Here is a 72,089-nt window from a genome sequence, read left to right as displayed (position 1 = left end):
CACAACATTGTGGGTTGAAGGGCCAGTACTGTGCAGTAGTGTTCTATGTTCTATATTCCATGTTCTAGACAGAATTGCAACCTTGCTCACTAAGCTGCAGACGGCATAGTGTAGACCACTTTTGGGGACAAACTGCAATGACTGTACGTGGATCACTTTGCAGAGCTTCTCAGAGATAATTAACTATGCATTGAAATATAGAAAACAGATGTAAGACCACACAATTCATACCTTCTAGCTTGTTCCATTAGTCAATATGATGATGACTGATCATTTATCTCAAATCCATGTCCCTCGATAGCTTATGTGTTCAGAAATCAATCTATCCAGTTTCTCATAAGTACATTCAAAGCCCTGGCATCCCTGATCTTCCGCGGTGGACAGCTCCATTGGTTCAGCACCATTGAGACCTTATTTCAGTCTTAAATGACTTAACCCACATTCAAATATTGTGAGTTCTTGTTTTAGATCCCTTCACTAAGGTAAACATTGTGTCTGCATCCAATTCATGTAACGTGTCAGTATTCCTTGCATTTCAATGAGATCCCTCTTATTCTAACACTTAAGGAAGGAAACCAAAACTACACACAATATTTTGGGTGTGGTTTTGCCAAAACCCCTGTGTAATTGTAACAAGATCTTCTTGCTATTATATTCAAAACCTCTTACAATGAAGGCCAACATATCATTTGCTTTCTAAATTACTTGTTTCACCTGCATGTTTGCTTTCAATGTCTCTTTGTAGATGTCTTTTAACATTCATATTTCCAAGTTAACACCATTATCACTGTGTTATATGACATGGGCGATCATGATCTTTCTAAAAATCATGACTGTTCTTGGTAATTATTTCTACAGAAGTGCTTTACCATTGCTGTCTTCTGGCCAGTATCTTTACAAGACGGGTGACTCCCAGACACTATCAATACTCTTCAGAGTTTGTCTGCCTGGCGTCAGTGGTCACATAACCAGGGCTTGTGATATGCACCAATTGCTCCCATGGCTTTACATGACCCCGATCAGGGGGCTAAGCAGGTGCTACATCTTGCCCAAGGTTGACCTTCAGAATAGCAGAGGGAAGGAGTACCTTACACCTCCTATGGCAGTGATGTATCTCTATCCCACCACCACTCCATGGTATCACTATACTCTGACTTTCTGGTTTACCTACCAAAATGGATAACTTCAATGTTTTACCACATCTGCCATGTATTTGTCCACTTACTCAACTAAACAATTTGCCTAAGAACCTTTTTCCTGTCTTCAAGCTTCATATCATTGTCATAATTCAAAATATAATAGACTATGGAATTTTTTATACTGCTGATGTTAGGCAAATCAGTCTATAGTTCTGTTTCCTTTCTTCCTCATTTTTCTAAAATGGGGTTATATCTACCACCCTCCAATCTGCAGAAACTGTTCACTAATCTGCAGACTTTCGGAAGATGACAACTAATGCATTCAATATTTTGTTGAATGCCTCTAGATGAGGAATTTCAGGCCCTGGGGACTTAAAAGCTCTGAAAGTAGATAATGTCTCCAGCGATTTTGTTTTACAAATACACATTATCTTTCATTCTTTTGACCCTTGGTTTCTGCATATTTGTGTGAAGCTGGAAAGCTATTTGTGCCCTTTTCTGTGAGGACAAAACTAAAGTATTTGTTTAATTACTATGACATTTATTAGTTTCCATTTTCATATTTTTTTTCATTTTTGACTGTGAAGGGCCTACGTTTACCATCTGTAATCTATTTTTTTTCTAAATACTCAGAAGATTCTATAATTTACTTTTGCAATAATATGTACAGTTCTGGTTTCCACACAACAGGAAACATAGGAACATAGAAAATAGGTGCAGGAGTGGGCCATTCGGCCCCTCAAGCCTGCACCGCCATTCAGTATGATCATGGCTGATCATCCAGCTCAGAAACCTGTACCTGCTTTCTCTCCATACCCCCTGATCCCTTTAGCTACAAGGACCATATCTAACTTCCTTTTAAATATAGCCAATGAACTGGCCTCAACTGTTTCCTGTGGCAGAGAATTCCACAGATTCACCACTCTCTGTGTGAAGAAGTTTTTCCTCATCTCAGTCCTAAAAGGCTTCCCCTTTATCCTTAAACTGTGACCCCTCATTCTGGATTTCCCTAACATCGGGAACAATCTTCTTGCATCTAGCCTGTCCAATCCCTTTAGAATTTTATAAGTTTCAATAAGATCCACCCTCAATCTTCTAAATTCTGGTGAGTATAAGCCTAGTCGATCCAGTCTTTCTTCATATGAAAGTCCTGCCATCCCAGGAATCAATCTGGTGAACCTTCTTTCTACTCCCTCTATGGCAAGAATGTCTTTCCTCAGATTAGGGGACCAAAACTGCACACAATACTCTAGGTGCGGTCTCACCAAGGCCTTATACAACTGCAGTAGAACCTCCCTGCTCCTGTATTCAAATCCTTTTGCTATGAATGCCAACATACCATTTGCCTTTTTCAATGCCTGCTGTACCTGCATGTCCACCTTCAATGACTGGTGTACAATGACACCCAGGTCTCGTTGCACCTCTCCTTTTCCTAATCGGCCACCGTTCAGATAATAATCTGTTTTCCTGTTCTTGCAACCAAAGTGGATAACCTCACATTTATCCACATTAAATTGCATCTGCCATGAATTTGCCCACTCACCTAACCTATCCAACTCACCCTGCATCCTCTTAGCATCCTCCTCACAGCTAACACCGCCGCCCAGCTTCGTGTCATCCGCAAACTTGGAGATGCTGTATTTAATTCCCTCGTCTAAATCATTAATATATATTGTAAACAACTGGTGTCCCAGCACTGAGCCTTGTGGTATCCCACTAGTCACTGCCTGCCATTCTGAAAAGGTCCTGTTTACTCCCACTCTTTGCTTCCTGTCTGCCAATCAATTCTCTATCCACATCAATGCCATACCCCCAATACCGTGTGCTTTAAGTTTGCACACTAATCTTCTGTGTGGGACCTTGTCAAAAGCCTTTTGAAAATCTAAATATACTACATCCACTGGCTCTCCCCATCCACTCTACTAGTTACATCTTCAAAAAATTCTATAAGATTCGTCAGACATGATTTTCCTTTCACAAATCCATGCTGACTTTGTCCGATGATTTCACCTCTTTCCAAATGTGCTGTTATCACATCTTTGATAACCGACTCTAGCATTTTCCCCACCACCGATGTCAGACTAACCAGTCTATAATTCCCCAGTTTTTCTCTCCCTCCTTTTTTAAAAAGTGGGGTTACATTAGCCACCCTCCAATCCTCAGGAACTAATCCCGAATCTAAGGAGTTTTGAAAAATTATCACTAATGCATCCACTATTTCTTGGGCTACTTTCTTAAGCACTCTGGGATGCAGACCATCTGGCCCTGGGGATTTATCTGCCTTTAATCCCTTCAATTTACCTAACACCTCTTCCCTACTAACATGTATTTCCCTCAGTTCCTCAGGAAGGATGTAATAACATCAGAAAGAAAGCATAATTCAGAGATTAACCAGCATATTGTCTGGAGTGTTTTATCTGGATTGGGGTCTTGACCTAAAACATCGATTGTTCACTTCCCTCCATTGATGCTGCCTGACCCATTAAGTTTTTACAGCTCCTTTGTGTGTTGTGCCAGATTTCTAGCATCTGCAAATTTTTGTGTTTCCATCAAGATCATGTAGCCCATTTTTGTGCTATAATGCTCTATGACTCCACAAATCTAATGAAATTACAGCCTTTTCTGCGGCACAGTAGGAGAATGTGGTAAGAGAAGGAGAATAGGTCACCTGCAGGATTAGAACAGGTTTCCCTCTTAACATGCTAGGGCATTCCTTACATCACTAATGTTCATACTTGGAGCCCATTCAGTTGGACGAAGGCTTACTTAAACAGCCAATCTGTGTCCCAATACAGCTAGACCCCACCACCATCCGAACTTGGACTGATAATTGGCAAGTTAATATGCACCAAACCAGTGACTGGCAAGGGCCAGAATCAAGTTTATTATCACTTACATATGTCATGAAATGTGTTGTTCTGTGGCTGCAGTGCAATGCAAGACATAAACAATGGATGGATGGAAGGAAGGAAGGAAATGGAGGGAGGGAGAGAGGGAGGAGGAAGTGAGGGATGGAAGAAGCAGGAGGGAGGGAGAAGGGAGTGGGGGAAGGGAAGGTGGAAGGGAGAGTAGAAGGGAGGAAGTAGGTAAGGTTTTCTATGTTCTAAATAAATAGTGCAAAAGACCATTTCCATCAAGTGGAACTCTCTTCATTCTATTTTTACAAAAAATTTCCATTCCCCCAGCAGCAACATCCTAAGAATTAATATTAACCAAAATTTCACCTGTTCAAGCACTAATTGTTACAGGAGTATGCCACAGGACTTGAGTGTTGCACCATCTAAAAGCACAGGTTTTGGCAGTGAAAAGAGTTATCTACAGCTTCAAGGACATTCAATAATCTATTTCATTCGGGACCAAGCAGCTTAATGCATTGCTACCTCGTTGGCTAGAAAATGGATTGAAGTGCACATACAAATCAAAACTATTGATCCAGTTTTATTTTTATAAGGAATAAATCATGGTAGCATGCATGGTCATGTCAGTCACAAAATTGGAGCAGATACTTTCAGTCAGGATCCATGGCAACAAACCTGTTCTTTTCCCAGTGTCAGATGTGCACTCAATTACTTCCCCATTGCTGTAGCACTCATTTTTATCCATGCCAAAATAAATTGGAGTTTAAATCTTCTAGCTCCAGCCATTGTGGAAGAATATCTATCACATTTGAAGTACCTAGGGCTAGTTTACTGCTTTTCTTGTTATTTATTTGACACCTGGAAATTGGACAAGGCATCATCAGAACTAATTGTAGGCTGCTTTAAAAGTCCAGAGAGTGCATTTGAATTAATAGTTGATGTTTCCTGTGCCATTTATTCATCAAAATACTTGTGGAATGTTAATTACTGGTTAAATATTCACCATGGCTTTTCTGGAGAAGACATTAGGCCTAGTATTGCATTTGTCCATTGAATAGAGATTGTCACACCTATAGAGATAGGTGAAGCCACCTCCAACCAAACCTTCTTATGCTAGCCTGGCAAGTCTCTGGGACAGCATAGGATACCCCTTTATACATATATCTCTTCAAATAGGACTTCCATATTTTTCTAAGTGAATGCAAAATTTTATTCCTCATGGTATGTGTGGCTTATGTCTGACAACTATGGGGAATGTGTCTATAATGGCTGATGCTCTTCTTAAACTGTTTAGGAACAAACTTTCTCAAGCTACGTCGAAGCAACCCTTGTATCACTAAGAATCACGCATGTCCTTAATTACTTGGCAATGACATGAAAGGATAATTTTCAGCTGCCAATTAATTTTCCAACACATGTATAAGAATTAGGATATGGGATTAACTGGAGCACCCTAAAGAAATCTGTACAACTACCACTTGAGGTCAGGATCAAGCACGGAGCTATTAAGCAGCTGATGTCTCTTAGTTAGTGCATTTTTTTTGGTCTGGATTTAAACCAAAAAACTCTCTCAAATATCTCTATGATTGATTTTCAAGTTTCTTCAGGTAGCCCTAATTTGGCAAATGTGGTGTACACTAAACAACAGGTGAAACCCATTTTCCAGATGTTTGAAATATTCCATCGCAAAATAAAAACAGAAAGTACTGGAAATACTCAGCAGGTCCAGAAGCATGGATGGATGAAGGGGCAATTTCCAAATGGAAGAAACCAGAAACTGTGGAGATGTTTGTTGGTTGACAAATTAAAGAGGGAGGTTAGAAATCAAGAAAACAACAATTGGACCTGTGATTCTATGAAGATTGAGAAATGGCCAGCATTTTCCTCTTGGTTTCAGGTTCAAAAACAGCTCTGATATGCACTTCACAATCTAACAGGACCTTTTATTTACCTTATCAGTCCTCACCTCTCTGCTTGTTTTTTTTTTGTTCTCTCAGTTATGATGAAAGATCTCCTACCTGCAAATGCTGCCTGACCTGCTGAGTTTTTCCAGCATTTTTATGTTTTATTTCTGGGCTCTGTATTTTTTGATTTTCCATTATCTGGATGCCTACAGTGAATGCCACCCACTAATAACAATGGCTACATTTTGACAAAGCTCCTGCCCCATCACATATTCCACTGTCTAGAAAGTCAAAGAAATCATTGGTTAGGTAATTTGGCACTTTTGAAACTGACTTTAACTCACACAGCACATCACCTAAATATATATTTTTATTATTCATCCTTATTACTATGATAAGATTCCCTCATTGCATAACGAAGAATTTTCCACATCAAAATATTAGATGCAGGGAGGCAGTTCTTCTTCACTATCGGTGAAGATTTAGAATGAACAATAAATGTTGATCTTACATCAAAACCTACAACTCATGAGTAATAGAGAATAATAAGAAATTCCACATTGTCGTCCAAAATAACAACTGTCTCTATGTTATCTTTCCACAAACCAAGCAAGTCATCACATTAAATTGTTTATATCCAATCAGGTCCAAAACCAAACAATAGTTGATGAATCACACTCCAGCATATCCTTAGTGTCTGAATCAGAATATGGAACATAGAACAGTACAGCACAGGACTGTGACCTACAAGTTGTGCCGATCCAGTTAAGTAAGAAATCACATAGACAACTAAACTAATCATGTCTGCACTATGTCTATATCCTTCAATTTTTCACACATTCATGTGCCTATGTAAACATCTCTTAAGGACACTAATGTTTCTGACTTTACCATCACCCCAGTCAGAGCATTCCAGGCGTCTAGCACTCTATGTGTGAAAAGAATACTAGCCCTTCTCATCTCCTTTGGAATTACACCTAAAATGCATACCTTCTGGTATTAGATATTTCAACCCTGAAAAAAGATGCTGTCTGTCTGCTCTATCAATGTCTTTGATAATCTTATAAACTTCTATCAGATCTCCCCTCAGCCTCCCCACTCCAGAGAAAACAACCAAAGTTTGTCCAACCTTTTGTTATAGCACATGCCTTCTAGACCAGGCAGCATTCTGGAAAACCTCTTCTGCTTCTTCTCAAAAGCCTCGACATCTTTCCAATGAAGATGAGACTAGCATGCAATACTGCAGATGTGGCAAAACTAGAGTTTTATAAAGTTGTAACATAACTTCTTGACTTTCGAACTCAGTGCCTCGACTACTAAAGGTAAGCATGCCATATGTCTTCTTAAAAGCCTTTCAACATGTATCATCACTTTCAGGGAGCTATGAAGCTGGGACTCAAGATCCCTCTGCTCATCAACACTGCTACAGATCTTGCCCTTAACAGTATACTGTCTCTTTACATTGGATCTACCAAGGTTCCGCACTTCTCTTTTGTCGAGGTAAAACTCCATTTGCCATTTCTCTGCCCATATCTAAAAACTAATCTATATCCTGCTGTATTCTTTGCCAATCTTGTATGCTATCCACACCACTACCAATCTTTGTATCATCTGCAAACTTACTAACCCACCATCTATACTTTCATCCCCGTCATTTATATATACATCACAATGAGCAGAAGTCCCAATACAAATCCCTGGGGAACACCATTAATCACAGAGATCCAGCTAGAATAAGTCTCTTCAAACACTGTACTCTATCGTGTATGGGCAAGCCTGTTCTGTATCCAAAAGGCCAATTCACTATGGATTCCAAAGCTTCTTAATCTTCTGGATTAGTCACCTCTCTCCCCCATGAGAGACCTTACTAAAATCCATGTAGACAACATCCACAGCTCTACCTTTATCAATCACTCTCGGCACCTTGCCAGAAAACTCAATCATTAATAAGATATACCTAGGGGTTTAGAGGTACAAGTTTGTAAAGAGACGGCAGACTGTTGCAAGAAACATAAGGTTGTTATAGTAGGTGATTTGAATTTTCCACGTATTGACTGTGAATCCCATACTGTAGAAGGACTAGATGGGATAGAGTTTGTCAATTGTGTTCAGGAAAGTTTCCTTCAAAAGTATGTAGAAGTCCCAATGAGAGGGCATGTGATACTGGATCTGCTATTCGTTAACAAGACAAGGCTGGTGACAAAAGTTTGTGTAGGGGAACACTTTGCATCCGGTGAACAAAGTGCCATTAGTTTCAAAATAACTATGCAAAGTGATAGGTCTAGTCCATCAGTTGAGATTCTAAATTGGAGAAGTTGATGGTAACAGAAATGATCTGGCAAGCGCAGATTGGACAGGCTGTTTTCTGCAAAGGTGAACTTGGTAAGTGGAAGGCCTTCAAAAGTGAAATCTTGAAAGGGCAACGCTTGCATGTGCTTGTCTGAATAAAAGATAAAGATAACATAAGTGTGGGACCTTCGCTTTCAAGAGATATTGAGGTCCTGGTTAAGAGAAAAGAGGAGGTCCATAGCAGGTACAGGCAAGTAGGCACAAATGAGGTGCTCATGGAGTATAAGAAATGCATGAGGTCATTTAGGAAAGAAAACAGGAAGGCTAAAAGAAGGTATGATGGTGCTCTAGCAGACAAGCTGAAGGGGAATCCCAAGGGATTCTACAGATATGTTAAGAGCAAAAGGACTGCAAGAGACAAAATTGGTCCCCTGTATAACCAGAATGGTAATCCACATGTGGAGTCAAAACAGATGGAGGAGATCTTAAATGAATTATTTGCATCTGTATTTACTCAGGAGATAGACACTGAGTCTACAGAAGAGAGATGAAGTGCCATCAACTTCATGGACCCTGTACACATTAGAGGAGGTGTTTGTAACCCCGAGCCAAATCAGGATGGTTACATCCCCAGAGCCTGACAAGGTGTTCCCTCACACCCTGCAGGAGGTAGGTGCAGAAATTGCTGGGATCCTAGATGAGATATTTAAATCATCCTCAGTGACAGGAGAGGTACCAGATGATTGGAGGATAGCCAATGTTGTTCTGCTGTTTAAAAAAGTTCTAAACATAAACCAGGAAATTATAGGCCAGTGATTTTGACATCAGTTTTGGGACAGTTATTGGAAGATATTTTAAGGGACTGGATATATAAGTACTTGAGTAGACATGGATTGATTAAGGATAGTCAGCATAGCTTTGTGCGTGGTAGGTTATGTCTAACCAATATTATAGTTTTTCGAGGAAGTTACCTGGAAAGTGGATGAAGGCAAGGCAGTGGATATTGTCTACTAGGACTTTAGTAAGGCATTTGACAAGGGCCCACATGGGAGGCCTCTCAAGAAGATTCAGTTGCTTGATATTCAGGATTATGTAGCAAATTGGATTAGATATTGGTTTTGTGGGAGAAACCAGAGAGCAGTAGTAGAAGGTTGACTCTTTGACTGGAGGCCTGTGACTAGTGGTGTGCTGCAGGAAATGGTGCTGGGTCCTTAGTTATTTGTCATCTATATCAATGATCTGGATGATAATGTGGTTAACTGGTTCAGCAAATTTGTGGATGACATCAAGATTGAGGGTGCAGTAGACAATGAGGACGGCTAAAATGTCAGATGGAATTTAAAGCAGACAAGTGTGAGATGTTGCACTTTAGTAGGATTAACCAGGGTAGATCTTACACAAGTCTTACACAGTAAGGCACTGAAGAGTGTGGTAGAACAAAGTGATCTGGAAATAAAGTCCATAATTCCTTGGAAGCTGCATCACAGGTAGATAGGGTCATAAAAAAGCTTTGGTACATTGTCCTTCATAAATCAATATATTGACTACAGGAGATGGTATGTTATGTTGAAATTGTAAAAGACATTGGTGAGGCCTAATTTGGAGTACTGTGTGCAAACTTGGTCACCTACCTACAGGAAAGATGTAAATAAGCTTGAAGGAATACAAGGAAAATTTACAAGGATGTTGCCGGATCTGGAGGACCTGAGTTATAAGGAAAGATTGAATAGATTAGGACTGTATTCTTTTGAACACAGAAGACTGAGAGGATATTTGATAGCGGTATACAAAATTATGAGGGGTATAGATAGGTTGAACACAAGCAGTCTTTCTCTACTGAGGTCTTCTAATCCAATTTACTACAAGAGATCACGGGTTAAGGGTGAAAGGTGAGAAATTTAAGGGGAACATCAGGGAAAACATCTTTACTCAGAGGGTCATTGAGAGTTTGTAATGAGCTTCCAGCAGAAGTGGTGCATGCAAGCTCAATTTCAATGCTTAAGAGAAGTTTGGATTGGTACATGAACAGTAGCACTATAGAGGACACTGGTCCCAGTGGAGGTCGATGGGAGTAAGCTGTTTAAATGGTTTTGGCATGAACTAGATGAGCCAAGGGGCCTGTTTCTGTGTTGTACTTTTCTATGACTCTATGCTCTGCACAAAGACATGCTGGCTTTCCCTAGTTAGGCCATGGTTTACCAAATTCTTCCACTGCTGTCCATAAAAAGTTTTTTATGTTCTCCCCATGACTGCGTGGGTTTCCTCCGGGTGCTCCAATTCCCATCCACTGTCCAAAGATGTACCCATCGGTAGTTGTATCGGTCATTGTGAATGGCCTTTTGATTAGGCTAGGGTCAAATCAGGAACTGCTGGGAGGAACAGCTCAAAGGGTCAGAAGGACCTTTTCCACTCTGTATCTCAGCAGACAAAATAAATAAATCCTATCCATAAAAATTTTCTGCAGTACCTTCCTTACCGTTAATGTGAAATTCACCAGTCTATAGTTTCCAGGATTATCCTTGGATAAAGGAATAATATAAGCCACTCACCAGTCCTCCAGGACCCAACCTATGGCTAGATAGGACATGGATATACTGATCAAGGCCCCGACAATCTCTTCTCTTGCCTCTCTCAATAACCTGGGGTAAATCCCATCAGGCCCTGATGACTTATCCACCTTAATTCTCTTTAACTGACCCAACATTACTTCCTCCTTTATCTGGAAATCCCCTGGTATTTTAATACACCAACAACAATCTCCCTAACCTCCATGTCCTTCTCCTTGGTAAAAACTGATGTACTCTGTTTGGACTTCCACCAGATTCTCTGCAAATGTTCCCATCTTTATCCTTGAGTGGTCCAATTATCCGCTTGCTCCTGATGTATGTATAGAATGCCTTGGGATTCCTTTTAATCCTAATTGCCAACAACCTCAAGGCCAGGGTATTGGTTGCTCCAGTTTACCTACCTTTCCTATTCTTTCTTGACTAATTTCATCACCTTTCTCAACATGTAAGTTTCTCTTACCTTGTTGTCTTTGTCCTTCCTTCTCACTGGAAGATACCTGTCCTGTGATCTGCGTAGGGTCATTATACACCCTCCCCATGTTGGATGTGGATTTGTTCAAAAACAGTTGTTCCCAATGAACCCTCCTTGGTTCCTTTCTAATGCTCACGTAATTTGTCCTGCTCCAATTTAATACTCTCTCACTAGGCTCATACTTACCCTTATCTACAACTCTTAAAACTTAAGGACTTGTGGTCACTGCTCCTGAACTGTTAACGCACTGAAAGGTCGGTGACCTGACCAAGCTCACTACCCATCACCAGGTCCAATATAGTCCCTCCACTTGTTAGACTATCTGCATTTTAATTGAAGAAACCCTCCAGGATGTACCGAACAAGCTTTACCCCATGTAAACCTCTTGCACTAGGACATTTTATATTAGGGAAGTTGAAGACCCCCATGGTATCTACACTATTGTTTTTACACATTTCCTTAATCTGCCTCCATATCTGTTCCTCAATATCCCAATGGTAGTTGGGATGTTTGCCTACAATTGCCGACAATCCCATCAGACTGACTGCACCCTTCCTGTTTTTTGGGTACTACCATATAGGCTCAGTGGATGATCCTTTAATTATGTCTCTTCTGAGTGCAGCTCAGATGTAGTCCTTGATTAGTAGTGCAAATCCCTCCTCCTTTTTACCTCCCTCTCTATTTTTTTTAAAATATTAAAACCTTGGGACATTAAATACCCATTCCGGTCCCTCTCTCAATGAAGCCTCTGTAACAGTCACAACATCATGGTTCCAAGTATTGATTCATGCTGTAAGTTCAACACCTTTACCCATAATATTCCTAGCATTAAAATACACAAACTTCGAACTATCCATCCCATCATATCTATTACTTTGCTCCTGCTTATTTTTACTGGCCCTGACATCTACCTTCCTCTCTATCTTTACACTTCCTGATCTGGTACTCTGGTTCCCATCCCTCTGCCAAATTAGTTTCACCCCTCCCAAGGAACTCCAGCAAACCTCCTGGCCAGGAAATACATTCTCCTCCAGTTTAAGTGCAACCTGATCCTATTGTAAGGTTATCCCTGTCCCAGAAATTCCAATGATGCAAACTCTGAAACCCTGCTCTCTGCACTAGTTCCTCCACCACTCACTCATCTGTATCATCATCCAATTCCTGCCCCAATGAGCACGTGGCACTGGGAGTAAGCTAGAGATTACTACCTTGGAGGTTGATCATCTTTCCAAACTCTCTGTACTCCTTTCTGCCCATGTCATTGGTGCCAATGTGCACCATGATCTCTGGCTGTTCACTCTTCCTCTTTAGAATATTCAGTAGTGGCACTAAGACATCCTGAACCATGGCATCTGTGAGGCAATACACCATCTTGGCTTCTCTTTCATGGCCACAGAGTCTCCTGTTCGTCCGCCTACCTATCAAGTCTCCTATCTCTATTACTCTGCCTGACTTTATTCTTCACCACTGAGCCTCAGAGCTGGCATGTGCCCTAATAAACCTCTCCCCCACCCCCAGTAGTATCCAAAGTGATATAATTGTCACTGAGGAGAATGGCCACAGAGGAACCCTGCACAGTCTGCTTACTCCTCTTAATTCTCTTGGTGGTCATCCATCTGAAGCCTGCACTCTGGGTGCAACCACCTCAGTAATAGTTTCATCTAAGAGACTTTTACCCTCCTGCATGGTCCTGAGTATATCCAACTCCAACTCCAGTTCCTTGACCTGGCCAGGAGCTGAAGCTGGGTGATCTTCCCACAGATGTAGTTCTCAGGGAGACTGAGAGGTACCCTGATATTCTATATCTTACAAGAGGAGTATTCCGCTTCCTACACTAAATTATGGACTAAGGATTAACAAACAACAAAAAAAAAACTTATCTGTTCTTACCTGTGACTTTGCTCTGGAAACTTTGAGTTTTGCACTCACCTGGGTCATTTACCTCTTCTCATCAAGTTTGTTATATCTTTGGCTCTAACTTTTCAGCCAAAGTTCTATAATCAAAATAAATGACTGCAGATGGCTCAGTCCACTTAGCCTGCACTTGTTCTTGCAGAAGCTTATTGAGCTAAAGCCTCCCACTCTAACCCTGGTCCACTCCAACAAAAGCCACTCCGTTTTCTTGGCCTTTGCTATGTTACTAATAACCTAATCAATCTCCCACTCCATAGATAAGTCCCAAAGGACCCCAATCACTTTTCAAAACTGGCTCATAAAATGAAGTTTCCAACTCACACCATGATCTCCCACTCCACAGACAAGTCCTGACAAGCCCTGCTCTTTTTTAAAAACTGTCTTCTGCATACCTTTGTTTGCTCTGTTACTACTGTGATAAATGGCTGCTCACTCCCTTGTAATTGGCTGTACATTCCTGGGAAAGTTAGAATGTGATTAATTCATTGCCCAGCTTTATTGACGACTGATATCTACAGGCAAGACAGTAGTCTGAGATAGCATGGCAGAATTCTCAGGTTCCATCTCAATGGAGAGTAGCTTTTGCCTAATCTAGAATGGAACCAGAGACAGCAGCAAACATGGCATATGGTTGGGTCACATGTTCCTGTGTAATCAACAGTGCTGAGGTTAAGAGACATCACGGTAGTATAGTGGTTAGCACAACACTTTAAAATACTGGTGCAACACACACAAAATGCTGGAGGAACTCAGCAGGCCAGGCAGCATCTACAGAAAAAATAGTTGAAATTTCTGGCCAAGGCCCAACTTCAGGACTGGAAAAGATGATGAGAAGTCAGAGTAAGAAGATGGGGGAAGGGGAGAAAAAAGTGTAAGGTGCTAGGTGATAGGTGAAACTGGGAATGGGGGAGGAGGTGACGTATGCAGCTGGGAAGTTGATTGGTGAAAGAGAAAAAGGGCTGTTGGAAGGGGAATCTGATAGGAGGGGGTAAAAGTCCATGGAAGAAATGGAGTGGGGAGGAGAACTAGTGTGTGGTAATAAGCAGGTAAGGAGATATGGTAAGAGAGGGAAACAGGAATGGGGAATGGTGAAGGAGGTGGTGAATAATTACCAGAAGTTTGAGAAATCAAAGTTCATACCATCAGGCTGGAGGCTATCCAGATGGAATATAAAGTGTTGCTCTTCCAACCTGAGTGTAGCCTCATCATGACAGTAGAGGAGGCCATGGACTAACATGTCAAAATGGTAATGGGACGTAGAACTGAACTGGGTGGCTACCAAGAGATCTTGCTTTTACTGGCAGACAGAGCACAGGTGCTCGGTACCAGTACTATTGACCCAGGTTTAATTTCCAGCATTGTCTCTAAGGAGTTTGTACTTTCCCCCAGGAACTCACGGGTTTTCTCCTGGTGCTCTAGTCTCCTCCCACAGTGCAAAGGCGTTCCGGATGGTAGGTTAATTGGTCATTGTAAATTGTCCCGTGATTAGGCAAGGGTTAAATTGGGGTTGCTGGGCAGCACAGTTTGAAGGTCTGGAAAGACCTACTCTGCATTATATCTCAATAAATAAATAAAATTTAGCTGCACTGCCCTCTTAGTAGCTTTCATATTTTATTTTGCATTGTTTTTATTTTACTTGATGCTAGCTCAGTTCACTGTGTAATAATCTGATTGGTATAACAGTATGTATACAAGACAAGCTTTGCATTTATGCTACATGTGACAATAATAAACCAATTAAAATACCAATACCAATATTGGCCATCTTTCCCTGTATGAAGGATGAGCTTTAAGTACCACGAAATGTCAAATGCAAATCTGGAAAAGTCATCAGTTTGAAATGCTTCTCTTTCTGCTGATTTTACTTGACCTCCTGCAGATTGACAAGATTAGGGGGAAATGGGATTTGAGAAGAAAGGTTACCTTTGGATCTATCAGGGATCATTATTGATAACTTCTCATCTTTCAAGAATATTAACGCACTCTGATCAACTTGCCAAGTGTGCAGGACCCTCCCTAGTCTGGTGCTCCTGCAGTGGGTCCAAGTGACCGTGGTTCAAGAATAAGCATGTTCCTATATGTGTCTGTAATTTACCTGTCATGAGTAAATTGTAAGGTATGTGAAATGTGCAAAAGGTATTTGAAATTGCAGTAATGATTCTAAGTATGTTACAGTAGACTGAAATACCTGAACCCCAGACAGGTGCGCTAACTCCATGGAAATATTGTTATTTGAGTGCTAGGGTATTGTGTAAAAAGCAATATTTGTTATACAGTTTTATTTTGGGATTTTGTTTTGGACCAAATGAGAATGGGGTGTTCCTCTTGACTTCACATGAAGATTAGCTGATGCTGCTGCCATTCTCCCAATGCTGACAAATCTCTCTTCCCACGTCGCTCCTCATAGTGGCTTGAGCTTTCCGTCTATCCAGAGGCTTTAGTCCATTCTGATGATGGCTAAAGGCTTTAGAGAATTATAGTACCTTCTAAAAAATGCAGACCACAGATGACCACAGAAATTAGTCAATCTTAAGGACATGTGTTGGTCTGTCTTGTTGGAGCCAGAGATTTCAGCCATAGAGTCACAGAAAAGTACAACAGAGAACAGGCCCTTGACCTATCCCGGCCATGCTGTGCCATTTAAAACACATACTCCCACCGACATGCACTGGGACCATAATTTTCCATACGTCTATCATCCAGGTATCTCTCCAAACTTCTCTTAAACATTGAAAATGATCTCACATGCAACACTTGCGCTGGTGGAATAAAGTCCTGAACTATTCAATCTCTCTATATTACTCAGGTCTTCCAGACCTAACAAACATCTTTGTAAATTTTCCTTCAACTTTTTCAACCTTATTTACATCTTTCCTGTAGGTAGGCGACCAAAACTGTACACAATACTCCAAATTAGGCCTCACCACTGTCTTATACAACTTCAACATAACATCCCATCTCTTGTACTCAATACTTTGATTTATGAAGGCCAATGTACCAAAAAAATTCATTACAACCCTATCATCCTGTAATCCCACTTTCAATTAATTATGGACCAGTTATCCCAGATCCCCTTGTTCTATCATCTTTACTATTGATGGCCAGGACCTTCAGGTTATCTCACGAATAGCTACAGATTTCAGAATGATGTAGTGCAGGCAGAGAGATTTAATCCTCATGACCAGGGTTTTCCATGCCTTACCTGTCACTAGGGATCTTCCACAGTGGACTTCCCTCTAGCCTGTTAGCCAGTTAATCAATATAGGATTCAGCCTCATGATCCATCCTTATGTATATTTTAGCAATTTGTCCATTTCCTTTTCCCCATTAACATCAAGATGATTAATACAGAAATCATATCAGAATCAGAATCAGAATCAGAATCAGACTTTAATCGCCAAGTACCTATGCACATACAAGGAATTTACTTCCGGCAGATGTTGTCTCTCTGCTCATAACAATAATAATGATAAATATAAATGAAAATATAGATTATACATACAGGTAGTGCAATCCAAGTAATAGTTAGCCGACAGTTAACCGGCAGTTAATTGTTCAGCAAAGTGACCGCAGTAGGAAAAAAACTTCTCCAATGCCTATTAGTCTTAGTCTGGAGGGATCTGAAGCGCCTACCAAACGGAAGCAGATCAAACAGTCCGTGCGCAGGATGGGAGGAGTCCTTTATGATGTTCCTCGCCCTCTTCTTCAACCTGGAAGAGTACAGGTCCACAATAGAGGGCAGGGAGGCTCCAATGATGCGCTCGGCAGTCCTCACTGTGCGCTGTAGTCTGGTTCTATCCTGCTTGGTGGCGGCTCCAAACCACACAATGATGGAGGTGCACAGGACAGACTCAATGACTGCAGTGTAGAACTGCAGCAGCAATTCCTGAGGCAGACCATATTTCCTCAAGAGCCGCAGGAAATATATCCGCTGCTGGGCCTTCTTCAGGATGGAGCTGATGTTCTGCTCCCACTTCAGATCCTGAGAGATGGTGGTTCCCAGGAACCTGAAGTTCTCCACGGTGGACACAGGGCTGCTGAGGACTGTGAGGGGAGACATAGCGGGGGGATGTCTCCTGAAATCCACTATCATCTCCTTTGTCTTGAGCGTGTTCAGCTCCAGATTGTTCCGACTGCACCAGAGCGCCAGTTGGTCCACCTGCTGTCGATATGCAGACTCATCACTATTCTGGATGAGTCCGATGACGGTAGTGACAGAAGATCATATGACTAGATCTTCTCGCTTTGAGATTTTATTTGTCATTTGCCAGTGCTCTGGCAGTATTCCTCAATGCACTTAAGGTTTATCTTCAGGTATTAGATTCTGTTACAGTTCCTCCCTGATTTCGGCAGGTGAAATCCATCTAGATTTGGAGTTCTCTGCTTTTTAACTTACTGAGTTTACACTTAACAATGAAAAATATTCAACATGCATTCCTGCCATTTAAGCAGTATTTCCTTTAATTTTGTTTTCTGTAGTTGTAACATTCTCTTTTGAACCTTTACTCAATTATCCTATTCAATAATGTGATGTTTATTTTTATGTACTCTGACATCTTCAATTCAGATTTTATCTTTACCTTCCTGATTTGTCACACAACTCCTTTTAAAAAAATGATTGTTTTCATTTTAGTTATCCTTTGGCATTCTATACTTTGAATGTATGTTGTTCTTTAGGTGCACCTTTAATTATATATAATCATTAATTTGTAGCACTGTATTATTTCATTTTATAGTTTAGTGGAATATATTTAATTCAATACTCCCACTCTTGTTTCACTTCTTTATTTGGAGACTGTTCCTTCAAAACCTGGTACAGGAGGAGCAGAAATTTCCTCCAACTAAAAATGGAATGTTTTTAGCTTCATCGCAAACTCCATTCTCTGGCCAATTATCCCACTCTCTGGCAACTGCCTGAAAGTGAGTCAGTCAGTTTACATCTTTGGCTTCACATCTGATTGTATTATGAGATTCAGAGAGCATTTCCACTGTATCATTAAGTGAATACATCCCAGCCTCTGTAACACCACCTATAATCACCCCTGCATCATCTCCTCTCCTGTCAATGCCCTCTGTTTATTTCAGGTCAACAACTTTCCATCGATGCCATTCAGGTGGAAGGTCATTGATAGGAAACATTAACTCAGTCTCTCATTACATGAATACTTCCTGGTCTGCTGTGCATTTTTCTTTACTTCTGTTTCCATCTCATTTCCCATGTTGCTGATTGCAGCTCACATTATGCTGCTTCTGATTACCCACCATCTTACCAAGTCAAAGCCTTTTCTCCAATTCTTTCAATCCCATCTGTAAAGCTCCTAGTCACTGCAGCCCTTTGCAATCCTATGAACTGGAGCTTCATGAACTGGAACCATAACATTTTTCAGGTAGGTTTATAAACTGATCTAGTTACCCCTCTGCTAAATGATGTTGAAAATACTGATAAAGAGAGGGTTACATTAAGTGTTCAGTTTCAAATTTAAATCTTTTCCCCATGCAGCACCTTTTCAAATTCTTTAAGATGGGACCACTAAGGCCCTGATATTTATATAACACCACTTACAACTTCAGTTCATTCCAAAGTACTTTGCCACTGAAGAAAGATTCTTAGGTGTAGTCACTGTTAAAATGTTAGGAAACACAGCAGCCAACACAAGGTTCTACATATGGGAAAGTCATAATATGTAAAGCAAGGAGCCCATTTTAATGCTGATTTCTACTTATCTGTGACTGAGTATTATTGAGTAACAAAAGGATGAATATCAGTTGGGACTTAGAAGAACTCTTCTAGCTCTGCTTTATGTTGCATTACAAGGGGGCAGAAGGAAAGGTATTTTGATGCCTCACCCAAAGATGCTATCATGGACAACATTACATTTTGTTAGTACTGTACAATTTTAACCTTTGTTGGTGGTGGATCTTCAGAAGAACTGAAACCCACAAACTTCTGACTGAGAGGTTGTGTGCTCTAACTGTGCAACAGCTGACACATTCATTTACCTACCACATTCATTTGTATCTCCATGAATGACATGCTGATTTGTGAAGATTCTTTTCACTCCATTGTCTTCTTCCAGGAATAATACATTCACGTTTTATTATTCTTATCATATTAACCAACACATGCACAGCTCTAGTTACTAGATCAACCATGTGGTAGTTAACAAGTGCACTGAGATTGAAGGCAGAAGTAAATGTCCATAGTTTATTTAGTGCAACAATGCCTAAGGCAATACAGTTGGTGTTTTACTCAAACCTTTTAATATCAACTAGATGAGAGGACTGATTATATTGGGAACTCTCCTGGATTTGTAGATCAGCCAGGACAATGGGATGGGTACCAAAGATCAGATTAGCCATGATCATACTGAATGGAAGAATAGCCTTGTGGACCAAAGAGTTTATGCATATTTCTTGTGCTCTTCTGGTGTATTAACTTGTACTTTGCTAAGTTGCAAACCAAAGAAGGAAACTTAACATGATAATTTGCAAATGAATTATTTATTTTCTATTTTATTTTACTTGAGCACTTAACTTTACATATTTCCATGCTTTTAAGACACATTTATTGGGCAAATTACTAATAAGTGCTATAAGGAAACAGAGTGAGTGACCTGGAAATAGGACTGTATGGAGAGAAGGGGAGGAGGGTACAAGAAGACAAGGAGTCCAGGAGATACATGAAATTGCATTAACTTGCATAAAGCCTTGCAAGATTAGATACATTTTACTTCAAGCTTACATAAATTTAGAATGTAAAAAACAGCTCCATAGTACTCTCCAAAATAAATTTACTTTAAGAGTAAATTCTTGATTTAGTACCATTTACTATGCACCCAATTAAGAACACATTTCATCACCATTCAAGTGTATGTGGTTAAGCTTATTTAGGCTTCAAGGCAATAATAAACACTATGGTGTCTGGGGTACTGTAACAAAACCATGAAAGTGATGAAAGGTATAAGTGTGAGAAAATCCAAGTTAAAAATATTAAAATGAAACTAGATAATAAAAATAAAACATCAGCTAAGATTCATTGACCTACAAAAAATTTTAGAAGGAAGAAAAGAGACAAAGGAATGGAATGAGATTATTACAGAAAGAACATTAAAATAACAATGTTGTTGAGACACAAGAAGAATAATGCAAAGGGAAAGTGAGAAGAAACTAAGTGATTTCAGGGGCATTTAGTAAAATAGTGAGGTCACAGCACAGCTAGTTCAGAATCATATCAAGGCTGGGTCTGCTGCTCAGGACATAACTTAAGAAACTTAAATAAATTAGTTGTCTAATTCAATTCTGCATTTTTTAAAAATGCTAATTCAGATACTTATGATTAGATTTTAGCTCCTTATGATGTCTGGTTTGAAACTGCATTAGAGATTAAAATGTAAATGAATTTGATCTTTCCAACCACAGTGGGGGGGGGGGGGGGATTCTGTAAATGGGAAACCAGTTGTCTATTTAAATACTATTATAAAGCTGCCCATCTTCATATTATAGATTCTAATTTTAACTACAGAGCTCAGGAAGCTGATGAGAGTTTGTAAATACCAGGCTAGAAGAATAAAAGGTGCTTTCACCTGGCACCAAAAAGGTCAACATCTCCAGATATCTACCCTCCACTTCCCAAACCAGTACTGCACTTCATGGTCAACATCACCTCCAGTGTTGCACCAGACCCCACAATTAGGGCATGCCATTGTGAAAGGCATACCTGTGATCACTTCTCCACCCACAATGCAAAAGTTGACCCACCCACACTGTTATTACCACAATATTGTATTTCTCATTCCCAAATACACCTACCTTCTCTGCTGTGAAGTACTCTTCTTTCTTGAATCAGTTCCAGTGTTTCAATCAATCATGGATGTGGGTGTGAACCCCACTTAAAGAAGACCTGTAGTGAAATTCTACATGGCATTTGTCATTTGTGAAACTCATTCCTTTTTGTCAATACAGCTTCCTTGTATTGACCTCACATGCGGGTAAAATCTAGCTCATATATTCCAGTTTTCAAACAATTAGCAATTCACAATTGGAACCAGAAAGACAGAGTAATTCTTAAATGATGACAGTTATAAAGTGGATTTACAAAAGGAACTGGGTGCCCATTACACCAGATGCAGCAAGCAATTAAGAAGGCAAATGGCATCTTGGCCCTTCTTGTAAGAGGTTTGGGAACAGGAACAAAGATGTTTTCCTACACATGTGGAGCAAGATGAACATCAGTCTACTTGCTGCTGCCCATTAGTCTGCATTTCTAACTGGAATACCAGCAATATTAGGGCTTACTGTGTGGAAGAGGGGCAGAAAAACAGCTGCAATGGCAGAGTCATTGCTTTTTGTGGACAGCTACCTTGGACACTCACCATGTGGTAGCATTAAAGGGTGCGTCCATCAGGGTACCACACAAATCATGGGATGATAACCAGCATATAATAAGTTCAATGTGATACATCAGTGAGGAAACTTCCACTGAGGAGGAAATTGGCAACTGACAGTAATGATGCAAGGACTGGCAAGTAAGCTAGCCACACTATTGATTCTATCTAGAGCAAATTCAACTATAAACATGAGAAAATTTGCAGATGCTAGAAATCCAAGCAACACACACAAAATGCTGGAGGAACTCAGCAGGCCAAGCAACATCTAAGAAAAAAGTAAATAATGTTTCAGGCTGAGACCCTTCATAAGACCACAAGACCATAGACATAGCAGCAGAATTAGGCCATTTGGCCCATCGAGTACACATTGTCATTCAATCATGGCTGATCGATTTTTTCCCTCCTCGGCCCCACTCTCTGGCCTTCTCCGGTAACCTTTGATGCTGTGTCCAATCAAGAACCTGTCAAGCTCTGGTTCTTGATAGGTTAAAATACCCAACGATCCAGCCTCTGCAGCTGCCTGTGGCAATTCATCACCTTCTGGCTAAAGAAATATCTCTGCATCTCTGTTTTAAGTGGACACCCTTTTAACCTGAGCTGTGCCCTCTTGTCCTAGACTCCCCCACCATGGGAAACATCCTTTCCACATCTACTATGTCTAGACCTTTCAACATTTGGCAGGTTTCAATTAGAACACCCTCAACCTTCTAAATTCCAGCGAGTACAAACATTCCTAATATAATAACCCTTTCAGTCTTGGAATCATCCTTGTGAACCTCCTCTGAACCCTCTGCAATGCCAGTACATCCTTTCTTAGAGGAAGAACCCAAAATTGTTCACAATACTCAAGGTAAGGCCTCACCAGTACTTTATAAAGCCTCAGCAGCACATCCTTGCTCTTATATTCAAGACCTCTTGAAATGAATGTTAACATAGCATTTCCCTCCTCACCACCAACTCTAACTGTAAGTTAACCTTTAGGGTATACTGCACAAGGACTCCCAAGTTCCTTTGTGTCTCATATTTTTGGCTTTTCTCCCCATTTAGAAAATAGTCTGCACATTTACTTCTACAACCAAAGTGCATGACCATGCATTTTCCAACATTTTATTTCATTTGCCACTGTTCTAACCTGTTGAAGTCCTTCTTCAACTTACCTGTTTCCTCAACACTACTTGCCCCTGCACAAATCTTTGTATCATCTGCAAACCTGGCAACAAAGCCATCATCTAAATCATTGATATACTACATAATAAGCCGTCCCAACACCAACCCTGCGGAACGCTACAAGTCACTGGCTGTCAACCAGGGGAAAGGATCCTTTTATTCCTACTCACTGCCTCCTACCAAACAGTCAATGCACTAACAATGTTTGAAACTTTCCTGTAAGACCACAGGCTCTTAACTTGGTAAGCAGCCTTATGTGTAGCAGCTTGTCAAAGGCCTTCTGAAAATCAAAATATACAGCATCCACTACATTCCCTTTATCTATTCTACTTGTAATCTCCTGAAAGAATTCCAACAGGTTTCTCAGGCAGGATTTTCCCTGAAGGAAACCATGCTGACGTTGTACTATCTTGTCCCGTGTCACCAAGTACTCCATCAGCTCATCCTTAACAATTGACTAACATCTTCCCAACCACTGAGGTCAGGCTAACTGGTCTATAATTTCCTTTCTGCTGCCTTTCTCCTTTCTTAAAGAGTGGAGTGACATATGCAATTTTTCAGTCCTCTGGCACCATCCATAGTCCAATGATTTTTGAAAGGTCATTTCTAATGCCACCACAATGTCTAACGCTACCTCTTTCAGAACCCGAGAGTGCAGTTTCTCTGGTCTGGGCGACTTATGTTCCTTTAGGCCTTTTAGCTTTTTGAGCACCTTTTCTCTTGTAACAGTAATAGCACCCATTTCTCTTCCTTCACACACCACAACATCAGGCACACTGCTAGTGTCCTCCTCAGTGAAGACTGATGCAAAATACTCATTTAGTTCATCAGCCATCTCCTTGTCCACCATTATTATTTCTCCTCCCTCATTTTCTAGCAGTCCTATATCCACTCTCATTTCTTTTCTTATTTTTAACATACTTGGGGAAAAAAACACTATCCACTTTGGTATTATTTGCTAGCATGCTTTCATATTTCATCTTTTTCCTTATAAAGATATTTTAAGTGCTGTCTGTACGGTTTTAAAAACTTTCCAATCCTCTATCTTCCCACTAAATTTTGCTTTGTTGCATGCCCTTTCTTTTGCTTTTACATTAGCTTTGACTTCCCTTGCCAGCCACAGTTGTACTATTTCTTTGTTTTTGGAATCCATCTGTCCTGCACCTTCCTCATTGTTTTTCTAGAAATGCACACCATTGTTGCTCTGCTATCATCCCCATTAGCATCTCCTTCCAATTAACTTCGGACAACTCCTCTCTCATACCACTGTAATTTCCATTGCTCCACTAAAATAATGCTACATTAAACTTTACTTTCTCCCTATCAAATTTCAAGTTGAACTCAATCATACTGTGATCACTGTCTCCTAAGGGTTTCTTAACCTTAAGCTCCCTAATCACATCCAGTTCATTACATAACACTCAATCCAGTATAGATGATTCCCTAGTAAGATCAATGACAAACTGCTCTAAAAAAACCATCTTGTAGGCATTCAACAAACTCACTTGCTTGAGATCCATAACCAAACTGATTTTCCCAATCGACATGCATGTTGAAATCTCCCATGATTATCGTAACATTGCCTTTTGACATATCTTTTCTATTTCCTTTGTACCCTATGGTCCACATCCCAGTCACTGTTGGAAGGCCTGTATAATAACTGTTGTCAAGGTCCTCTTACTCTTGCAGTTTCTTAACTTAACACACAAGGATTCAATATCTTCCGACCCTATGTCACATCTTTCTGATTTGATGCCATTCTTTACCAGTAGAGCCACACCACCCCTTCTGCCTACCTCTCTATCCCTCCGACATAATGTGTAATCTTGGATATTCAGCTTCCAACTACAACCATCCTTCAACCACGATTCAGTGATGGCTACAATTCATACCTGAAAATCTGTAATAGTGCAACAAGATCATCCACTTTATTTCTAATACTCTATGCATTGAGATATAACACTTTGAGTACTGTATCTGCTACCCTTTTTGATTCTCCATTTCTAATACATTGATACTCACCCTGCTGGCTACAATTATGTCCGATCATCTACCTGCCCTTTCTGACAGTCTGACTGCACGCAATCTTTGCTTTTTTACCATTTGTCCTAACCTGAGTTATTTCACTCTGGTTCACAACCCCCTCCCCCTGCTACACCCCCCCCCCCACCAACTGATGAATCAGAGAGTTTATCAATATAAAGGCATAACAGGGAAAATACAGTGATAGAATGTAAGTTTTAAACCAAACACAACAATGATTCTACAGGAAGCATGTCCAATGGAGTAATTCAAAAGAAAAGTATGCATTAGCCATGAGAGAATCAGGCTCAGACAATGTCCAGCACAACGGCAGACTCACCCTTGCCCAAAGGTAGAAACACCAATGACAAACTCAATGAACTACTCTGGGTTGCTGTCTTAAAAGGTGCCTAAATTGCAACTATCAGGCAAATAATCTCTTCCTCAATGTCAACAAGACAACAGAGATGATTATCAGTGGTCGAGCAGTTTCTAACTCCTGGGAGTACCTCACATGGTCCCAGAACACATCCTACACAATCAAGAAAGCTCAGCATGCCTCAACTTTCTGAGGAGCTGAAGAGAGCTTAACTACACACATCAATACTCATAACCTTCCACAGACATACAGTATAGACATAAGGAGCTGTTGGAGAAAAACCAAGCCTCAGACAATCCTCATAGCCATTATTTATTTTGGTCTTCCAATATTTAAGCTGAGAACTTGTATGACTAATATTAAGACAAATAGCATTTCAAAAGAAATTCAATATTGATAGTGATACTCAGCATTCTTCATTTGTCAGCTGTTGAGCATATTAAATAATAAATATCTCTTGTGCAAAAGTGCAGTATCTACCTTCTCCCTGGCACCAACCAGGGCACAGGATGGCATTTAATTCCCACAGGAAACACTTCCAAGTTTCCAAATGATTTTTCCCAAAAAAAAGTGTGCAGGAAGGAGACAGTTTCAATACTGCCCTTCAACGTTGAAACAACAGGAATGCAGGACTTCAGTGCTAATATGGCTGATGTTAAAGCATCCAACAGTTTCTATTGTCATAGGATCATATGCTCTACAGCTGAATTCATGATGAGGATTATATGTATTGGAGCTGGACGTGTTCAAGCTCCAGGAAGGTCCTTTACAACAGCTAGATCTGTGAAGTAAGCATTTTCTTTGCCACAGACCAAGATGGCTTAGACATCCTTTACCAACTTGCTTCCTGGGCTATCCTATCACTGTTCCTACTCAGTTAGGCCAAATAAACGCCCCCATGGGAATCCACTCCGATCTCTAATCTGCATAGGGTGTGAATGCTTGTGTAACTTTGATTAGTGTTGATTTGTATGCCCTGCCATCCACATCCCCCAGCATGCTCAGAGTACTTAAGGATCTGGAACCTAAAATTATCACTCAATGGAAAATATAGGTGAAGATAGAGGAGGATTTTCAAAGTATTACTCCTTTTCCTGTATCATGTGAGGGAGAGATATCATCGGGAAGAGGGTGATATAAGCAAACATTTGCAGAAACCCCCAAATGTTAAACTCTGATGCATGCCTTTCTGGGAATGCTTGTACTGCCCTCTTTCACAACAGGACTTGGCTTTAACTCATAGCAGGCTATACTCTTGATATCACGAGGTAATACCATATGGTTTTCAAATTCTGCTGGAACTTATTGAGGATATAACTGCCAGCGTTGAATAATTTCAGACATGTAGCACCTGCTAGATTTCCCTTTAAACATGTTGTCTGATCTGTTTAACAAATGCAAGTGATATTTGATTCCTTTACTCATTATTTACTGACTTTTTGACGAACAACATGAGCCAAGCTGCCAGTTTTCAGTTTTCTTCCCGAATGCTAAGCAGGCAGAGGTGCCAATTTAGAGTGGCGGTCAACACCCCATGAATTGGCCTCTCTGCAATCATGTGGACATTATTTTTTGTGTGGTTTCAATATTTCAAATTTATACAATCAAATGATTGTATAATCATTTACAAGCCTAACTGAATTTTTTGAGGTTGTGACTAAACACATTGATGGAGGTAGAGCAGTAGATGTAATATATATGGATTCAGATAAGGTACCCCATGCAAGGCTGATTCAGAAAGTAAAGAAGTATGGGATCCAAAGGGATCTTACTTTGTGGATCCAGAACTGGCTTGCCCACAGAAGGCAAAGAGTGGTTGTAGACAGGTCATATTCTGCATGGAAGTTAATGACCAGTGGCGTGCCTCAGGGATCTGCTCTGGGACCTCCCCTCTTTGCGATTTTTATAAATTACCTGGGTGAGGAAGTGGAAGGATGGGTTAGTAAATATGCTGATAACTCAAAGGTTGGGGCTGTTGTGGATAGTGTGGAGGGCTGTCAGAGGTTACAGCGGGACAGCGATAGGATGCAAAACTGAGCTGAGAAGTGGCAGATGGAGTTCAACCCAGATAAAGTGTGAAGTGGCCCATATTGGTAGGCCAAATATGATGGCAGAATATAGTATTAATAGATTAGACTCTTGGCAGTGTGGAGCATCAGAGGGATCTTGGGGTCTGTGTCCATAGGACACTCTAAGCTGCTGCACAAGTTGACTCTGTGCTTAAGAAGGCAAAAGGTGCATTGGCCTTCATCAACCATGGGATTTTGTTCAAGAGCCAAGAGATAATGTTGCAGCTATATAGAACCCTGGTCAGACCCCACTTGGAGTACTGTACTCAGTTCTGGTCACCTCACTACAGGAAGGATGTGGAAACTATAGAAAAGTTGCAGAGGAAATTTCCAAGGATGTTGCCTGGATTGAGGAGCATGCCTTACAAGAATAGGTTGAGTGAACTCGGCCTTTTCTCCTTCGAGCGACGGAGGATGAGAGGTGACCTGATAAAGGTGTATAAAATGATGAGAGGCATTGATTGTGTGGATAGTCTGAGACTTTTTCCCAGGGCTGAAATGGTTAACATGAGAGGGCACAGTTTTAAGGTGGTTGGAAGTAGGTACAGAGGTGATGTCAGGGGTAAATTGTTTTTTTTTTACGCAGAGAGTGGTGAGTGCGTGGAATGGACTGCCGGCGACGGTGGTGGAACCAGATATGGTAGGGTCTTTTAAGAGACTCCTGGACAGGTACATGGAGCTTAGAAAAATAGAAGGCTATGGGTAACCCTAGGAATTTCTAAATTAGTACATGTTTGACACAACATTGTGGGCTGAAGGGCCTGTATTGTGCTGTATGTTTTCTATGTTCTAAATTTAAAAAAAAACAATCATCTTCAATAAACCTTGAACTAGTTTCTACATATCCAATCTTTGTGTAAATCACAATACAGAAAGGGGTTTAACCTCACCACAAATGCAGTCCATTACACTTAAGTTCAATGCAACATGCTTTGAAATGCCCAAATGTTTTGCAAATAAAGTCCACAATTTTCTGAATTCTCAACTACCTGACAAATAAACACAGCTAATGCTGAGTCATGATGCACTTGACATCATGCACTTATTGGAACGGAATATGACTTGAGGTACGACAAACCAGCATGTTACTCAATACCTTGTGCATTTACAGTTATACAGTGGATTCCAGTTAATTGGACCATCGGTTGATCAGGGCAGGCACTTATTTTGTTAACACTTAAAGAAAAAAAATTGAGAAAATATCTGTGATTCCCTTTGTTTATTTGGGACACTGTGCCACTTAATTGGGGCAGTAGATTGTTACCAAAAAGCTTCTGATCAGCATCAGACACATGCACACATTTGACCATTCAACACTACACCATACTTAGAGAGAACCATTTTTAAATGGCATTGCTTGCATATGTGCTCAAAGAACAGTGATTTTTGTCACAAATAGTTGGTGAGAAATTACCCGTAAAATGATTCACAACTACAGTTTCAAGCACTCCAGGTTGGAGTTTCCAGAAATGGCTGAGAGTGAAGATGAAACGATTTCACCACTTCAACAAGTTAGGAACTACATTTAACTTGAAGGTATCAACAAGCATCTTGAATGTTACAATGAAAATAAAGATTTGGAAGATGCAATCATTGATAGCATTGTAAGAAAGAAGACCATTATCTATACCAACACGTAGAAACAAGCTGGATGCACTCAGCAGGTCGGGCAGCATCCATTGAAATGAGCAGTCAATGTTTCGGGCCGAGACCCTTCGTCAGGATTTCATCAGGTCTCGGCCCGAAACGTTGACTGCTCATTTCAATGGTTGCTGCCCGACCTGCTGAGCTCATCCAGCTTGTTTGTACATGTTGATTTGACCACAGCATCTGCAGTGTACTTTGTGTTTATTATCTATACCAGGTGCCTGTGCTTACAGTCAAACAAAGGAACGCAGAAGTATGCAGGTATACCGAATGAATTCCTCCATTGATAACAACTAGGAACAAATACACAGTTTTATACAACTATAGTGGAATTGTTAGTATTCTACTTTGCTCTGTATTTTATTTAAATACGTATTTTAGTACTCAGTTAAACAGTAGTTTGCCTTTTTTATACTTGTTTTTAAACTATTTCCATGAAACTTCAGCTAATTAGGACAGCCACTTAATTGGGCCAAAATATACTGGTCATGATGTGTCGCATTTACTGGGAATCCACTGTATTTGATTTGGCTACAATTAACTCTGATTCCTGAAGAAGCTTTAAAAACCTGTACCACTTTGATCATTTGTTTCTCCAGTCTTATTTTTGCCATATGGTCCACAGTTACACTTCTTAATGAACTACGTTGCAATTCTTGATGGAAGGCCCGGTGATACTGTATGCTTGTATATGGTGCAAAATATATTGACACATGGGATGGATATCTGTTCTTCCTGGCTGTATTAATAATACATAATCTAAAATTAATCTACATTAGTTCCTGGCTAGCTCGCAATGCTATCTTCAATTAGCATGAGGGACACAATCCAAATCAAAGTATATAATTTCTTTGGCCAACATATATAGAAAAATTAATTGCACCCAATTGCTCATATGACTTAAGTACTAAAACCCTTATGAGAAAAAAAAACAATTTTCATTTATCAGATATTGAAAGTTTCTTTACCAGGCTAAAGATTCTAAAACATGATGAAGATTCTATTTTTGTTTTCTATTATGTTTTCAAATAATAATCAAATAGGAATGCTCATTTAGTCTTAAAGAATACTTGAAAGATTGAGCTGGTTAAGTGTACCATTGGGAAATAACTTTTCAGTGTTTGGTCACTGTGAGAGATTTAGCATTATCAGTCTAATGCCTAGTCAATATTCAGAATAGCTTTTTGAAGTGGACACTTGAAGATTTTGTGAAAGAGAAATAACATCTATTTCTACTGGGCCCAGTGTATCTCCAAGATCATGGATAAAAGAAAAATGGAGAACTATATGGAAGGGAATGGTTACTTTGAGCTTGGGGTAGGTTAAGAAGTTGGCACATTATCGTGGGCCCAAGGTCTCATACTGTTTTATGTTCTATACAAGGTGTGACCAAGCTAACATCTAACAGGTGTCCAACAAGGTGACCTGGCTTCCTAACAGAAAGAAAGTCTAAGGAATCAAACCTGAGGTACCCCCTGCCCCCTAGTTCAACTACAAACTAGGAATTCTGCTCTTCACATCAAACATCCCTGTTTGGCTATGTATGTGTTGAAGTGCACTGTGGCCCTTACATCTAACAACCAGTACTTCCCAAACAAGTCCCAGCTATTAGCAGTTTTGAATCAATTCACATTTTTTTAAAAATTGGGGTATAAATCCAGGAGGAAAATACATTGGACGGCTTGCTCTTATAAATATATTAACAAAGTGTTTAAAGCACTTTCCTTTAACTGGGTGAGCTTCAAATTCAAATCTGAGTATAAAAAGGATATATCGTTGAATTTATACCTTGAATAGAATATATGATTGTGCATTGTTGAGATTTTACCTCAAGATTCAAAGTGAATGAAAATCTATTTCTTTTTTGTAACAGGGTAGAAAATGTTTAAACTTCAAATGACTAAAGATACACAAAGTGCAAAAGAAAATATATTCATATACTGAAAACTACAGTGACAGCTTTTCTAACAGCCATCAGATATCAGAATGACTTTATAGACAGCTAGTCTCCTAAGGCTTTGAGTTTAAATCATTAATTCATTTCCTGGGGTAATGGCATCAACAGACCAAACTAATTTCAATACATGAGGGCTCCATTTGAAAGGTTTCATTTTTTTTTAAGTTTAGTCTCCATGACAGGAGAGTTGGCAAATGCAAAAATTAAGACAGCTTACAAAGCAATTTAAATATCTAAAGTTTATTTTCAAAGAGCGAAACACATAGAAACAGGCTATACGTTTTATTGAAATGAGTGAATTTGACAGGAGTGGGAAAACCTTCCTGATAAAATAAAACCAGATCCACTGTAAATCTTCTGCGTGACTCTAGAAAACACTCCTTGTAAAATCCTTGGACGGACTAACCATCTTAAGTGTTTTATCAGGTTAGGTCAAGCCATGATATAATGTGTGCATCACTTTGTTTTTACAAATTGCATATGTTAAAAGGACTCTAGAATGATTACCAGATAATAGGAGTGAGCACAGCTCAAGGTCGACACCCTCTTTAACTGGGTCAGCCAGATGTAATCTGGACTGTAGGCTTTTGCCAGCTTGTTTTCACTTCTTGAAAAAAATGGATGTTCGTGTCTTGTTTTCCACAAGAAATGTAATCACACACTTGAGGAAAACTTAGAATTGTAGAAAGATACACCATGGAAACAGGATCTTCAGCTCAGCAAGTCCATGTTGAGCGTCAATCACCCATTTACACTACTCCTATATTAATCCCATTTTCATTTTTCTCCACATTCTCATCAATCCCTCCCAGCTGCTGCCACTCACTTGCACATTAAAGGCAATTTGTACTGTCCAATTAAACTATCAGATCACAAATCTTTGGGATGTGGGAGGAAATTGAAGCCCCTGGAGGAAACCCATGTGGTCACAGGGAAGGTGTGCAAACTCCATGCGGACAGCACCAGAGGTCAGAATCGAACCCGGGTCTCCGATGATGCATGGCAGCAGCTCTTTCAGCTGTGCCACTATGCTACAACTTGGCACAGAGTTTTTAATTAACACTGCTGTATTTATCCCTGTAATTAAATGGCTCAGAACTATGATCAACTTTGGCTGCATTTTAACTCAGATCACATCAGCCCATTAATCTAAAATATTGTCTAATTACTCATCTCTACCAGGTGAATAATGATTTTAGCAGTTGGGTTCCTCAAACATCACACTAAAGTCATGTGCTTTGTAAAAATGTCTTTCTACTTGAATACTTGGTCTGCTGTTAGATTAAATAAATCTGTTTATCAGCTTCTAGTGTGTACAGTGCTCCCTGTGCACAATTTTTAGGGAAATTTCACAAAAATAACATTAGAACCAGTCGAAATATTTCATTCACTGGCCCAAATGCAGTGTTTTTGAGTGGCAGTATTTTCATTTAATGGCTCCTTCAAGTGGTAGTCAGAATATGAATACTTGATTTAAATGCAAAGATTACATTACCACAACCATTACTTTTTTTTTCCTGATACAGCACCGGCACCCTCATTATGAAAACTCAATCATTTTAGATTACTTGGCTGGCAGCATGGAGTATCTCCACCAGTCTGGACTGGGCAACCACAATTTTCAGGCTCTGCTTAATTGCACATATAACAGCTATTCATTGTACTAACACTGGCCGAGTATACTTATTTAATCCTTTATTGTACACAACGTAACAACAGAGTTGTTTTATCTGTACAGCATTTGCCTGAAAATGAAAGGCATTTACCATTGTCACTGGAAAGAAACGTACATCTCAAATTTTAAAAAATATCAATTTATTAAGTTGTCCATAAATAGGTTATTTTTTCTTTAAGATGCAGGAAACCATATTTCCTTGGTCAAAGGCTTCTGTGAAAATGTTTTCACTCATTTATCCCATACTCCAGAACCAGAAAGCCCATCCTAAAAGGAGGATAAGGCACTGGTGCAAAGTCATGCTTCACCATCATGTCTTTCAGTGCTGCCAATATCTGTGAAAGAATCGTGTGCATGAGAGCCAGTTCATTACTACCTTGCTGGAAATGCCATCAAACAGAAAGACAAGCATAGAATTCCAAAACTCTTACAAGGCAGTGCCCTTCACGGGAACATTTAATATGTCACACGGTGCTTTCCATTATCCATTCAGAACTTGAGAAGGTGGCTTTCCCACTATCACCATCAGAGCTTTCCAACTGTAATAGCATCCCATTCATGGACATGCTTCTTTTTGACCACAGGCTGCTAATATTTTGTGAATGAGTATAGCAATGATACTCTGATAAATCTCCATTGAGCGAGTACCTCCGCTTAGCTCTGCTTGTTTCAGCTGGCAGAGTAAGGTATTTGATAGGCTTGGATTGTGCTCGTCTAAAAGTGGGAGTCTCTTTCAAAGAAACTGGAGCACAAGAGGGCTTGTGTAAAATGGCAGTATTTTCCCTTTTCTTTTTGGATAACTCGACATTGGTGAAAGCTTCCATTGGTGTTTCAACACTTGACTTTGGCCCAGCCTTTCTTTTCAGCTTTTGAGATGTACTGACACCTGTAGTCCAGTCAGGTGACATGGTGGAGGTAGCAGTAGCACAGTCCTGGACTGAAACAGAATCCAACGGCTGTGTTTTGGCTGTACTGGGATCTTTCTGATACTGTGCATTTTCTTCATGTCCCATGATGACTTTAGAATTTGAATGAGGAAACATGCCACCACACATTTGCAAGTGAGCTCCATTTGTCTGTGAGTAGACGTTACTAACCTTTGTGATCTTGTGCGAGTCATTATTATTACACACCTTATATCGAATCATCAGTATAATAATGAAGACCAACACAGAAGCTACAATAATTCCACCTATTATAATTATCATGGTTCCTCCCAGAAACTGGGAGGGCATAAAATGGCAGCGGACATAATCCTCATCTGTGGTAAACTGTATGCAGCCAACAACCCTAGTAGCTGTGAGAGACGTGATGCCATCATCGTAGATTGCCAAGACACACAAATCATACTGTGTTCCTGCAGCCAGGTTAGTAACAAGGAACGTTTTGCTTGTGGATGGAATCATTCTGAAGGACAATATGTGGACTAAAATTAGAATACTGTTAAACACTTTTCTTAATTAGAATACAAGTACTATATTTGTTACTAGAATTTTATGGATAAAGGCGCATGCAGTTGAGGTTGACATGTGGCTAAAATGCTCACTTATCAATGAGAGTACTATATCAAATGTTAACAGAACTATGAAACTTTACTGGCTAATCTGTGAACCACATTGTCAGATGCATATTTTCTTTAAAAACACATAAAATCTCTGATATTATTGCAAGTGCAAAAAAAGGCAAAATGTTAAATTCCATGTAAACAAACCACAAGATTAACAGATCAATTATCATGAAAGTCACAGCCGGATTAACTTTGAATGTTTTAATCCAAAGTGCTTTTTTTCATTTCTATTTAAATAACATTATAGAACAGCCAACTATTTGTATATAGTCTTGATTTGCAATGAACCAGCATGCACAAATAAAGCAAGATTGTTTTATAGGATTAAAGATCAATATATGTTTTATAAAAGCTCTACTCTTGCTTATTCATTGCTGTACAAAGAAAAACATTGCATTAATAATTGACCACATCCTTACAAAAGCTCACATGAAACTGTAATGTGCCAGTGATTTCACCTCCAGTAATGTACCTTAAACAACTGCATTAACAAAATCAATATTGGATTGACAACTTTGAACACTACAGCGAAGAAACAGTTGATCTGACTTACCTGTAAACAAGTGAGTCATCATAAGAGCCATTATACTGAATCTGGAACATACGAATGCCAGGGATATTATGTTGCAAATTAAATTTAATCAGTGCAGATGATGATGATGTTTCAGCAACGGCCACCCTCTTTTCTGGCTTGGCTTTAGTGTCACTAACACTGTTACTAGTATTGGAGCCAGATTTAGTGGAAGTTGAAATGTCTGATGAACCAGGATCAGGCTCATGAATATGGTTTGTACTGTTGACTAAATGTGGGAGTTTGATTATATGAAGTTCCACCACTGCAGTGGTTTCTCCAGCAGCATTCGAAGCAATGCAGGTGAAAGTGCCTGTATCTTTGACAGTCGTTATCAGGATGTCTAAAGTTCCATTATTGTATAAGGCTGTTCGTGATGAATTTGAAATAAGCTTGCCTTCAGGTGAGCTCCAGTGGATGGAGGGATCTGGGTCCCCAATAGCCTTGCACTTCAGTGTTGCTCGTTGTCCTTCTAAAACTCTGAGCTCATGCGTGTAACGAGTAATGAGCGGCTGGTCACAGATAAACTCTTCTTCTGGAATGGACCAAAAGTATCGGCCAGTTAGGTGCGGAGGTGAGGCGCAAGTCTCCAGATCATCCTCCCTTGAAAGGCGGCGCAGCCAGAGCAGCTCACAGTTGCAATGCAAAGGATTCCCTCCAAAGCTCAACGTAAAGCTGGGTGGGCTCAGGAGACCTGAGGAAGCTAATACCTGAGCTCTGGTGAATAACGGGTCAGGCGGGAGCTTCCGCAATTTATTAGAAGTCATATCCAATCGAGTCAATTTATGAAGGTGGGAAAAGGTTCCCTCATCGATGTGTTCAATCATGTTATGGTCCATACTGAAAGTATGCAAGTTGACCATCTTCTGAACTGCTTCCCAGGGTATAGATTTTAAGTTATTATAGGATACATCCAACTCTTCGAGCGACAGCAAAATATCATTGAAAGCTTCAGAGGAAATGTCAACCAGTTGATTGTTATTGACTACGAGATGGTGGAGGTTTGAAAGTCCACTAAATATATCATTTGTAATCTGGGTTAGTCTGTTGCTGTTCAGATGTAAAGCCCGCAGGTTACGCAGGTCTGCAAAAGCTTGCGGTGCAACATAGTTTATTGTATTCCTTGACAGGGTAAGATCAACCAGGCTGGTCATATTAGCAAAGTCTTTTCTTTTGATGATAGTAATGAAGTTATCTCCCAGACGTAGCTCGACTGTCCTTCTATCGATGTTTGATGGAACAAAGAGAAGTCCCTTTTTGGCACAAAGAGTTGCGAGGTTTGGAGACAGATTCTGACAGATGCAGCGTTTGGGACAAACCTGCGCCTTCACTGCCATGCCAATTAACAGCAGATATAAAAACAGTTTTTCCATTGTAAATCAGGATAACTACCCTGGAATAGAAAAATATTGTTTAGACGAGCCTTTAATTTTCTATTTGTTATATACAATAAAAGATGGCATAAGTTTGCTGTATGCTAATGTTCTGATGTTGGGTTGTCAAACAAAAGGAAACATCTTCATTGTTTTGTTCATAGAATTGTGTAGATCATTGACAAATGCTAACTAACACCAGGTATTTCTGCACAGATGACAAGTGGGAAAGAGTCTTCCTTTACTACGTTTATACACATTCTGTTTCATCAATAGACCACACAACTGTACTGTAAGATATAATCTGTTCAGAAAGGAAAGTTACTATCAAATAAGATTCTGAAAATGAAGGCAATCTAAAAATAAGTTATGAAATATATAACTGCATTATTAATAACAGAATGCAATATTGATTAGATCCATATATTGTGATTCAATATCATGATTACACCTATTTGATTATTTCACATCACTGCTTATAAATTGAGAACTTTAATGACAAATTTAGGTTCACTGCAATTAATAACCAACTAAAAATTGCTTATTAAAACTAATGATATATTAAAAAGGCAATATACTCCACAGAGAATGATTACTTTTTTAAATTTCTAAAACATGGTATGAAGCATATTAATGACAAGAATTGTTATGAAAAAAATGATTAAAAAACAACTCTCCCATCTAACTCTTCGGCAATGACGTTATGTAATAACAATGTTCTCATAACAGACCATTAGGGATTGTAGCAACTGATAATAGGACTTGAAATCATTGAGAGAAGGATCCTGACATCTGAGACTCTCAGCTTCCAAACACAGAATAGCCCAGTAATCTATGAGTCTTAGGAATGCAGTCTTGGGATTTAGATGAACTCTAGAATCTTTGAATAGGAGTTAAGTGACCCAGGCAGAGGTCTATAACTACTCCTCAAACAAATAGAATTGAAGGTTGTTAGGATTGGAAGCCATTGTGGGAAGACTTTAGTAGGCTTGTGAGAGATCCAGAAGAAAGAATCCAAACTAACTTGTCCTCTTTTAGGATAAAATTCCCCAATTCCTTTTCACTCTACCTTATTTCCATCTTTCGTTTAAAGTAATTTCAACCACCAAGCACTTATGAACATTAATTTCTTGCTTTAATGTTCCACATTAAGATATTTGTTTCACTGATGATTTTATGAATTCACATAATCATGAACAGACACAAACTTCCATAAAGAAACAAATTATCTCTTAAAACATATAAACATGCATTGATTAAACAATTTCTCAGCAATTCACTGAATCCAAAATAAGAGAGGAATACAATCTTGTTTAATAAACTTTGTAAAAATTAAAATAGAATTGAAAGGAACAGCTGCTTATAATCACACCTATATTCAACACACAAGTTGTCTGAGAATTCCATAATAGAAAACATGGTCATGTTTTAAATTAGATCTGCTGAAGCAAATATTAAGAAATCAGCTTTCAGTTTCCTTCAAACAAATGAAACTGTAAATCCATAGAGAATGATGTAAAAAAAACCCACCTATAGAACCAATAATATACTCTGGGAAATGACAAGATCAAAGCATGTGGAGAATTTATACAAGTGGGTAAATGCTTTGTAAATCCTTTTGAGATTTTTAAAAAAAATCTAGCTACCATCATAGTTCTTGAGAAAGATTTTTCTAATGTTTTCTAACTCCAAAACATAAAACTAATCAAAATAAAACACGGAGCTGGAAATAATGTACTTTAGTGTTTTTTTTAATCCAAACATCTCACTGCACTTTTCCTTAACTGGGACATCTTGCTATGCTTCAACAGGTAGGTAGTCATCACGGGTTCATTTAAAAAAATCCTTGTCACCACTCTAAAGTATTTTTTTTTAATTTATGATTATCATCACCCAGTCAGTACTCACTGGTTATGAACCATGAATTTGTCCATTTCTGCTTTAAAAAAAAACTCAAACATTTCTGTCTCTTCCTGAAGAAGTATGTGCTGTGCTGCATTTTTCCTCCCGGGGATTACTCCTTTATGTTTTGTTTTACTTTTAGTGAGGCACGCACATATGATGTGATGAAGTAATAACGTATGCCATTCATGTACTTTTAGATATAACCCATAATGAATAACTTAAACAATGAAGAATACTTAGAATATATTTACAATTTTACTCAAATATTACCGAAACATTAAATACGCAAAAAAAACTTTTGCAGATTTTAGTGCTGCCAAGATCCAAAGAGATAAATAGGGAAATGTAATCATCTGACTGATTTTTTCTTTTCTTATTTGGCTTTTGGTTAAATAACATTTAAGTAGAACTGTTAATTAGTTATTGCAATACAAGATATTAAGAACATTATGTAGAAACCTTGACTGAGAAAGCAAGTTTCACAAAGAAGTATTCAAATTGTAGATTAATATTATTATTAATGAAGTAGAAAACAAGAAACAGCATTACCAATCCACAATGACTTGGCTGATTGAAGGAAATACCAACATCTTATCCATGTATCACTTGTTATAAAACGTAATGTTTGCTTTAGGCATATTAAACATTATATTACGGAAGCCACTACACAATTTTTTTCTTTAAATCCTCCATTTCACTGGTGGTAAATTTTTAATCCTTATTCAGAAAATGGAATATGTTAAATCAATAAGTATGAATGAACTGAGTATAACTTGGAAACTCGGTACAGCATTAGAACCTAAAACAGGCATAATAGAGAAGTATATGATTTAAGAAATATTGTTGGTCATTTTTGCTAGGAAATTGGCAATTACTAAAATGCTCATTAAGACAAATGCAATACTTTGTTTTTTTATTATACTTACAATTTTTCTAACATTATAATTAGTAATTTGACAATTTTTAAAAAATGTACAGCAGCCAAAAGCACTCAAATACTATGGGGCAGCTCAGCACCAATCTGAGGAACTCAGCAGAATTACTAGCATAAACACAAGTTTATTAGAGCTATAATTAATATTTTTCATAACCTTTTGTATTACATAATCTATCAGCATAGTTACATTCACCATAAGGAATGCTGATCTCTCTGACCCTTCTTAGAGGCATTAGAACACAGTGTGCCAAAAAAACAAACAGAATATGATTTCAATATTGCTTTTGAAATTTAACCAATTCATATTAATGTGCACAAAAATAAGATATAATTAAGGGAGCCTGCTCCTAACCATTAACATAAACCTAGATTCTATCCTATTTTAAATAAACTGTCTGTCATAATTTGGTTTTGCATTTTTTTAATTAATATTAGTTCCAGACATTATTATTATTATTATTATTATTATTATAACACTTCAAAGTAATTACAATATAAATTGCAATCACTGAATCAAATTCAAGATCTATTTGAAGCAGAACCAGATTTGGTTGATACCAATTAAATTCAGAATAAAATAATTCTTGCTACTGATCAATATTGATATTGGTTTAACCCTGTGTTGTGCATTACAGATCAAAGGATCCAAACACTCATGATGGTTATATAGTTGTGATTTGCCAATTGATATGTCATACCAATAAACATGTATGTCCATAATTCTAATAAAAATTATAATCTTCATTCCTTCAGGTGCTGAATAAATTATATTTGTTCATCAAGGTTGCAGCTTGATAAATGTATTTCACAGTGATGGAAATTCCCTGAAAATGATGTGAGCTAAATGATAGACCAATATAAAAGATCAAGCAATCTTGAGAAAAATTGGTTCAGATATGTAATCATTCCATCGAAAAATACTGTCACCAAATACAAGCTTCTTTCCAGTCTGTAACAGACCTGTTTGGAGATTTTCACATTGATATACTTTCAAGTGGTAATTTGGTTCTTGTTCTATCTGTATGCAGGGGAAAATGGTTATTCAAAATCAGAAATTTCCTCTCCTGAATTACAAAAAGGTTCATATTAGAAAGAATCTGAAATCAGAAATAGTCCAATTTGAGAATTGTTGGCTTTGTTTTGGATTTCATTCCTAAACTGCTCCCTCTATAATGTTGCTTTTTGCCTTGAATCAATATGATATGAAATGAAATGTAATGACTAAACTTGAATTATTTACAATCAGACTTCATTGGATGTTATAATCAAAATGCTGTCAAGCTTGGAGTAAATTGTAAGTATTTTTTGTAATTTATTTGTTACCATTAGGGTGTTGCTTGAATACACTTAAAAGGTGTATTTTTTTTAAGATCACATGCTAATTTTCTGCAATTGTTTCAACAAACACATGGTCATTTATATGCTTCCTGATCCATCTTCTTAGATCTCCATAATGATAAAATGCACATTACCAGTGATCAGCATGTTTTGTGATCCTAACATAAAAGGATTCATATCATCACCTTTAAGTTCCATTTCACAGTGATTACAGCTACACTAAATTTCATTACTTCCATTCTCAAAAGCCAAAGTTAAAGAATAAGCAACACAAGTGGATAATGAATTAAATTTCATAGCCATATTAACATGTGCAGTGCTCTAGGTTACAAGCTGAAAAAAAATCATTATTATGAGGGTGAAAAAGTTTGCTAATATTCTTGGTATACCTTAGAATACTGTAAAGTGCTGTCTTTCAAGTAGCTTATCATTTATATATGCACCAGAAGATTAAATTCCACCAAAATGTTACTTTTAGGTCTTTGTCAATAATCTGATGTACTATGAGTTATGTAGTGTTAATATCTTCTCCCATTTGTTGAACTTAAACTTAGAGGGCATCCATTTAAAACACTTGGCAATTTTGTGAGAATGAAGAATTTTCCTTCCATTTACTCCACACTGGTGGCATATTTTCCATGTATTTATAATTAGATATTCATATTTTACTCATTATTTTAGAATTGGTACAAGTACTTTAAACATTTACATATGAAAATGCTTTAGGGATTGGAGAAATTCAAACAATGATATTGGGAGTTTTCTGTATGGATGCAGAAAATTCCCAATATCAGGGTTTCAATTTTCAGGTAATTAGAACATTTAGATTATTTAAGAGATCTGTCAATGAATCAGCTCAGAATAAAGGAATCAACTAAATGAAAAGGCAGTGGTGAAAGAAATAATAGCAAGAACATGTTAAAGGATAAATGAATATAAATTAGTATGGATTTACATCCAAATTCTCGTCATGAACAGGTATACCAAGGTTAAGCACCCATCAATAATACTGGACGCTTGAGAGCTCCATACTATGAGTTTCACCAAGATGGTACAACAGTGATGTTTTTAGATTCCAGTGACTATCTATAATTTCCAACTGATTATGCATAAAATGTCACCTCAGTGATAACTGCAAAACAGTTTCATCCCTTGACTAGTTCCATTTAGGATCAAGTTTCTTTGAGAATTAATGTATTTTGAAGTATAATGGTTATTTAATATAGAAAGAAAGGTGGACCTCAACTGGACTGGGAAAACATTGCTAAAAGAGCCTTGAAGGCATCAGAAGACTAATCCAAAATCACTATACTGAAGTTCTACCAGAATATGACATAGGCTGATAGTAACTTCATAGAAATTGGTTTTACCAATTGATGCAACCAGAAGGGTGAAAAGTGCTTTGTAGCTCTCCTGCATTTCTTCTGGAAATTTTTTGCTCCATATATTTACATCACCAAATGTTAAATCTGTAATATTTCATGCTCAAATTTCTAATTCTGTAGAATTGTTTCTACAACAACCTCAAAATCTTAAGCTTACTTTTGCAGTGACTACAAAAAAAAAGATTTGCATGCACACAACTGATATATTTCATTCACTTTCGATTTATACTGGAAATGTGACAACCTACACCAAGCTGTCAGCATATATCACCTTGCTCAATAGTGGTGCTAGTCTTGAAATAGCATCAACCACAAAAATGCCAGGATCGTTTCTTCTGAATTTTCCATGAAAAAAACATGCAAGGCCTAACCACATTTAAAAGATTGCAATTAAAACTGACAGTAGATAATGAGGACTGGTGCAAATTCGTTACTTCGTGGGTCGGTGGGCAAGATGTGGTAATCTGACAATTTGGATTGAATAATATCAGGAGTTTTCCTCCATTTCTGGTTACTACACGTTGTCCTCTCTGGATTAATTAGCACGAAATGCATTACAATCAGGAAGTTGGAAGGCATTTTAGATTATATTGTCGCCTTCTGAGTTTCCTGCAGGAACGGTCTTTACATTCTGGTCTCCATACCGTTGAGCTGTCAAGGTTTTCTTTATTGTGCACTGGAGGTGGTAATAACCTGAATTCTAGCCCCACCAAGCAGTAAAGCCTAATGTATAGTTCTGCTGTGCTAATCCCAATGATACATTACTTCAAAACGCAGCCATCAGGTCTTGTCATCAAATACAGCAGATGCCTCCTTAACTAAGAGTTAAATGTTAAATTTGAAAAGAGGCTGGAACATCTATCTTGTCACTTCTATATATTCACCAAAAAACAAGCCCTTCGACAAAAAAAAATGCACGGGCTCAGTGTTAGACCGTTCATGCCAAAGGAGCATTAGAGCTTTAAATAATTCAGGTGCGACAATATGACATTTAACATTTATGAGGCCGATCCAGAAGCAATTGATCTTCTTAACCTCTGCAAGCATCGCTGGACCATATTAGCGAAGATCATCAGCTGGGGCATAGAAGAAGTAAATTAACACAATAACTTGTCCAAAGAGGCAGAGCTACCTTGTTAACCCCCCACAGGTCGAAGCAATCAGCAATTAGTTAATGCTCACCATAAAAACAAACCGTGCATCACACACATATTGGGAGAAAGGGAGAAGTCGATTCTTAATACTGAGCACCTGCATAGCCGTGTCCTCTAAATCGTTCTTCCTAGAGAGATCGGATGTTTTTTTATATATATCGTAGGATGATAGTTAATTCGTGTAGCTTGCTTATCCCAGGGAATCATCGTCGTTATCAGAAAACGTCTGATTGAAATGCATGCTATCTACAAGCACGAGCAAGAAATCAACCCACATACATATACTTGGTTGTTTTCTTTACGAAAGAAACTTTAAAACATGTCTTAAACTGAATTGTAAATACTTCACCCTCTAATGCTACCTTTGCCATGAGCAGGATCGCAGACGCATGTGGTATTCGGTCATCCACAGTAGAAAACCGGCTCTCCGTGCCCTAGATACCACCGGACCTCGGCAGAGCTAAACTACAATCAACAGTAGCTTTTTTCATTTATTTAAAATTGTACCTCATTTCAGTCGAGAAAACATGTTTATGGAATGCTTACCTTCAGCTACCGTAATGGAATCGTGTTGCAGCTTTAGTTTGGCTGCACCTTCACAAATAGCGGTCCTCTCCTATATCGCTTCTCCGTCATCGGTGCAATCGGCGGACTATCTACGATACCTCACCAGGCGACCCGGGAGGAGAAAAGTAACTGCTCTTTCTCCCCCCCCCCCCCCCTCAGTTGTAACACCTATGATCGGCGTTTGATGAGGAAGCTATAAAGAGCGGATAACAGTCCACCTCTGCGTTATTTTACAACAGCACATTTGCAAATATTCTTCAGCGAAAAGACGCGAGTAATAGGTGATCCGTCGAGCAAACCGTTTCAATTAAATTTCCTCCAACAGCTTGCAGACGAAATCCATTTGAGTCTAACGTGCCAAGCGCAGTTCTACGGGAGCATTGTTTAGCAGCTGCTACACTTGGAAAACATTCCGCACCGTCTTTAGTTAACACACTCGATCCCACACCCTTACGGCAACACTGACCTTGCAATGTACCTGCTCCAAGTTAAGAAACCTCAAGCCATTGCTAACGGCGGAGCTTCCCCTTGTAATGCAGCATAAACACCTTGAATGGCACACGATACTAAACACAATGCTATACGGATAGAGCCATCCATTCACCGGGAAATGAACCCTAGTTACGCTACAGCACGGACTTACTGATAAAAACATACACATCTGAAACGTAACAGCAATGACAAAAAAAACTGAAAAGTTACCTTTAGGGACGAACATCAGCCCTGCCCGGTTACTTAAGGATCAGGGTAAGTGTGTCTTCTCATCACCTATTTCCCATTTCCACAAGTCACTGTTCAAATATATCGCATTTACACGGTGCACAGTTTTCTGTACCGATGTTTTCAACGGGGCCATTTTCAAAGCAGCCAAATCAAAAGACGGGAACAGAATGTCATCCATGTGTAGAAAACGCTTTCAATTCGGAGATTTACATATATCCTCAGAGTTAAACTTCAAAATACATATTTTTTCCAGAGCGTCGCGAACAGCGGAGGCATGCTCTTTCCGTCCATTCAGCGCCGAAGCGGCTATCCTGCTGTATACAAGGGGGAGCTGAAAGCAGCTTTCCTCTGCATCAAGCAAGCTGCTTTATTAGCTGAGCAAACGTCTCTGCAGTGAGAGCGATCAAGTGGCTGAGATGGGAAAGTCAGATCAAATCTCAGCAAGCAGAATTGCACCGTTGCACCTAACACATCCCCCGTCGCAGCCTCCGCGCTGGGTTGATCCTCAGAGTAATCGGGTACCACATTATCTGCCCCTTTGCCTCACTGAAGCGTTGACTTCAGAAAGCTCTTGGTTACTCTCGCCCCCCGTGAAAAGTACCGGGGACTGTCCGCTTCTCGCTACTACACCAATGTCATTGGGCTTGCACTCAAACAAATCATAAAATGCAAAGCTGAATGACACGTACACCGTCGCAACTGTGTTCTCAGAGGTAGACATGAGGGCTCGCACTCACTGATGGTGGCATCTCATCCAGTTTGCTGCAAGGGTGGGTTCGATCTTGAGCAGAGAGCGCAAAAAAAATCTGGCATCCAAAGTGATCTGGGAAGACCAGGAGGCGGAGGGAGTAGAAGAGGCTTTGTTCAGGCTGCTTCTAGTTGCTGACTGCCACTCAGGGGAACTTGTTAAGAAGTGCTGTCAAGCTTAGTTTTTTTCTGATTTCTCTTCTGGATTTCGAAAAAAAAGGATGTTGCAGTGCGGAAAGGGGTGATAAGAACCAGTCACAGTGGGGGGAGTTGTGTAATAAGAGGTCACCCATACAAATAGACAAAGCTGCTTCCCGAGATGGCGCAGGGCTGGAAACCTACGGTGAAGCTTTGACGAGATCTCAGGCGGTGCGGGTGGCGCAGGAACATGACCCTTGTGGCAAAAAGGTGTCTTCTTTAATTAACCGAAGGAGCTGAGATTCGGAATAAACAGATGTTATGAAGTGCTCTCTACTTCCCTGAACAACTTGACAGTGTAAGTACAACCGAGGGCTGGATTGAGCGAACTCTTCCTACGGAAAACATCGTGGTGTCAGGTATAGCTAAAACAGGACCAAGCTGAAGGAAGATGGAAGAGATTGCAAGCAGCTTTCCACATTCTTTACGCACTGGGTAGTCACTTTCAACAAAGAGGAGTTGGCCTTGAAGTCTAGAGATGGCAGCACCAGGACGCTTATAGAAAACGATCGCTATAAGTTGTTTTATTTCTTCTTTTAGGGTATCACATAAATGGCATATCAGACGCTTTATGATTCAGAAAGTACTACCTTCAAATGTGGCCTAATTGTTAAATCCCATGTTTCCGTCAATTGGAGATTAATTAGGATTACCGTAAAGGCTAATCTGTCTCTGTTGAAAGACTCGGGCATAGGGCAATAGGTCATTCTAATTATATCTCTGTTGCGTTATGTGGAAAAAAAACTTCGGAGTAATATTGGTTTGGAATTTCATTATTCCATGTTGGTATTTTTTCTACAGTGTTATTTTTGCTTATTTGCATGCACTTCTGCTTACTTTAATAGTATTGCAATCTGTCTCAGATTTGGAAGAAAACTTATCTAAATATGATACCTTGCAGTTACAACCTGACCATCCATTTTAATATTAATACAATTATGTTGCACCTGAGTATCATGAGATACCTAATGAACCAGGGCGGTTTGCTGTGTGTTTCAGTATTCCTTCAATCAACATTATTAGCATTCTTTGAAAAAAAAAACCTTTCCAATTTCTAGCTCACTCTGCAAGATTCCATTTGCATTTAATTCCTGTTTTAAACGGGTTCTGATAAAGCAGTTTCATGTAAATGTATAATATACTGGATACGCGAATTGTTAAAGTCTTTTTAGAAGAACTGATTATTAAATTACAATGTAACAGGACACCTATGTAAGTTTGTGCTAAGATTTAGGATGCATTTTTCATAACTACTGTATATAAAAATTACCATTAATTACCTCATGACATATTCTTTACAAGGTGTGCTTTTGTTGCATTTATATTGACTCCCAGAATCTTGCAAGTCAAGAAGATGTCTACATTCAGATCAAGCTTGTACCACTTCAGCTACCTAGATAGACCTTTGATAATAATTAATGCGTATGATAAATATGTTGTGTTAGTTAGTGGTTAGGTTTTGTTTAAAACAGGGTAAATGTGAATATGATGCTTTTTATGAATAACATAAATTAAGATAACCATCACTGAACTTTTATTTTTCCAGACTATGGAGATATTTTTTAAATTTTTATTAGTGTTCATTTACAGTATAAAGATATGTTTCAGAAAAACAAAACACTGGTTCTTGTAATGACTGTATATACATATTAAAAATGAGGAAGAAACAACATTGAAATAAATAGTTTCAGGTTAATCAGTGTGAAGTCCATTTGGGACTTTCAACAGTCACTAGGAGAGCACAAACTGTATTCTTTATTTGGTAAGATGGGGGAGCTGTTGTATCACACTGAAACACTTAAAGAATTCTTTACTGAAGGAGAATCAGACATGACATACTGACTTAGTTCAGCCAGCAACATAACTTTTTTAATGATACAATGATCAGAGGCAATTGTTGATAGGATTTTAAATAAAAGAACCATAAATCAATGATTCTAGTAGATACACAATATATTATTTATCATATTTACTTATGATATGGATGGAGACAATTCAGCTCTTCCAGTCTAAGCTGGCTCTCATCTATCCTATTGCCTCACTCATTTCCCTGTAATTTATTCACTCACATTCCAACAGATCCTACCAACCACCTTCACAGTGGCCAATGAACTTACTAAGCGGCCTATGCTTGGGGTGTGGGAGCATGGCACTGGAAGTCAGGATCAAACCCACTGTGCCTCAGCTGTGAGTTAACAGCATTACTTGCTGCATCATAACAACTCTTACTGTTTTCTTTGTCTTCTTTGGCAGTCCCTCAGAGCAAAGGATGAATTGTTTCCATTACAGTTGTATGCTGTTTGAAGGGACCAATCAATCCTAAGGTAGGTCTCACAGAATTATACCAAGTGGGACTTGAGGGGTCGGGTGGACATGCTGTTTAGATTGCAGTATACATCTTATGCTCTTTGTGCCTGGAGCCATCAGAGAAGCACTTGCATGTTTGGTGACTGATTAGATATTTCCCCAAAGATTCCCATGCCTTAGTGAGGATGTTACGTCTTTTTAAGGAGATTTGAGGTCATCCATGAAATACTTCCTTTGCTCCACTGGAAGTCATTTACTCAATGGAGTTTAGAGTCAAGCATTTGCTGCCGGAGTCTGTATCAGGCCTGCGGATGATGTGGCTCACCTTTGGAGTTGACTGAGATGACAGCCAGGATGCTGGGGACATTGGCCTGGAAGAAAATGCTGATGTTTGTCGACCTATCCTGCCAGCAGATTTAATGGGATTTCTCGAATCCATATTGGTACATTGAGGTTCCTACTGTAAGTTGCCCATACTTCTGACACACACATATGTATCAACTAAAATTTCAATTAAGCAGATATATCTACAGAATATTCAGAAATCTTATTCTAAGAATATTAAGTGCACATCTGACTACTTTCAGCATAATTAATATTTCTTCAATTGGGAGAAACATGTAGCCCTGTATTTTTACTCCTGGCATTTAAAAGCAATAGATTAACGGAGAATGAACAGTATATTGTCAGCACATTAGCCACATCCAAAAAAAGATAAATTTATCTGGCTCTTCTATTACTCTTCTTACTCTTGTTAGCTGTAGAAGCACTAAACATTATCATGGAATTGATTGTACAAGCACTTGAGGTCATTGCATTATTGATAATAATATAGTGCAGTATAGACATAGGAAGTGCTAAAACGTGGGCTATATTGTGGACCCAATAAAGGGAGAAACAAGTACATAAGTGGGTGAAAGGGTAAGCCATTTAGCCCTTCATGCCTACTCTACAATTCAACAAGATGATGGATAACTCTCTTCATCCGCTCCACTTTACTGACATTTACCTATATCTTTTGCATCTGCTAATAACCAATAATCTCGTGATCAATAGTTCACATGTTATCTGTAGCTGCACAGTACCCCTTTTGCTGGATCTATAATATACCCCATGCTTTAATGTCTCCTATATCAAGGAGAATAAAAGTCCATCCTGAGCTATACTGTGTTGTTATTTATATAATAATGTGCTTAGCTGGCAGCAGAAGCAGCTTCTATGGTGCGGTGTGAAGAAGAGGCAGAGCAGTCAAGTTGATGTTATCAGAGCAAACAAAGCTTGCTGAAGGCAGACAAGCTACTGATGATATTGATTGGAGAAGGAATGAGATCCTGGAATATAAGATTAAATGCTAGTTAGATCTTTAAAGAGCAGGATCTTAAAGGTTATCATTTCTGCAGTGTGAGCAAGTGCCCATAGGCATAGAAGGATAGGTCAAATCAGTGTGTGGCTGAAGCAATGGTGTAGGAGGTTAGGTCATAATTAAGCGGTCTGGATCAAGGGGACCATTTGTAAGGAAAGGTGGGCTCTGGATGTGGAATGGCTTGCACCTTAACCAGGATAGGATCCAAGTCTTTGCTGAGAGGCTTGCTAGTGCTGCTTGGGAAGATTTAAACTGACTTGGCTGCAAAGGGGACTCAGAGTAGTTGTTCGGATAGAGAGATATGATCACCTTAAGGAAAAATAGTAAGTCCAATAGAGTCAAGGCAGTAAGTGCACATCAAAGGAATTCAAAGCTAAAATGCATCCAGTAAAGTAGATGAACTCAAACCTTTAGATAACACAATGGTCTACAATGTTGTTGCTGTCGCTGAGACTTGGTTGATGAATAGGCAAGACTAGTAGCATAGCGTCCCAGGGTATGGCTACAAAGGAGGTTAAAAAGGGACATGACTGAGGTACATACAACTCTGAGGTTTATAGATAGCGTAGATTCCAGGAAATCTTTTGCTGTATCATAGATGAATAAAACTAGAGGATAGAGATAAAGAATAAATGGGGAAATATTTAGAGTGGATAAGAGAGGAAACCTTTTTCAGAGTTGTATGTACCTGGAATGCACTAATTGAAAGAGTTGTTAAAGATGAGTAACTGAAAGGATTGAAGATGCACACTTGAATCATTTACGCATTGAGTTAATTGATGGGAGATGAGACTAATATGGCTGGGTGCCCACTGTTCAGCATGGACCATTGGGACAAATAGCCTCTTTCCATGCTGCATGATTCTTTGGTCCCATAAAGCTAAAATGTTAATCAATGCACTATTCTAGGAGGAACCTAAGAAACTAGTTTGGGTATATGCCTGGGTTTAGTCTCTTGCTATTTCCTGTCAGTGATGTATCAGCAGAGCAAGATTAGTTCCATAACATGAAAATTGACCTGAGAGTTTAGTGCCTGCTTTCAACCAATCTGTGAAATGTTCCCTTTTCTGAGATTGGATTTTAATACAAACCAGTAAGTTCCAATGATACCAAAACTTTAAGCTTTCTGTTTTCACTCTCAGAGTGAGACAGAATGAAGTTTTGGAGCCTTAAGTCTAAAACCCCAATGGACACATCCACATATCTCATTGTCATGGTGAGAAAGGAGCAGTGGCAAGAGCTGAGATAATTCAAGCATCCTTTAAAGGAAGATGCTACCTAGATATTATCAACCCATACTTTTCAGCCTCTTTCACTTCTGACTTCAAAGAGAATTTCCCTGAAGAATCATACATAAAAAATAACAGCTGAATTAATAAGTAATAAGGTACTCTGTCACAAAGTGAATGTCAAAGCAGAGACATAAGGATTTTCCCAAACCATTCATTTTGTGCTGTAAAATGACCACTATACTAACCCACTAAGATTTGACACATCTCAGGTAATCAAAGAACTTCTGTGAGATGTATTCTTGGCACGTGCTGGCCATATTTCAGCCAGTTACAGTGCCTATAAAAAAAGTATTTGCCTGCTTTGGAAGTTTTCATGTTTTATTGTTTTCACAACATTCTGTGTGCATACATCTACTGATGCTTCTGGACACATCATCAGTGATGTTCCTGGAATCATTGGGTGTTTCGGGTCTTTCAACATCATACACCCTTCTCCAGGTGACCCAGCCGGGGCTGATCAGACCCCAGCTTGTGTCCAGATGGCTAGCTACACATGACTCCATGGCTCCCCACTCTTGGGCCACAGTCACCTTGGGGCCCTCTCTGCCGTATCAGTGGTACTGCGGATGGCTCTCCTCTTCCTCTCTCCCTTGATGCCCAAATTGCTGTAGGCTCTGGCTAAGGAACGGGCTGCGAATCCCCTACAACCAACTTCCACTGGGAGACACCTTACTCTCCATCCAGCCTGCGGGCAGTTGCTGACCAGTCCTGCATACTTAGATAGTTTCCTTTCAAAGGCTTCTTCCAAGTGATCTTCCCATGGGACTGTCAGCTCCAGCATCACCACCTGCTTCTTAGACTCAGACACAAGGACAATGTCTGGTCGCAGGGTGGTGGCTGCGATATGGTCGGGGAACCTCAGCTGCCTTTTGAGGTCCACCAACAGCTGCCAGTCTCTTGCAGAGGTCAGGATACCTGCTGATGTTCTCTTGCCGGGTATTGGCTGCTCCCCAGCTCTTACAAAGGCAATGGTCAGCTTGGAGGGTTGGGACCGCTTCGCCCACTCCACTCCTGCGCTGATGGCTTCAGCGATGGTCTTCAGGACCTGATCATGTCGTCATCGGTACCATCCCTCACCAAGTGCCCTTGTGCAGTCGCTGAGGATGTGCTCCAGGGTTCCTCACTTGGAACACAGTGGGTATGCTGATGACTCTGCTTTGCCCCATGTGTGCAGGTTTGATGGGCTTGGAAGCACATCGTACACTGCCTGGATGAGAAATTGGATGCGGTGTGGCGCGGCTTTCCAAAGCACAGCCCAGGTCACTTTCCTCTTCACTACATTCTCGTCCAAGCTCCCTGTTGCTTCATTCCCACTGCCTTGCAGGTTCTCCTCTCCTCCACTGCTGCGCTCACCTCCTCCTGAACTAGATGGCACATTTCCTTCCCTCTGATAGTGTCCATTTGGGGAGTTGGAAAGGATCCTAGCCCAGCTCTGCCTCGTGTGACCACTCCCACCGGCCTCCTGTGACACAGCCTTGTCTCTGCTTCCTGAACAGCTTCCTCTGCCCTCCCCTTCCTGCCAGTCCTCACTTGGATCCCTGCTCTAGCCACCTTCGGATCACTTGAGTCCCTGTACTGTATCACTTCTCTGGCTCTTGTAACTTTGAATTCCTCCTCCAGGGATTTGAAGGGCAGTTGCAGTTTATTGTGGTGTCCATAGAGTGCGATGCTACTCAGGCTCCTTGGCAGCCCCAGCCATCTTCTGAGGTGCTTACTGACCCTCCTCTCTAAGGTTTCGACTGTTGAGATTGGAACTGCATAGATGAGGAGGAGCCATAGGATTCTGGGAAGAATTCCATGCTGATACACCCAGGCTTTGAACTTCCCAGGTGGGCCAGACTTGTCCACAGATTTCAGCCAGCCATCCAACTCAGTGCAGGTCGCCTGAATGGATGCCGTGTCCCTTAGAGAGCTGTCAAAAACCTTACCTAAACTCTTGACTGGCTTTTCTGTGATGGTTGGGATGGCTGAACCTGCGATGAATCACAATGGATTTAATTTGGCTTTTTTTGATTCTGATCAATAGAAAAATACTCTTTCGTGTTAAAGTGAAAATGGATCTCTACAAAGTGATCTAAATTAAATACAAATATAAAACACAAAATGCATACATACAGTATTTACCCCCTTCATGTCAGCATTTAGTAGATGCACCTTTAGCAGCAATTACAGCCTTGAGTCTGTGTGGATAGGTTTCTATCAGCTTTGCACCTCTGGACACTGCAATTTTTCCCCATTCTTCTTTACAAAACTGTCCAAGCTCTGTCAGACAGCATGGGGATCATGAGTGAACAGCCCTTTTGAAGTCCAGCCACAATTCTCAATTGGATTGAGGTCTGGACTCTGACTTGGCCACTCCAGGACATTAACTTTGTTGTTTTTAAGCCATTCCTTGTAGCTTTGGCTTTATGATTGAGATCATTGTCCTGTTGGAAAACAGATCTTCACCCAAGTTGCAGTTCTCTTGCAGACTGCATCAGGTTTTCCTCCAGGATTTCCCTGTATTTTGATGCATTTGTTCTACCCGCTACCTGCTGTGAAGCATCCCCACAGTATGATGCAGCCACTACCGTGCTTCTCAGTAGGGATGGTGTATTTTTGATGATGTGCGATGTTTGGCTCACGTCAAACATAATGCTCGTGTCTCCTGCTTTACGAAAGTTCCCTTTATGCCACTTTGCTTTTATGAAAGACCTACATTAGTATTTGTTTTCACTAACTGAAAGAAATCCAAACAGGATTTTCGCTTTTACGAACAAAGGCGCTGTCTTTAAACTTGTGTTTACCCCGAGAAAGACTACCCTGACCGTGAAGCCTTGCATGGGCAGGTGTGTGCACATGCGTCTACATGCCGATTTTTTTCCCACAAGTCGGTTTTTGTCCGAATCTTCCTGATTCTGATAAGTGAAGCTACATTGTACATGCATTAGTTCTACTTTATATACCTGTGTATTTATCATATCATTCCTGCTTTTACTATATGTTAGTGTTATTTTAGTTTTTATGTGCTATTTGTTATGATTTGGTAGGTTATTTTTTGGGTCTGGGAACGCTCAAAATTTTTTCCATACAAATTAAAGATAATTGCATCTTCACTTTACACCATTTCGACTTACGAGAGGTTTCATAGGAACGCTCTACTTTCGGATAGTGGGGGAAACTTGTGTTTAGTCTGATGGTCAAAAAGTTCAATTTTGTTTTCATCAGGTGATAGGAGCTTCTTCCAGCTGACTTCAGAGTCTCCCATATGTCTTCAAGCAAACTCTAGCCAAGATTTAATTTGAGTTTTTTTCAATAGTAGCTGAAAAACCTTGACTGCACACAGGTCTCCAAAAAAAATCTCCATTTCATTAATTATGTGACTTCTAAAACCAATTGGCTGTACCAGTGATGAGTTGGTGTGTCATATCAATGGGGGGGGGGAGGGTAAATATTTATGCAATCAATTATTTTGTATTTTATATTTTTAATGAATTTAGGTCACTGTAAAGATCTGAATTTACTTTGACACTGGAGTGTTTCTTTTACTGTTGATCAGTGTCAAAAAAGCCAAATTAAAACTCTGCAATTCAATATTGTAAAACAATAAAACATGAAAACTTCTGAGAGGGTGTGAATACTTTTTTATAGACACTGTAAGAATTCAGTATTCTTGGTAGCAAAATATAGGAGTGAAATGGACATGTTGGCTTTAGAAATTCTATAGTGGAGTTTCATGAGATTGATTCCTCAGTTGAGGGAGTTAACCTATGAGGAGAATCTGTGTTGCCCGGTATTATAACCATATAACAATTACAGCACAGAAAAAGGTCATCTCAGCCCTTCTAGTCTGTGTTGAACACTTACGCTCACCTAGTCCCACTGACCCACACTCAGCCCATAACCCTCCGTTCCTTTCCTGTCCATATACCTATCCAATTTTACTTTAAATGACAATATCGAACCTGCCTCTACCACTTCTACTGGAAGCTCATTCCACACACCTACCACTCTCTGAGTAAAGAAATTCCCCCTTGTGTTACCCCTAAAGATTTGCCCCCTAACTCTCAACTCATGTCCTCTTGTTTGAATCTCCCCTACTCTCATGGAAAAAGCCTATCTCTGTCTATCCCCCTCATAATTTTAGATACTTCTATCAAGTCCCCCCTCAACCTTCTATGCTCCAAAGAATAAAGACCTAACTTGTTCAATCTTTCCCTGTAACTTAGGTGCTGAAACCCAGGTAACATTCTAACAAATCTTCTCTGTACTCTCTTTATTTTGTTGACATCTTTCCTATAATTCAGTGACCAGAACTGTACACAATACTCCAAATTCGGCCTTACCAATGCCTTGTACAATTTTAACATTACATCCCAAGTCCTACACTCGATGCTCTGATTTATAAAGGCCAGCATACCAAAAGCTTTCTTCACCCCCCTATCCACATGAGATTCCACCTTCAGGGAACTATGCACCATTATTCCCAGATCACTCTGTTCTACTGCATTCTTCAATGCCCTACAATCTACCATGTATGTCCTATTTTGATTATTCCTACCAAAATGTAGCACCTCACACTTATCAGCATTAAAATCCATCTGCCAACTATCAGCCCACTCTTCTAACTGGCTCAAATCTCTCTGCAAGCTTTGACAAACTACTTTATTATCCACAACACCCCCTATCTTCATACCATCTGCATACTTACTAATCCAATTTACCACCCCAACATCCAGATCATTAATGTATATGACAAACAACATTGGACCCAATACAGATCCCTGAGGCACACCACTAGTCATCGGCCTCCAACCTGACAAACAGTTATCCACCACTACTCTCTGGCATCTCCCATCCAGCCACTGTTGAATCCATTTTACTACTTCAATATTAATACCTCACGATTGAACCTTCCTAACTAACCTTCCGTGCAGAACCTTGTCAAAGGCTTTACTGAAGTCCATATAGACAACATCCACTGCTTTACCCTTGTCAACTTTCCTCATAACCTCTTCAAAAAATTCAATAAGATTTGTCAAACATGACCTTCCACGCACAAATCCATGTTGACTGTTCCTAATCAGACCTTGTCTATCCAGATAATTATATATACCACCTCTAAGAATATTTTTCCATTAATTTACCCACCACTGACATCAAACTGACAGGCCTATAATTGCTAGGTTTACTCTTAGAACCCTTTTTAAACAATGGAACCACATGAGCAATACGCCAATCCTCCGGCACTATCCCCATTTCTAATGACATTTGAAATATTTCTGTCAGAGCCCCTGCTATTTCTACACTAACTTCCTTCAAGGTCCTAGGGAATATTCTGTCAGGACCCAGAGATTTATCCACTTTTATATTCCTTAAAAGTGCCAGTACTTCCCCCTCTTTAATCATCATAGTTTCCATAACTTCCCTACTTGTTTCCCTTAACTTACACAATTCAGTATCCTTCTCCTTAGTGAATACTGAAGAAAAGAAATTGTTCAAAATCTCTCCCATCTCTTTCGGCTCCACACATAGCTGTCCACTCGGATTCTCTAAAGGACCAATTTTATCCCTCACTATCCTTTTGCTATTAATATAACTGTAGAAACCCTTCGGATTTATTTTCACCTTACTTGCCAAAGCAACCTCGTATCTTCTTTTAGCTTTTCTACTTTCTTTCTTAAGATTCTTTTTACATTCTTTATATTCCTCGAGCACCTCATTTACTCCATGCTGCCTATATTTATTATAGATCTCCCTCTTTTTCTGAACCAAGTTTCCAATATCCCTTGAAAACCATGGCACTCTCAAACTTATAACCTTTTCTTTCAACCTAACAGGAACATAAAGTTTCTGTACCCTCAAAAATTCATCTTTAAATGACCTCCATTTCTCTATTACATCCTTCCCATAAAATTAATTGTCCCAATCCACTCCATCTAAATCCTTTCGCATCTCCTCAAAGTTAGCCTTTCTCCAATCAAAAATCTCAACCCTGGGTCCAGTCCTATCCTTCTCCATAATTACATTGAAACTAATGGTATTGTGATCACTGGACCCAAAGTGCTCCCCAACACATACGTCCGTCATCTGACCTAATTCATTCCCTAAGAGGAGATCCAACACTGCCCTTTCGCTAGTCGGTACCTCTATGTATTGCTGCAAAAAACTGTCCTGCACACGTTTTACAAACTCCAAACCATCCAGCCCTTTTACAGAATGGGCTTCGCAGTCTATGTGTGGAAAATTAAAATCTCCCACTATCACAACCTTGTGCTTACTACAAATATCTGCTATCTCCTTACAAATTTGCTGCTCCAATTTTTGCTCCCCATTAGGTGGTCTATAATACACCTGCATAAGTGTTACTACACCTTTCCCATTCCTTAATTCCAACCAAATAGTCTCCCGAGATGATCCCTCTGATCTATCCTGCCAAAGCACCGCTGTAATATTTTCTTGGACAGGCAATGCAACACCTCCTCTTGCCCCTCCGATTCTATCACACCTGAAGCAACGAAATCCAGGAATATTTAGTTGCCAACCACACCACTCCTGCAACCATGTTTCACTAATAGCTACAACATCATATTTCCATGTATCAATCCATGCTCTCAGCTCATCCACCTTTCTTACAATGCTCCTAGCATTAAAATAGATGCATTTAAGAAACTTTCCACCTCTTCCTCTCTGTTTATCCCTAATGATGCGATCAACTTTAATATCTTTTTCTTCCTTCTCCCCTACATCTTCGGACTGAGCGCTCCCCTTCTCTATCACCTGCCTATCCTCCCTCACACACTGTCTACTAGCTTTCGATATTTGTGAACTAACCTTCTCTTCCCTAGTCTCTTCAAATTGATTCCCACCCCCCAACCATTCTAGTTTAAACTCTCCCCAGTAGCCTTATTAAATCTCCCCACCAAGATATTGGTCCCCCTAGGATTCAAGTGTAACCCATCCTTTTTGTACAGGTCACACCTGCCCCAAAAGAGGTCGCAATGATCCAGAAACTTGAAACCCTGCCCCCTGCTCCAATCCGTCAGCCACGCATTTATCCTCCACCTCATTCCGCTTTTACTCTCACTGTCGCGTGGCACAGGCAGTAATCCCAGGATTACTACTTTTGTGGTCCTTCTTCTCAACTGCCTTCCTAACTCCCTATATTCTCCTTTCAGGACCTCTTCCCTTTTCCTACCTATGTCATTGGTACATATATGTACCACGACCTCTGGCTCCTCACCCTCCCACTTCAGGATATCTTGGACGCGATCAGAAACATCCCGAACCCTGGCACCAGGGAGGTAAACTACCATCCGGGTCTCCTGATCGCTTCCACAGAATCGCCTATCTGACCCCCTAACTATCAAGTCCCCTATTACTACTGCCTTCCTCTTCCTTTCCCTACCCTTCTGAGCTACAGGGCCAGACTCTGTGCCAGAGGCACGGCCACTGTTGCTTCCCCCAGGTAGGCTGTCCCCCCAATAGTACTCAAACAGGAGTACTTATTGTCAAGGGGTACAGCCACTGGGGTATTCTCTAGTGCCTGACTCTTCCCCTTCCCCCTCCTAACTGTGACCCACCTATCTGCCTCCCGTGGTCCCGGTGTGACCACCTGCCTGTAACTCCTCTCTATCAACTCCTCACTCTCCCTGACTAGACAAAGGTCATCGAGCTGCAGCTCCAGTTCCCTAACACGGTTCCTTAGGAGCTGCAGCTCGGCACACCTGGCGCAGATGTGGACGTCCGGGAGGCTAGGAGACTCCAGGACCTCCCACATCCGACACCGAGAACAACAAGCTGCCCTCACACTCATACTTCCCCCTTTCCTCAAATAACAGGAAAAACTGAAACCTAAACATACCTTGCCTTGCCCACTTCCGCCTAAGCCCGTTGAGCCCAAGCCCTTAAACCTACACTCTGCTCCCGGCTCACTCCACTGCCCACAAACAACACTGCCCACTGTATAAGGCTGTGTCTTTATAAATCTTCCCCGCTTCACTGCCCGCCGTCACACACCTGCGCAGTCCCGCCTCTCTTAACTCCAATGAGAATAAGAAAAATTCAAGATGACTCCTGTTCTGATCCTCCGACTTCCTTCTCCAAACCTACAATGCATACTAAATAAATCACTTTAACTTCTTCCATTAAATTCAGTGAATCACATTACCACAGGACTGCATGGAAATTATTTCCTATGTGGTAGCCCTATATGTACTATATAATAATACCTTTCAGTACTTTGCCTCCAAAATGTGGTAGTGTGGAATCCTGGAAATGAAGTTTTAGGCATGTTAAGTACTTTGTTAACTTCACCTGCCTCCTAAGATTACTGCATGAACACAATCAGGGATCTTTTTTTTTTGCAACTCCACATGGAATTCTAATATGAGATTGCATGGCCTCGAGTCATTATTCTTCTATCAATGTATCACTTTGAACTTCTCTGTGTTGGATTTTATCATTTTTCTTTCTGCCCATTTCACCAGTTGTGTGCCTTCCTGGAAGTTTATCACCACCTACCACACTTCGAACTAGTGCTATCTGCAAGTTTTGAAATAACTTTTGCCAGAAAATGTTAGAGTTTTGATGTTAAAGCAATTAATGTAATTATATTCAGATGAGCGGACCCAGGTGCAGAGCAATCTCAGGACTCAATCGTAGAAATTGATGATGAAGATTTATTCAGGGAATAGTGCAGAAATAATCAAACTTAGAGCTCTCTGACTCAGGACTTGAGCAGACAGAACAGTAATCCACACAGAGGACTCAGCGATGAGCACTGGTCCAGAATAACCACAAACAGAGCATAAAACACAGGAAACCCTTGCAGATCAAAATCAACAACTAATCACTTAAGAACGAGAAGCATCAGGAAACTATTCACATAACAAGCATCATGAAAAGCACAGTGACAGCTTAATGATAAAAGTAGTCATTAGACCACTCTAATAAACTCAAATAAATGATGATCAGGTGTGTTGTGTTTGGGAAGTCCATGATTAATTGAGGGTCCAGAATGCCCTGAGAGGAAACCCAGCATCTTTGCTCTGTAAAAGGCTTCTATTTTCTGAGTTTACATCACTGATTTTTGTCAAAAATTTTGTGTTTATCTTTGGATTAATCCTAATTGGTAGTTTAAGGACAAAGGAAGACATACATTATCCAGAACCTTTCTGTGCTTTATGTTTGCAAGATCAAAGGCATATCACAATAAAGTCAAGACAAGATCATGCGGATTTCCAGTCACTTCTACCACTCTTTCTGCTTCTTGTAATGAGGTACATTTAATGCAATATATCTGTTATCACCTGACAGCATTTCTGGTGAAAGATAGTAGAAAATGAGGTCAGAAACTAATCTACAGTTTGCTGAGTCACATATTTCCTCCCCAGAGGCCATTACAACATTTTTCTGTGGCAATGAACTAATTCTAGATGCTTCAGTCTCCTATTCTGCTTTTCCATGCAAACCGATTATTTCAATTGGCACCACTTGCACTGAATTCTCCTTATATTTAATTTGTGTCTGTTTATTTGGAGACTTGGCAGTCATATGTTTTTTCTCAGCTTGTGATGCCAAATTACCTGTGCTTGTAATCTTCATTGAAATATCAGGGTCACTTGAATGAACACACCTTTGCAGAACCTTGTTAGGTGGTGGAACTGCTAGGGCTAGATCTAAAAAAAATCTTCCTCTTGAAAGGAAACATTACAACAACAATAACAAAGGACTCTAGTCCCCATCTTCCCACCAAATGCTGTTTCTATTAACGCTTTCTCTGGATCCCGACCTTTTAAAAGAGGTTCACAGCCTGTATGTCTCAGTCCATGAGAAATTACTTTACTGGTCTTTTCTTCTTCATGTAGCTTGTCCAATACTTATCTGAACTACTCTGAATGGTTCTAATGCACCACTTGGTTAACCATGGAGAAGATAACACTTTTAAGAAGCTACGTGGAGAGATGGCAGGTCCGGCTATATTCCAGGTAAGCAAATAACTTTGAAGTTTCATCATTAATGACTGTGAGTCACTCTCCTCGAGTAGCATAACAACATTTTTGAAGTCAGAAGCAATGAAATGGACTAGAATGGCAGTGTTCATGTAGCAGGCATTGCCTAGATCTCTCTGAACTGGCTTTCTTTTATCCGATTTTGCAGCATGTCTTGAGTACAAAGGTTCCAGTGTATTTTTGCAACAGCCAGGCATTCTGATTGAGCAGCTGCTTTATTTCTCCCTCCTTTGGAATTGGAGAATCCTTTAGTGTATGTGTGACAGGTTCACACAGGACATGGAAGCCTGAAAACCAGAAGGTCATGCAGTGTACTAATTCAGACAGTTGTTATTGACAGATTAGAGCAGAGTTAGACTCTTTAGAATGAGACATTATTAATTTTGGAATTAATAATGGAGGGAGAAGCACGGAGAGTGCTTCTGATGAATGTTGGAAAGGTAAAAGCCTATATTTCAGCACAGCAAGTGCTCCTAATCTTACAACTGGAAAAAAGAGACTTGAGAACACTTGCTTAGTTTTTGAAAGTGTAACTTCAATCAAAACGCTGAACTTTTTCCAGAGCAGCCAAACCTTCCAGTAACCCAATAAGCCACTATCAATGTTGGCCATGAAAGCCAATCAATCAAATGGAATGAACTTTGTAGACAACTCAAACATAGCTATGGACACTTTACTATTGAGAGTTCTTTTGCTACTTCTAAAATACATATTTGGTAGTAAATTAATGGTGCAATCATAGTCCTCATGTGGGGAAAAAGTAGTGGCTCTCCTCTTGCTGAACACCTGCAACAAAACTGAATACTCTAATGGCACTCTAGACAACTCTACTGAGTTCAAATCCAGTCTTGAGGAGTCAGAAAGCAACTTGATGTGCTTTTCAGCAGGTCACTTGGAAACTTGGAAAGACATCTTGCAACCTAGAGGAAGGCACTTATTCTAGAACAGGAAAAACAGAACAACTAACACGGAAGGCAGCCAGAGGACCAGTTAATCCAAGGATTATGAAGATATACCATGGATAACCAAGGATTAGTGAAATGTCTGGAGAATGAATCATCTCCTCATTCTTTACAATAGTCAACTTGAGAGCAATGGAAAGATAAAAGATTTGTCCAGGTACTACCATCCAGGGCTGTAGCAGTGGTAGGCTGGTCAAGGCATGCCCTAGGAATTTGAGATCTCTCTGCTAATTTGATGTTCAAAAAATCCCTCACTGAAAAAGCATCTGCCAAAGCTCTCACAGAATGCTGATGTCTCCCTTAAGATAACAGGGATGGGAAAAGAACTCCAGGACTTGAAAAAAACAGGAGAGAAACTTGAAACCATTACAGTTCTCCCCTTACTGGATGGTCCTGGGAGTTATCCCAGCAACTCAGAAGTGGCTGGCCTTACTACAGTATAAGCAACACCTCTGCTCCATACATCTCCCTCACTCTGTTGGGGAGACCTGGGTTTCTCCAAGTTGCATGGGTTTTTCCAGAGATGACTGTGTGGATCTGCAATAGTTAAACAATGGAGGAAAAGGGGTAGGCATTGTGTAGTTTTGAGAACTATCTCTCTGGGTGAACTTGTACATCCTACCCCTCTTCTTTTAGAAATGTGGTTGTCGATTTCTATGGCCATTCCATAAGATTATCCAAATCCTCCAGAACGCCTTTAAGCTGGTCATTTAATCTCAATCTAAACAAAGCCACCAAAGCCTTATTGTTTCACCTGCTCTCAGCCACTAAGGTATAGAAATCAATGGAATCATTGACACAGCTGGAGGCGTCTGTTAGCTGCCTCAGAGCCCCTGGCAGGATGAAAGAATACCCTCTTCATCATTCTTAGAAATCAATTTATATCAGTACACATGGGTGAGTACCTCACATAAAGCTGTTGCCCATGAAAGGGCCCTGCCCAAGAGGAAGGAAGTTATTAGGCCACCTTATTCTTACCCGAAGGGAACTTTGTGGGTTGTAGTTTAAATACTAGGCAGTATTAAAGCATTGACTTAAGAACCCATGTGTCAGTACCTCCAGTTGAACTCTGTCTTTTTGTGTATTTCCCCCTAGCTGTCAGTCTGTGTTTTGTATTGCCATGTGCTCCCCACTCCTGATCTACTCCGGCCCCTGTATTACTGAGTACTCTGTCTCTCGTCTGTTTCTCATTATTACCTGTATTGCTGCCACCTGTGTCTTATTGTGCTCCACCTATCATCTGCCTCTGTTTATTGCTCAGTGTATTTCAGTCCTGTGTTTTCAACTGTTTGTTGCTAAATTGTGCTAATGAATTTTCCTGAGTCTTCCCAGCATTCGCTAGTGAGGTATCAGTACTTAGTCCATCTGAACATTGACTCTGCCTGTTTCCTGATTCTGGTTTTTGGATTTCTCTGGATGTTTTGATCTGTGCCTGAACTTTGACAGCAACTTAGTTTGCACTTTGGTATTTGTTACTCAATTAGTATCACCATGTACACAATACTGGGTCTGCGATTGGATCCCTACTCCAGCATCCTGACACCATGACAAGACTGAGGGTTAGAATCAGGTTTAATATCACTGACATATGTTGTGAGATTTATTGACTTTGTACCAGCAGTACAATGTAATAGATAATAATAGAAAAAAAACTGAGAATTGTGGTGTGTGTGTGTGTGTGTGTGTGTGTGTGTGTGTATATATGTTAATTTAAATGAATAGTGTGAAAAATAGATATAAAAGTAATGAGGTAGTGTTCATGGGTTCAATGTCCATTCAGAAATCAGATGGCAGAGGGGAAGAAGCTGTTGTTGAATTGTTGAGTGTGTGCCTTTATGCTTCTGTACCTCCTTCCTGAAGGTAACGATGAGAAGAGAGCATAACCTGGGTGATGGGTGCTTAAGAATGAACACTGCCTTTTTGAGGCATCACTCCTTGAAGGTGTCCTGGGCATACTATGGAGGCTATTGCTCAAGATGGAGCCACCAAGTTTACAACTCTCTGCAGCTTACTTTGATCCTGTGCAGTAGCACCCCCCCACCCCCCCATACCAGATGGCGGTGCAACCAGTTTGAATAGTCTCCATGGTATGTCTGTTTAAAAAAAAATAATAATAATAATAGTGTTTTTGTGACATACCAAATTTTTTTCAAACTCCTATTGAAATATAGCTACTGTCGTGCCTTCTTTGTAGATGCAACAATATGTTGCATCTGGATTAGATCTTCACAGATACTGACACTCAGGAACTTGAAATTACTCACTCTCTCCATTTCTAATCCTTCTGTGAGGTCTGGTCTGTGTTCCCTCATCTTAATCCTTTCTGAAGTCTGCATTCAGTTCTTAATCTTAGTGAAGTTGAGTGAAAGGATGTTGTTGTGACATTACTCAATTAGCTGATCTATCTCGCTCCAGTGTCTCATCACCATCTGAAATTCTGCCAATGATTTCAGATTGTATCACTGGCAAATTTATAGATAGCTTTTGGGTTATGCCTAGCCACACAATTATGAGAGAGTAGACCAGTGGAATAAGCACACATCCCTATGGTGTGTCAGGTTTGATTTTCGGCGCGGTGGAGGTGTTGTGTCCAATACGCGGTGATTGTGGCCTTCTAGTTAGGAAGTCAAGCATCCAGTGGAAGAGGGTGGTACAGAGGCCCAAGTTCTAGAGCTATTTGATCAGAACTATACGAATGATTCTTTTAAATGCCAAGTTGTAGTTAATAAACAGCATCCGAACATGGGTATTTGTATTGAACAGGTGATCCAAGGCCCTTGAAGTGCTATGACACTACCTCACTGTTTTTGCTCTGTTTTCATACTGCTTATTTCATAACATTTTTTATATATTACTCTTTGCTGCAGCAAAACAAGAAATTGCATGACATATGGAAGTGATAATAAACCTGATTCTGTCTGGTCAATAGTGTGATTAGAGCAACTTAGAGTATTAATCAATACAAATTTATTTGATACGGATAAATTGAGCATTCAATATTTCAAACCATTAAAATCCGTGATCACTCAACAATGAGAAATCACTCATGGGACATCAGCTGAGTTTTTTTAACCTTTTCAATAATTGGCCATTTAAGATGCACACTGAAGAACAACTGAGAACGTTTCAGCCACTGAAGCATCTTTCACTTAGTTTACAATTAATACAGTGACATGATCTAATGCATAGCCCACCTTTTCTCACTGAAGCTGTTGAAACCCCTTTTTATTGGATGTCTCTAGAGAAGCGGCTTGATAACCCCTCAATAACACCACTGGACTCAGCAGTGAGTTGGAACTCTTGAAGTTGTCTTTAACACACACGTTGGACCCACAGTCTGTGTGAAAGCATACACCACCTTCCAAATGTCGCTAGAAATCCACCTTGAACCAACGGGCTCCCTCACTTGCAGTGATGGTTCTTCCTCCTTGAAGCCATTTATATGCACAATAGACAGTAGGTGCAGGAGTAGGCCATTTGGCCCTTCTAGCCAGCACCGCCATTCACTGTGATCATGGCTGATCATACACAATCAGTACCCCGTTCCTGCCCTCTCCCCATATCCCTTGACCCCGCTATCTATAAGAGCTCTATCTAACTCTCTTGAATGCATCCAGAGATTTGGCCTCCACTGCCTTCTGGTACAGAGCATTCCACATATCCACCACTCTTTGGGTGAAAAAGTTTTTCTGCATCTCTGTTCTAAATGGCCTACCCCTTATTCTTAAACTGTGGCCTCTAGTTCTGGACTCACCCATCAGTGGGAACATGCTTCCTGCCTCCAGCGTGTCCAATCCCTTAATAATCTTATATGTTTCAATCTTATATGTTGTACAAAGCACTTTGTACAACAAAGATGGCATCGTCAGCCATCTTTCCTCCTGTCTTCTCCCAGCTCCTGCTAAAAAGACTTTGACCCACCTGTGTCCCTCACAAAAACATCACTGTCCAGCGTTCTCGAGAATTTTCTCCCAAATTCCACCATCTTGATTGGCTGACACAACATCCCTCAGCTGAACAACATAGCCGCTCATCTTTAGCTCAAACTCAAACATGCAAAGAGCAGACAGACTGGTCTTACAGAAATGCTAAAATGAAAGACCTACAGCATAGCATTAAAAATCTGAAGCAGGGCATTACCTCCCCCACAACCCCCCCCCCCCCAACAAAAGTAGTCATATCCTCATGACTTTGAAATTTATCAACCCATCATTAATTACACAGTTTTCAAAGGAATTTGTTGATGTCAGGACCTCCAATCCATTTGTAAATGGTAGTGACTTATCTCACTAGGGGGATAAATGCAACACTCTGTTTCCTTGGTGCATTATAGGCCAGCCTATCTGGGGGTTTCCTGACACTTTGAGACTTCCTTAACCCTTCTTTGACTCCTCCAACTTCAACCACACTAGAGAGTGCCCCCCTCCTCTGTTGTGTTTTCCTCCTCTCTAACTTCTCTGAGTAATTCAATAAAAGATGGAGGAAGGCACATTTTGCGGGTTATTCGAATACGTAGAGCAATCGCGTCAGGTGACACACCTTACTTCATCTCCAAGCAATTTCTCTAAGACAGTTGAATGTTTCCTTTGCAACACAAGGAGTGTAGCAGCTTCTCCAAGCTGAAATTGTAGATATACAATTTCTCTCCTTCATCCTGAAATGTGTGCCTAAACTTCATCCTAAGATCAGCTGCACTTTTAACAGTGCCAAATGCATCTTCCAAAACTTGCAAGTAAGTAGCTGAGGTGGTTAATAGATTTTCTGCCTTGAGGAATCTCATTATATCAATCGCTGGGCCCTTTAAGCTCCCTACCAGCTTAGTTTTTTTCATATTATCTGAGCACTGCCATTCATCCAGTAATTGAGATGTTTGTTCAGCCCCAGCCTTATATTCTTCTTTCACATCGGTTATGGACTTGACTCCAGAGAACACTCCCAACCTACAATAACTTTGGCTCTCTGCAGTTTTATGTAATACCTGTGTAGTGCTTGTAATATCTCGTGTGATTGGTGGCCACATTCTTTATGAGAAAATCAAATTACATAGTATTGCACTAGGTGCTAGTAGACCAGGGGTGTCAAACTCATTTTAGGTCACGGGCCGGATTGAGCAAAATGCAGCTTCATGCGGGCTGGATAAGTCGGACGCGTGCGAACGCAGCTTTCGTTGCCTCCGTTTTTTCAGCCTGCTCTCATGTGTCTCAGTCTCTGCTATAACTACAAAGTGTTTCACTTTACAAATTCCGTTTCTTATGAAGAAGACTGCCGAATAAACACTAAAAACCCTGAAAACCTGGTACCTGAATAAACTCAGCATTAGCCATATCATACACCATAGGTGCTTCGATTACTGGGGCCAGCTTGAATAGTAATTAGATATTATCTCGCGGGCCAAAGATAATTCCACCGCGGGCCGGATTTGGCCCGCGGGCCTTGAGTTTGACATATATGTTAGACTATCAGAAGCTCGAGATATTGAAAGGAGGCAGTGAATTGAAAACACACGCTTCTAGAAGTAAGTTTGGTTATAAAATGGTAATATTTACAAAATATATACATGAGTAAGAACAATTCAGAATTCCAGATTTAAGTTCCAGATCTCGGATAGCAAATGAAAACCAAATCCCTGTTCAGTTAGAATCAGTGAGATTCATTAAAATAATCTTTATTACTCCAATTTCTCTAACTAATTAGATCTAGTGTTATTCCCTATTTAAAGGTTTACAGACTAACCTTTACTTTTTATTTATCCCTAGTTAGTTAGAAAACTAATTGAATTCCTAATCTTAAGAATTAACGATAACTTCCATTCTCATTTAGTAACTTATCAAAGTCTTTGCAAAAATGATCAGTTCTTCCAGAAAATCAAATTCAGTTACTTCAGATGAAAAATAAACTGATTCATCCAATCATATTAAATCCTCTTGAAACATTTCTTTCCAGCGCTGGTTCTTCAGTCTCGGGTAGCTTGCCATTTTGTTTCTTGGTTTGTTGAATGAAATAGTTGGTCATCCACAGGAAGTCGATTCACAAAACTTATACCAAAAAAAACCTGACCAAATCTTTTGGTATGCTTTAACAGAACTAATTCCTGGTTACATGATAGAGATTTTGGATCATTGTCACTGCTGATATTGTTTAGATATAGTTGCTGTTTTTTCTAGCCATAGCTTCAATTAACTTTTTATTACTATCGTCTTTCCTCCAGGGGTTTCACCCCGAGACTTTCAACTAAGTAGGCTAGAGATACTCGCTACTAATTCAACTTTTAACAGTGTATATCTTTAGTTCCCAATAGTTTGCTGTGTTTCTCTCGCTTGTTCCTGACTGCATCAGGCACACCTCGTTCTCGCATAGCTGTTTTTCCCAAATTCTCTTGTTTTTTTTTAAATTTGGTAACCTCATTTTTACCCCTCCAGGGGTGGAGCTTTCTAACATTACATCTTTGGGTATAATTAACCTGTGCTATATAAACTTCTGCATTTATCAACCAGCAATGTTATAGATAAACTGAGCTCAGAATTTAAATCAACTACTGAAGGATTCAATAGACATTTCACATCAGACAATTCCTTTCCCACACTCTACAGAGATGGGTGCAACACATATTTAAAGTCCCTGCCCTCAGCTATGGGAAACTTGACTTCCAATTCAGTCCCATCACCTATACTCCTCTCTTCTCTATACGTATAGATCACTCATGTCCCCGCCCCTCCAGGTGCCCCAATTGTAACAGCAGATCCACTCCCATCACGTCATTGCTAGTCTGAACTAAATCTGTTTGATCGAAATGCCATTTTATGATCATAATTTTCCCTAATACTGGAACTGAACCAAACTCTTAACAGCAATTCATCTGAATTGCGGATATTCGCCCTGCTCAGAACACAAGCCTTAGTTACGAATAATTGCTTTGAATTGCACACCAGCACTTAATCCATGCAACAAGGATGGTGTCCTCAGCCATCTTCCCTCCTGCCTTCTCCCAGCTCCCATCAAAAAGACCTCGACATATACTAGTATCCCTCACAAATACCTCTCTGCCCAGCGTTCTATAGAACATTCTCACAATTCCACCATCCTGATTGGTTCACAGCATTCCTGATCTGAACAACATAGCCCCTTATCTTTAGCTCAAACCTAAACATGCTAAAAGCAGTACACACTGTTCTTACAGGACAGTTGAAATGAAATACCTACAGCATAGCAGTAAAAATCTTAAGCAGGGCATTAAACTGTCATTCCTATTCCTGTCACTTTTAAGAGTCTCCTGGCTCTATGCAACCTCAAGAGCTGGAGATTGAACCCTCGAAGCAACTAGTCATCTTTGTTTTTGATCAGGTAGATGTGACAACCTACTTATTATGTAGAGCAGGAGATGAGGCAAAGGGTAGCTCAGCCACAACAATATGGAATGTCAAGTAAGGTTCCAGATGGCCTACTCTTAGCCCCATTTCCTTGTGATTCTTGTCTTCACTGTGCATCTGGATCAGGTCTATCATGAAAGCATCCAATTATCCAAATTAGGGTCATCATTTGAGTACCCTGCGTGCATTGTATCAACCCAGGTATCCCTCTTGTGGTGATATCACATGCAATGATGTGCCAGTACGTGATTAGGCAGAGTACTGAATGTGCGCAGGATTACTAGAATGTTCCAGCACGTGGCTGGGTTAAGATTTATTTGTTTATTACTGTAAATGAAAGTTCTCTAATTCTTCCAGAATATGATTCTTCATTGTTAACCCACGGTACATTTAAACAGAAGTAACATAATATGGTGTCATAAGTGGTTCTGGAATCAAGAATGGAGAATCAAAGATAATCGAAAAAAAAGAGAAGAAAAATGTTCAAACTGTAAACAGTAAAATGGAAGGATTGCAACCCCCATCAAAACTTCAGCTGACTGGCAATGTAGCTGAGAATTGAAGGATATTCAAGCAACAGTTTGAACTGTACTTATCGGCGATCGATTATGAAGAAACATCTGAAAAAAACCAAAGCTGTGCTTCTGCTCCATGTACTCGGGAATGACGCAGTAGAGGTATATAATAATTTTGTCTTTGAAGATGGAGATAATTTCAAATTAAAGTCAATAATGGACAGCTTTGAACTATTTTGTATACCTAAGCGTATTTTAATGTATGAGCAACATAAATTCTTCATGTGCGCAGAGAGCTGCTGATACAATTGATCAGTATGTTACTAAGTTAAGAAAGCGTAGTAGAACATGCGAGTTTGGTTTGCTCCCAGACTCTCTCATTAAAGATAGATTTGTTTGTGGCATTCAAGGTAATGCTTTGAGAGAAAGGCTGTTGAGAGAGCAAGATTTAAATTTTGAAAAAGCTTTGGCACTTTGATGTTGCAAGCTGAAGAGCTTTTTGTCGAAAAGTGCAATGTAAACGCTGTGATAAGCGCGAATATATCAAGAAATATAATAATACATCGACAAAACCAACAGAGAGCAAGACGGCATTTCAAAGAAAAAAGTCATGTGATCGCTGTATGTGGGAACATTGTCCAAATCAGTGTCCCACATATGGCAAAATTTGCAATGGCTACAGTAAGATTAATCATTTTTCATGCTGTGTAAATGTAGAAAGAAGGAAAATAAAATGAAACAAGTAAAGGCTGTGCTTGCAGATGAACATGGGGAATTTTATATTGATGTACTTTGTGAAAATAAACAAAGTAAGAATGACTAGACTATTCCATTGCAAGTGAACCAAAACAATATTCTGTTTAAACTTGATACTGGAGCGCAAGTAAATGTTCTTGCAGTATCTGATTTTAATACTTTAAAGCCAAGATCGAAGTTACATCAGACAAATATAAAAGTGACTATTCAGGTACAGACATTCCTGTTAAAGGAACATGCGTGGCAAAGGTATCACACAAAAATTCTGTGCATACACTTTCATTTGTAGTTATGCCAAAAAAATGTAGAGTCAATTCTGAGTTTATCTGCCTGTGAAAGACTTAATTTGCTGAAAAGAATTTTAGTCCTGGATAGTGACACAGAGTCAGAATACAGTGACTTGATGAAAGAGTATGAAGACTTTTTCAAAGGGCTTGGTTGTCTTCCAGGAGAGCACTTGATTAAAATTGACAACACAGTGCCACCCATAGTACATTCATGTAGAAAAATACCTTCTGCATTATGTTATCAACTGAAAACAGAGCTAGACAGAATGGAACGGCTAGGAGTCATTAAAAAAAATGATGAACCAACTGAATGGGTCAATTCGCTTGTCATTGTTGATAAGAAAAATGGAAAGCTGAGGATTTGTTTAGATCCAAGAGACTTGAATTGGGCCACTAAAAGAGAGCATTTTAAATTGCCCACTCATGAAGAAATTATGTCACAGTTTGCTAATGCAAAGTATTTTAGTAAATTAGATGCATCCTCCAGATTCTGGCAGCTCAAATTAGATGAACCGAGTTTAAAATTGTGTACCTTTAACACTCCTTTTGCCAGATACTGTTTTCTTAGGGTTCCTTTTGGAATTGCATCAGCTCCTGAAATATACCATAAAACCATTCACATGTTACATGAGCACATTGAGGGCATAGATACATCCATAGATGATATTATTATTTGGGGATCGACTAAACAAGAGCATGATGCCAGGTCAGGCAAGTCTTTGAAGCAACACACAAGGCTAACCTGAAATTGAATAAAGAAAAATGTCAGCTAGGAGTGACTGAACTTACCTTTGTGGGTGATATCATCAGCAAAGAGCTTGTGTGTCCTGATCCATTGAAGATTTCTGCTATTGAGAACTTGCCAAGACCGCAATGTAAAAAGGATGTTCAGCCGTTTATGGGAATGGTTAACTATATGGGAAAATTTATACCCAATCTCTCGGAACAGCTTGCACCATTGAGGTAGTTAAAAGAAAAGAGAAATGAATGGAGCTGGGACCATCAACAGGAGAAGGCATGGCAAAATCTTAAGAGAGTGCTCACAAAAGAAACTGTGTTGAAATTTTATGATGCTGCGAGACCCATCAAAACCTCATGCGATGCATCTCAAGTGGGCTTAGGGGCAGTATTACTCCAGAAACATGATCAGGAATGGCTACCAGTGGCATATGCATCTCATTCATCATCTGATCCAGAAACAAGGTATGCCCAACTTGAAAAAGAATTGCTCAGCATTATGTTTGCTTGTGAGAGATTTAATCAGTTTGTGTCAGGGCAATCTATTGATGTTGAAACTGATCATAAGCCGTTGATTGCATTGTTTAACAAACCTTTAAGTGACTGTCCTTTGCAAATTCAGCGAATGATGATCAAATCGCAAAGATATGTGTTAAGTGTGTCATACACACCTGGAAAATTCACGTACACAGCTGACACACTTTCCAGAGCTGTGGATCCAACAAAAAAAACAGTCACAGGAACATTATTGATGTTCAGGTATTCACTGATATGGCATAGAAACTGTACCCGTTGCTCCCAAAAAGTTGGAACTGTGCATCTTGAGACAAAGAAGGACAAAATTCTCAGTCAGGTAATACAAGTGGTGATGGATGGATGGCCAGATAATAGGCATGACTGCACCTCAGTAGTACAAGATTATTGGAGCCGCAGATCGGAACTGTTCGTTGTGGATGGGATAGTGTACAAAGGTAGTAGATTTGTTATATCCAAAAGTCTCCATAAAGAAATGCTTGATAAAATTCATGAAGACCACCTAGGCATTGAAAAATGTAAGAGAATGGCACGGGAAGTGATGTTTTTGCTCCGGGCAAATCAAGAGTTTGAAGAATTGGTGTCTTCTTGTCAAATATGCCTTAAATACCAACCTAGTAACCCTAAGGACCATTGCATCCTCATCCTAGTCCTCAGAGACCTTATCAGATGGAAGGCGTTGATCTCTTTGTCACTGACAATGAAGATTATCTATTAATAACAGATTACTCCTCATTGTATCCTGAAGTGAGTTGTCTAATGTGATTACATGTATGAAATCAGTTCTTTCAAGACATAGTGTACCTGATGAAGTTTTCACAGACAGTGGTCCACAATTCACTAGTGAATGCATGAAACATTTTGCTCATGAATGGGGATTTGTTCAGACAACATCTAGTCCATTTTTCCCTCAGTCCAATGGATTAGTTGAGAAGTCGGTAGGAATGATCAAGAAACTGATGCACAAAGCAAAAGATAGTGCAAGTGATTTTTATAAAGCTTTGTTAGCCTATTGCAGTACTCCACTTGAAAGTGGATTTTCACCTGCTCAGCTCTTGATGGGAC

The 72,089-nt window shown here is 39.7% G+C and overlaps 1 protein-coding gene, 1 long non-coding RNA gene and 1 pseudogene across 3 annotated transcripts; 1 reads left to right on the top strand and 2 right to left on the bottom strand.

The window, feature by feature from the left end:
- Window positions 1–30,995: 30,995 nt before the first annotated feature.
- On the bottom strand, window positions 30,996–44,542 carry lrfn5a (leucine rich repeat and fibronectin type III domain containing 5a). Of its 2 annotated transcripts, none has more exons than XM_073039955.1 (3): window positions 43,946–44,542; window positions 34,567–35,977; window positions 30,996–33,853 (listed from the first exon to the last, which is right to left on the bottom strand). In XM_073039955.1, exons 2-3 carry the CDS (start codon window positions 35,955–35,957, stop codon window positions 32,911–32,913), a joined length of 2,334 nt encoding a protein of 777 aa, XP_072896056.1. In that variant the 5' UTR covers window positions 35,958–35,977; window positions 43,946–44,542; the 3' UTR covers window positions 30,996–32,910. The 2 variants fall into 2 exon arrangements, with proteins under 2 accessions (XP_072896056.1, XP_072896057.1); XM_073039956.1 differs by lacking the exon at window positions 43,946–44,542 and adding an exon at window positions 43,223–43,326.
- A 532-nt stretch (window positions 44,543–45,074) lies between these two features.
- Window positions 45,075–53,194, top strand: LOC140725022 (uncharacterized). Its single transcript, XR_012098240.1, has 3 exons — window positions 45,075–45,209; window positions 47,165–47,235; window positions 53,081–53,194. It is a non-coding gene; the product is annotated as an uncharacterized lncRNA (long non-coding RNA).
- A 5,721-nt stretch (window positions 53,195–58,915) lies between these two features.
- On the bottom strand, window positions 58,916–65,847 carry LOC140724544 (ubiquitin carboxyl-terminal hydrolase 35-like; annotated as a pseudogene).
- Window positions 65,848–72,089: the final 6,242 nt, after the last annotated feature.

Source organism: Hemitrygon akajei, chromosome 3 (assembly GCF_048418815.1).
Source record: "Hemitrygon akajei chromosome 3, sHemAka1.3, whole genome shotgun sequence".
NCBI lineage: Eukaryota > Metazoa > Chordata > Chondrichthyes > Myliobatiformes > Dasyatidae > Hemitrygon > Hemitrygon akajei.
The sequence above is the reverse complement of the archived record's forward strand: the minus strand, read 5'-3'. Positions and strand labels throughout refer to the sequence as shown.

What these genes read in the sequence shown, in the direction of transcription:
- lrfn5a (XM_073039955.1), bottom strand. Translation starts at nt 35,957, where the DNA reads ATGGAAAAACTGTTTTTATATCTGCTGTTAATTGGCATGGCAGTGAAG. An exon ending in GATGACTCACTTGTTTACAG is followed by an intron (nt 33,854 to 34,566) that starts GTAAGTCAGATC and finishes ATTGTCCTTCAG; the next exon opens with AATGATTCCATCCACAAGCA.